Genomic DNA, 72,089 nt, shown 5'->3' with positions numbered 1-72,089 from the left:
AATTCAATGTTCAATGTAGAGTCACAAAAAGCCAGGATAGCCACCTGTCCTTTCTGTCTTTAAAGCTTCCATCATTAAAAACTCTACATTCCACAACTCATCATAAAACAGACACAATTATTCAATTATATTAAAAATTAATAGAATAGTCCAAATTTCTAAAATGGTTTATAACCAATATTTGATTTGCTAAACTCATAATCCTAAAAAAAAAAATCTACACTTCAGATGGTATATACCTACTCCCTAATGAACCATTTACACATGTCCAGATGAACTTCTTCCAGTTGCCACCCTCAATGGAGTATTGGTATATTTTTATGATTGTTTATATTGTTGTAACCGAGCGAGTTATAGAGAAACGCCACACTCTGAGACTAATCAGAGTCCTTTATTGCCGGCGAATGAGAGACGGCTAGAGCTCAAAAATTCTCTCGGCCCTGAAGAAGGGGCTAGATTTCTTTTTATACCTTGGTCTAAAAAGGGGAGGGGGAGTCTAGCTGAAGCAATTTTACAGAAGCAGAACAGGCAAAAAGTTAAAAGATAAATGATTACAGAAACAGTTACAGAAAAAACAGTTCCAGATGCAGGGGCTTAAACTATCACAAAGAGATAAATGCACGGGCTTTGGGTACCATCAACCGAGCGCGTTCCCAGGGGCTGCTGGTACAGCTTGCCTCAGTATCTTATCAGCAAGTGCATTCCTGGATGTGCTTGGAGTCAGCTTGCACCAGTTATGTCCTTAAGGGAGGGGGATAAGGGGTGGCAAGTGAAGAAACCAAAATGGAGTCTGTCCGGCTGTCTCAGCTGAGTGAGAGTCAATCAGGTTAAAACAAGGCAGTGTATCACAATATATCTTCTGGTTGGGTAAAGACTTTCCATAGAAAAAAGCCAATCCTGTGACAATAGCCGAAAAATTATTAAAACTTGTTTCTTTTATGAGATATTCCTAAAAATAATCTCCAGCAATGGGCAACGCATTTTACTAGACAAGTTATAAAACAGTTAAATAAGGTGTTACAAACACAATGACACTACCATTGTCCTTATCATGCTCAACATTCTAAAAGGTTAAAAATATGGCATCTTAAAACTAACATTCACAAAGTTAATCAAATGGGTTGCCTTGACCAAAGATATGATCATCGGCTTTTAGTGACAATCAAATTCACTCCCACTAAAAAAACTAAGTAAAGACCTTATAAAATAGGTCCCACTGAAAGGGCTATACCTCTAGTAATAGAATCCAATAAAGGGCTCCCACTAAAAAGGCTGCACCTCTAATAATAGAACCTTATTTATCTCTCAATCTCCTAAACCCTAATGTACTACAATCCTTAGCTACATTTTGCCAAACTATACTTTCACAAGGAAAAAAAATTGAAATACGCTAAAGACATTCAAATCCTCTAAGGTCTGAAACCTGGAGATTGGGTTATCTAAAAATAACATCAGAAAAAGGCTGCCCTTAAGCTTTATTAAAAGGAACCACATCAAGTTCTTCTGACCAACCACACTACAGTAACTCTTCAGAGCCTTAAGCCTTGGGTCTACCTCTCACAACTCCAAAGGGCCCTTCAGACTCCTAAAACTATATACCTGTTTGAGACTTTAAGATAAAATATACCAAAAATTTCCTCCCAGAAGCAGATGGCATCCTAGATGTGGACAGCTTTCTCAAAATCATAGATCAAAATGTCTCTGTCACCATAATAAACTTTATACTTTTTTTTGGTTTCCTTTCCCTATTAAAAAAATCCATTGGAGCATAATTGATGAATACCTTTAGCTAGAACTTATGCTGTAGCGTACAACTAGAATAGCTGTTAGGTTTACAAGCCAATATAAACAATCAAAAAACATTCCACTAATGCCAATGCATCTTCACATTCCCAATGAGAGTCACTCCAAAACTCCCAAGTAAATAAATAAATAGCTATCAATATTCTAAACATCACTGCAACTTGTTTTCCTTTGTTCACTAAAACAACACTAACTTTTCCAATTAAAAATCTTGTTACCAAATATATATATAACTATATATATAGTTTTTCTATATAATATATTATATATATTTATAGTTATATATATATTTATATATAGTTTTGTATATATGTGTATATATATACAAAAAACTAATACAAGTGGTGCCTACAAAAAGTACACTGTGCTTTCCGATGTCACACACTGAAGACTTAAAAATTGCCTGTTTGGATATAAACAATTACTTATACTATGTTACTAGAAATAAGGTCTCTTTTTACAATATTTGATTATGCACTCTTACAACCTACTATAAATGGTCACAAAAAGTAAATTTATCGCTAGTTTTTTTTTTCCAGAGCAAAACAGATGTATAGGCAAACAAATCTAACTGACCTCTATCAAATACAACTAGGTGTCCTCTTCTAGATGCCCAGAAGACCTATATATGTTCTGTAAAGAATATACTTATTTCATTTTGCCTCCTTGTTGGTTTGAATCTCGCTATTTGGCTTAACTTGCTCCTGCCTTTAAAATAACTTTCCATATAAATTCTCATAAGAGCTTCTATGAGCAGAGGACAAAATGTCAATAACCAAACTTAACTCTAGCCTTAACATAGACAAAATAAGCCAGTTTCAACTAAAAAAAAAATTCCAGTGGGGTTCCTGAGGACTCTCTTTTGATGATAGTGTGGTACCACTTATATAAAATTCAGTGCTAATTTGTGTATTTTAAAACATCTTAAATTTTTAACAATCGGAACCTCCAGGATTTCGTATGGATTATAGCCACTCTTGAAAAGGTAGATGTGAACAGTTGTATTTAAAAATAATAAGAAGAAGAATAAAACATCATAGAACTTCAAATCTCCTTTTTACTCAAGTTTGGACCTATCTCTAATATTAAACATAACTAAATAATATATTTATCTCTGCCTAATTTTGTTACTACAAAATACTTAATTAAAATGGTCACTAATACGATTTCCTTAAACACTGTTACCAAATACATTTCTAAAAATCTCTCTCAAAAAATAGCATATAATATGTTTCTAAAACAACTAACAGTTAATTTTGAGACATACTAAATGACAAATGACAAGTTTAAGTTTTCCAAGGTTTTCTGATCTTTATATTTCTTCTAATAACTCTCCAGGTTATTATTATTTGTGTTACCAGAGTAGCAATGAATACCTCTTTAAGCCAAGTAGCTTTACAGCAAACTATGATCCTTAATTGCCTTCACACTCCAAAGATTATGACCAATTAGACTCTAATACTGTTAAACTGCCTATTTGCCTAAACATTGACTTCTTTAGTTTGGTTTGTTTCACAAAAACTCTTGTTAAAGAATGTACTTTAATATTTTGATATTATCCTGTTGACAGTCATCATAGTAGCCCCCCAATGCATTATATCCTCTCAAGTCTTTAATGTTTTATATACAATCATCCATCAAAAATTAAATAGTCTCACTTCAAATTGGTCAACATAAACATAAAAAGTCATTCAAATGACCTAAAACTACGACTTACAAACTCCAAAGACTATGACCAAGAAAGACTTATAAGCTCCATACTAAAACCAAATAATAATTTACAGTAGTGACAGAGAGTGAAGTCAATTCCTAAAGTTTTAGTAGGTCTCTCAACCGAGAGACTAATAAAAAAAAAAATTGTTAAGTCAAACTAAAATCTGACCTGAGAGCTTCTCCATACTGACATACTTGACGTGTTACCAAGCTTAATAAGTGAACAAATGAAAAAACAAATTTAAGAATATGCTTCTATAACAATAACTGAGTCTCAGCTAATCCCAACAATCATAATTCAACCATGCAGAGGTAGACAATTGTTCAAACTGTGTTCAAATAGAACAAATGCCAGCCTATTACCAATTAGACTGTTTCTGTACCTCACTTTCATTTTATACACCTCAATTTCTTTTTTCTGTCCATAATTTCTCTCAAACCATGTGACAGCACCAGAGTCCTTCTGAATCTGCTATGATTCTGAGGGCTGCCCAATTTATAAATCTTTTTCTTACTCAATTAAACCCTGTTGAAAACTAAATTTATCTAGAGTTCTTTTAACAACTTCAACATATGAATTTTGAGGAAACACAATTCAGTCCATAAAACTTACTCAGTTGATACTTCACATTCCTGAAAGGAATATCTGACTGAACAAACACAGATTTAGATTTCTATATATGAGATGTAGCTGTTGTTAACATAACACATTTTTTAAAAATTTTATGACTACGAATGGTTCTACCATTTGTAGCTAAATCAGCACAAAGATTTATGGTTGGCATCGTATTTATCAGCCGTTCTTTTTTTGTGTGTCTATTGAGACCTCATCTCAGTCTTTTTAATCCTGAAGGTTAAATTATAATGGTATCCACTATCATATACTCTAATTTTAAAAGTGTGAAAAAGGCCAAAAGAGGAAAAGTGCTTATGTTTCACAAATATGGCACAGCTTAGAAGACCATATAAATAGGCAAAATACTATTTTAGACATGCAAGTATATGATTTTATATGATTTTAGTTTATATTTAAATAATCTTTTGGCAGACCTATTCAATGATTTTTTTTTTTTTTTTTTTTTTTTTTTTTTTTTTTTTTTTGAGACGGAGTCTCGCTCTGTCCCCCAGGCTGGAGTGTAGTGGTGTGATCTCGGCTCACTGCAAGCTCTGCCTCCTGGGTTCCCGCCATTCTCCTGCCTCAGCCTCCCGGGTAGCTAGGACTACAGGCCCCTGCCACCACACCCGGCTATTTTTTTGTATTTTTAGTAGAGACAGGGTTTCACCGTGTTAGCCAGGATGGTCTGGATCTCCTGACCTCATGATCTGCCCGCCTTGGCCTCCCAAAGTGCTGGGATTACAGGTGTGAGGCACTGCGCCTGGCCTTCAATGATTTGTTAAACAAACTAATGACTGATAATTACATTTGGATATATCAAAGTCCAGTCACCAATGACCTTAACAAAATAATGAATTAGGATCTGACTGCAATGGGTTTATGAAATAAAAGGCGATATTGTATACAATAATCAGACAATTATTGAGGGATATTTTCCTCAGAGAAAGTACAATGGGTAATTAGCTAGAGGAAGATGTAAAATTAAGGAAGAGTTGTCTTTGTTTATTTTTAATGTGGGAGAAATGATCACTTTTGTATTCTAATGGAAATAATCAATTAAGAACAAAAATTGATAGTTCAAAAGAGAGAGAAAACATTTTCTATAGTAATGATCTCAACTATGTATGAAAAACTGTATCTCCAGTGTATGAGCGAAGTTAATCTTAGAAGAAAGTGAGATTGGGCTACTAAGACTTCATACAAGTGGGTGCTTTGGAATAATACCTTAAGCTGGAAAAGAAAAATCCGTTTTAAACACAAGAATGACATTACAAATCATCTCGATTTTCATTAGGGTCCTTTATTTTCAAAATATTTTTCTGGGATTGTTTACCTCATTCATCTTTCAACCTATAATTTAGCTCAGAAAATTTTTAAGGTAGGAAAAATTAATTTTGAAGAAATTATTTTTATCCCCAGGATTATTCAGTAAAATACATAGTTTCAAAATTTATCTCACATCTATAGAATCTATCTGGCATTGCTTTTCAATTGATTTCATGTATTGATTGCTATGTATAAATTGTCCTTCTGAAACATTCATATGTTCTTTTCATGTACTATATATATTTGATTGATGTATATAATTACTTCCATTGTTAAATTTCGTACCCCTATCTTTTCTGAATCTAATTTCCTGCCATCTAAATTATCACTTAATTATCATTAAATTTATATTGCTTATATTTTATATGAGAAAAATGTATACATTTTCATAAATGGCCTTATCCATCCTATATCATTTAATCAACATATACAAAATACAAACATCTGATTACATAAAGAAAAATAATATACTTTAAATATTGTCAAAATATCAAGGGCAGAAATATTTTGGTATACAGTATGATTTTATATTTTACTCTCTAATAAGTATATAGTCTTTATTTGACTCAACACATTTAGAAATGTATACAACATAGTATTACCTTTATCAAAATTTCATTAAGGCCAGGTATTATAATGAGATGTACCACTATAATTACTACTTACTTCCTGCCGGGGGCTGTGGCTCATGCCTCTAATCCCTGCACTTTGGGAGGCTAGGGCGGGCAGATTCACCTGAGGACAGGAGTTCGAGACCAGCCTGATCAACATGGAGAAACCCCATCTCTATTAAAAATACAAAAGAATTATTTTTTTTTGGTGGTGACACGTGCCTGTAATCCTAGCTACTCAGAAGGCTGAGGCAACAGAATCGCTTGAACCCGGGAGGCAGAAGTTGTGGTGAGCCAAGATTGCGCCATTGCACTCCAGCTTGGACAACAAGAGTGAAACCCCACTCCCCTCAAAAAAAAAAAAAAAAACTATTTACTTTCTATATATGGTAGTATATAAGTATTTTAGGGAGCCTTAAATGATTAAAATGTGTTTTTCAAATCTAGTTACTAAGAGCTGATGTTATTCCTGAAATTTTAGTATTATTGTTTCCTATAATTGTTCCTGGTTCGAAATAGCTATAGCATTAATTTATAAGTGTAATAAAGATTCGGATTCATTACTGATATTAGGTCACTGACTTCTTTGTAAGTCTCAACCTCTTTTTCTTCTTTGACCCGACAACTGGACAAGCATCTGCTAGCCTCCTCTTTTGATGCTAGTGGGAAATTTAAACCTTGCAATTTTGCAGCCCTCATAAATGCTCAACCTGCTCTCACTATTTTACTTAAGCCAGTTAGGCTTCTCTGGGTATCCATTGTACAAAAATATATAAATAAATAAATAAATAAATAAGTAAATAAATAAGCTTACTGGGTGGGGTATCATGAGCCTTGACATTTGTCCTGAAATGGACAAAAGTCCATTTTACCTCTATAAAATGGCCCCCAAAACACAGGGTAGGTAAGTAATTTGTTTTTCTAGAATGTGACTCTCTGTTCTTAACCTGTATAATAGTTTTTTAATTAAAAAGGAATCAAACACAAAAAAATTATGTATTTCTAACTTCTAAGCATACAATTCTGTGGTTAATTCTACAATTACAAATTGTACATTTAATAACAAGTAAAATGATTATGGTAATTAAAGTGCAAGCAAATTTAAGAGTCAGATTATTGTAACCCAGGGACTGAGGTGAAGTATTACCCATTAAAAAAATGTATGTGTTCAACAGTTGTATAGATGCCAGTTAAAAGTAAGTGAACAATTACATGATAGATGATGATGATAGATAGATATGATAGATAGATAGATAGACAGATCGATCGATCTCCAAACTAGGACATTTATGGGAGCAAAAGAGAATACAATTAAAACTTCCACTGAGAAAAGGGATATAAAGCAAAAATATCCAGAAAAATTGATGTTTGGGCATTTGGATTGAAATCAGATTCAGAATTATGTAATGATACACATAACTTCACCTAACTCTGTTACCTTATACTCTTTTCTTCATTTTTACTAGATGTCTATATCCAACTTTGAATTTATTCTAGGTTGCTAGATTAAATAAGTATCTCATGTTCTGTCTTAAGTATCTCTTCTCTCAATCAACAGTATTAGCACTACTATCAAATTTAATCTTCTAAATTTATAGGTTGTACCTCCTTGTGAGGAATCTTTCTGATTCCTCCAGTAATAAAAAAAGAATTGCCCCTTCCTTTCTGGTATACCTTTTAAAACCCCATCTGTAATTTATGACACTAAAAAATTCCAGTTCCCCAATAAGACAATTTTTTCCTATTGCAATTTCCACTGAGTCCTGAAACATCTGGATTCCCACTGAACATAAATTATTTACTATACCACTTACCACTTTGGTATATATTGTTTTTTTTTTTCTCTCTCTGCCTACCCATCTCTACCTCTTTCCTTCCCTTTCCTCCCATCTCCCTATACATGTTAATCTCCTCTTCTGCTATTAAAGGTTTTTAAAATTTATTCTCTGAGGTAAGGATCTAAATACAACAAAAGAAACTGTTTGAATAGGAAAAGAACCCAGAATAATAGATTCATAATAATAATAATGATAATAACTAGTGTTTACTGAGCACATACCATAAAAATCAGGCTCTGTACTAAGATATCTATAGGTTTCAGCACCGTAATTTTTCCCAAAATTCCATGAGGCACTTACTGTCCTCATCTTCTTTTCTGGGGGTAATAAATTGGAAACTTAAGGAAAGCAAACACTATCCCCTAAGATTTCCAGAGCAAGTGAAGCTATTAAAACCTGTTAATACCTGGCTTCAGAGTTTGTGCTAATAAAATCTGCAGCACATTTGAGGATTATGCCAGTTAAGCCATATGTGATGCATATAACATGGAATTGACAGGAAATAGTTTTTTTTTTTTTTCAAAATTAATTTAGTTGAAACTCAGTCCATCATTTGACCAGAGGAAGTCAAGTCTGGGTGTTGCTTTATTTTCTAAGCTATTTAAATTTCTTTTAGACTCAGAGTCAAAAAATATTTAGAGTTTTAAAATTTTATTTTGCGTGTCTTATCCTAATGAAGTTCAGTAACTGGACCTATATATATTATTAGAGTATAGTAAGCAACATTACACTCAAATTAGCTTTGAAAGTTATAGATTATTGCACAAAATAACCATTACATTATCCACTTCTATTTATTATATTTTGAAGGTACATTGTTGAAACAGAGAAGCAGTATTGGAGACCATCAACACCTTATCAATTTTAAGTGTATACACATGCCAGTGGTAACTACAGAAGATGAAAAACATTGAGCTAATATCATAAGCATAAAGGATTAAATATAGTAGAAACAATAATGTACCAAAGTAAAATAATGTCACTATGTTTTCTAAAGTCATACAGTGTGCCTTCAGAATAATTGTCTCTTTAGCCAAATAGCTTATTTCAACCTTTTTGTTTGCTTTGATCTAATTTTCACATGACTTAAAAAATTGATAAGAATATGAAATTGATTGTGGTTTAACATTACAGTGATTACTCTTCCTGAGAGAAAACATCTTTTTTGACACTGAGGCCAATCATACAATCATCTGGGTAATCTAGCTTTTAAAAAGCTGAAAATTACTTGCCTGTAGATGAATAAAAAGTTACTTTATTCTTTGCATTGCTAAGAAGTTTATTGCATATTTATTATTACAGTCTGTAGTCCCTCATGCATTATTTAATTTCATTAGAGATAATGGGTAAATTGATACTCAGGACACTTTCTAACATTCTACTTTTGTCTCCATGCTGGCATGAAGGAAATATAGTCAGCATATAATCAGATAAGTATTATGGAATACATTGCCCTTTGTTTTAGATTTAGAAATCCCTTCACAAGTTCTTTTCTGTACTGAAATGCACTAGCTTTATAGACACACTTAAACAAAAAGCATTTTAAACAACAGCTTAATGGGAAAAAGATATTTTATACTTTCTGAAAAATCATTAAAATATGCATATATTTTAAAGCTTTATAGTGGCTCCTTATATAAGATATCATTAAAATTTAGAATTATTTACTAAATTTCAAACAGTGCATAATTTTCTGCTTTATTGACATGGTCCTGGTTAAAAGAGAAACAGCTTAATTTTAAGATTATACTATTCATTGAGATAATGAAGCTCGGCGCTGATTCAAGAGAAAAATAAAAACAATGACAAATCCAAAACCAAACAAAACTTGAGGTTTACAGCAACATCTTATTTTAGCAGGGGCTTCAAGGGAAAAAGAAAATAACATTAATCAGAAAAAGAGAAATGGGTTATATCAGAATAAAAATTTTAAAAATAGACATCAATTATATCCATAGTTCTATTAAGCTTCATTAAAATGATAGAGAAGATAAAATCCTACTATCTATAATTTACCTATCAATATGTAGAATACAGAGTCATGACAATTTAGAAAACACATTGTAAAACAATTAAACATAAATCTCCTAAGAAAATTTTGGAGGGTACCTAGGCAATGTAGGGGTATAACTCTGTTCTTTTTCAAAATTATTTTGTCCATTAAGGATCCTTTGCATCTCTACATTAATTTTAGGGGCATCTTGTTAATTTATGCAAAAAATAAAAAATAAAAAACCCGTAGCCAGAGAGGACTTTGAAAGGAATTATGCAGAATCGTAGATCAATTTGGAAATTATAATCATCTTAATGTCCAATCCATAAACCATAGGAAGTGTTTTATTATTTAGCTCTTCTTTAATTTTTTATATAAAGTTTTGTACTTTTCAAAGTGTAAATAATGCACTTCTTTTGTTAAAATAATTTCTAAACACTTTATTATTTTCAAGCCATTGAAACTAGATTTGTTTTCTTATTTTCAGATTATCCATTGCTACTATATAGAAATACAAGTTGTTTTTGTGTACTGTTCATATATATCCTACAACATTACTAAACTTGTCTTTTAATCTTAATAGTAGATTCCTTAGACTATTTTATATGCAAAGACAATAATATTGATCTATCCATTTCACATTTGCTTATTTAAGGTTAAATCCTAAAGAAGGAAAATTTGTATTCCATCAAAGTTTCTGTTCTTATAAGGTTATAAACCTAGAAAAAACTCCATGTTTGGCTGTAAGTCTTTAAGAATAATAAAATATATGTGTAATAAACCTATAGAGAAAATAATACATTAGAGAGAGATATAATTACATATTTTTTTAAAAAACCGAGCCAGAGTGATATTTCAGAATGGAAAGTAAATTTTCTCCCCAATGTCAATATTTTCCAAATTGATTTATACATTTACTTCAGTTGTATGCTGAGTTATAATAAAGATTATCTATAGCACTTATTTCTGAACTTGGGAAATCAATAAAGCAGTTTATCTGAGAGAATAATAATTGATATTTGATTAATAATAGACAATCGTAAAATCAAAGGGACTTTAAAAGTCAGTATTTGATTAAGAATTTTCTACAATTTGAGAAAAGAGATATTTTAAATCTGAAAAGTGTAAAATAATGTTTAATATGGTACTGATGTAAATAGTTCATCATTATCCTTTGGAGTAAAATACAGTATCTGTGTCTTCTTCTACAACCAGAATGAATTACATGTGTAAATTAGAGGCTATTAGACAACTTTGATGACACCTAAGTGACTATTTTTTTATTTGTACATAAAAGGATGTATTCACATAAAACGAATAAAGTAGTTGAAGAGAGAGAAAAGGGAAAAATTAACATAAGAAAATAGGAAGAAAACTATGAAAAATTTTTGCAAGATATATGAGTAGTAGGATTTTGGTGTGATCAGAATTTTAAAATTGCCCACCAAGATTTTCTGCCTAATCCCTGGGAGGGAGGATATAATGTGACAGAACACCCTGGTCAGGGTTTTTGCAGATGTAATTAAAGTCCTTCATCATTTATGTTTGAGTTAATCAAAAAACAGATTATCCAGTGAAACCTATTCCAATAATATCAATTCTTTAAATAACAATGAGTTTTCCACAGATGGTCACAGTTTGATACATCATGGGACTTGAAGAGCAAGAAGGAGTTGACATGTTGTTGTTGGCTTTAAATGGAGGACACCGATGACAAGGAATTTGAGCAGCCTCCAGAAGCTGAGCATAACCTCCAGTTAAACAGGTAGCAAGGAACTGGGGCCTTCAGTCCTACAACCGCAAGGAACTGAATGATCTCTGAGGGGGATTGTCTTTAAAAGCCTCTAGAGAAGAGTTGTGAATGGCTGACAACTTGATTTTGGTCTTATGAGACTCTAACTTCTAGAATTTTAAGATATTAATATGCATTGTTTTAATCTCCTAAATTTGTGATATGTTTTGATGCAGCAATAAAACATAATTAAATGCTTAATACAAAGTGTCTTTAACAATCATTTTAAAAAAGATGGATATCCTACTTAAAACATAAGACCAAAAAGTGTAAAGAAGTAGATTATAAAATTTTAAAAATAAATGACAAAAATATGGAGGTAAAATTTTTAAGCACACAATAGTAAGGAAATAAAAAAAAAGTAAGATTTTTTTCAGTGACCAAATGTGCAACTTTTTTTCCTAAATAGTAAGTTATTCTTTCATTCATTCAGTTAGAAGTGTTTACTGAGTTTTTACTAGTTACTAGGTATAGGGCTGGGTGCATACAGATTGGCAAACTGACACCATCTCAGTCATTCAGATAAACTGCCTGGGTTGAACTGAATGGACGTGCTACAATACCATTCTTATCCACCTCCAGGTGGCATATAAACTGATATAACTTTCAGTGGTCAATTTGGTAACATATACAATTTTTCACAACTTTGTGTCCTTAAAATTATTAATTTTAGTGCTCAGAGTATATTTGAATTTTTAGAGGTTTATACAAAATAAATAGTATATTATACAGTATAGTATATTATTTTAATTTCAAGATTAGTTATGACAAGGTATTTAAATGCTGTCTTATATAACACAATAGAATGATTAATGAAGTATAACCATATAATGAATCAGGTTTTAAGAATCAGGTTTTAAAAATCACATTTCTCAATAATAATTGATGCTCAGGAATATAGGCAATAATGTTTCACATACGATCCTATTGTCTTATAGTTAGTTATATAAAAGCCATAAGCCAATATAATTTGGAAAAAAAAGCTGCTATTTGGCGGTTTTCCCTAACCTAAAGTAATAAAGTAGCTTTGTGACCTGCTGATAAACTTTATCAAAACATGAAGAGAATAATTATTATTGATTTAAGTACTGTTAATTTATTTCTATGATTATATATTTTATTCATGAGATATCAAACTTGATCTAAATTCTTAATTTACAAGACTCTGCCAGCTGTTTACATTATATATTTTATTCAAGTAGAATGTGATTTCACTAGACAGATTAACAGTGACTGCTGTCCTACCTCAAAGCATTGGGACAGAGAGGACAGTCGTGATTCTAGAGTGACAGATAAATAAAAGGAACAGTCAGCAGAGTAAACAGACAACCCACAGAGTGGGAGAAAATCTTCACAATCTATACATCTGACAAAGGACTAATATCCAGAATCTACAATGAATTCAAACAATTCAGTAAGGAAAAAAATCAAACAATCCCATTGAAAAGTAGGCTAAGGACATGAATAGACAATTCTCAAAAGAAGATATACAAATGGCCAACAAACATATGAAAAAATGCTCAACGTCAGTAATGATCAGGGAAATGCAAATCAAAACCACAATGTGATACCACCTTACTCCTGCAAGAATGGCTGTAATCAAAAAATCAAGAAACAGCAGATGTTGGTGTGGAGGCGGTGAGCAGGGAACACCTCTACATTGCTGGTGGGAACGTAAACTAGTATTGAAATGGGGAAGGTTCCTTTGTTCCCCTTGCAAGGCGTGCAACAGGGGAAGTGTTTCACTTCTTCAGTGCCCCGCTACTCAAACTTCTAGAAGAACACACAGACAGGCAGGCTGTGAGGCTCTGACCCCACGGCAGTGTCTATGGGTGGGTGTTTACAGCTCCTGAAGCCCCAGTTGGTGTGTGCTAAAGGGTACTCTTTTATTTTTGCCATCTGTAGGTGGCTTGTGTTAACCAGCTCAATTAGATGCTCTACCTTTTTGGGAGAACAGAAGGCTTTCTGCATCCTGGGTTCTTGCCTTGGTGTACCAGAAGAATCGGATCACAGGTGGGCTTGGAAAATGAGTGCAAGGTTTTACTGAGTGGATGTAGTACTCAACAGATGAGGGAGCCAGAAGGGAGATGGTTTTCCCTGGAGTCCAGCCACTCAGAGGCCTGGGCTCTCCTCTGACTGCCTGAGCCAAACTCCGCCTCATTCAGCCAGCTGGCCTGCCGACCTGCCAGTGTCTGTCGGTGTGCTCTTCTGCCGGCGTGCTCCCATCAATACCCTCTCAACATCCAGCCATTCGTGTCTTCTTTGGCTGACCTGCTCCTCTCCATGCCCATCTTCTTGTGTGCCTGCCTGCTAGGGTCTCAGGGGTTATTACAGGTACTGGATGGGGGCATGGAGGGCTGGGGTGGTCTTGGGAAATGCCACATTTTGGTGTGAAGGCAGGAGTGTCTGTCACCAACTAGGTCCATGGACACAGGCCCAGGGGTGGATCCACTCACCCCTTCCCAGGGATCCACACTTCCCTTCCCAGCACCTCCCTGTCCCCCTTCTGTATCAGTATAGCCACTATGGAAAACAATGCAGAGATTCCTTAAAGAACTAAAAGTACAACTACTATTTGATCTAGTAATCCCACTACTGGGTATCTACCCAGAGGAAAAGAAGTCATACGAGAAAGATACTTGCACAGGCATGTTTATAGCAGCACAATTCACAATTGCAAAATCGTGGAACCAACCTAAAAGCCTATCGATCAAAGAGTGGGTAAAGAAACTGTGGTATATATACATACATGACGGAATACTACTCAGCCATAAAATCAAATGAATTAATAGCATTTGCAGTGACCTGGATGAGATTGGAGACCATTATTCTAAGTGAAGTAACTCAGGAATGGAAAACCAAATATCGTATGTTCCCACTGATATGTGGGAGCTAAGCTATGAGGACGCAAAGACGTAAGAATGATACAATTGACTTTGGGAACTTGGGCGGAAGAGTGGGAGGGGGTCAAGGGATAAAAGACTACAAATATGGGGCTGTGTATACTGCTCAGGTGACGGGTGCACTAAAATCTCACAAATCACCACTGAAGAATTTACTCATGTAACCAAGTACTACCTGTACCCCAATAACCTAGGGAAACAATTATTTTTTAGTGATTCTTTGATAGTCCATTAGCAAATTTCGTGAATTTTTTATCTGACTTGCACTGTGTAACAACTACAGGAAAAGACAATTGGCTTTAACATATCCTTCAAACCACTAACAAGTCAAGAAATATTCAGTTAGTTTATTTACTTTATTTGGGCCTTAATACATTTACATTTTCCTCTTAAGCTTTCTAATGAATTGTTGAAATTGGGAAAGCTACCTGTATTTGGCTGTTCCAAATATCAAATTAAGTGTGTGTTCATGGTTATACTAACTCATTGTCCAACAGAATCACAAGCTCAAAATATTTTGAGTTAGAAAGCTTATATAACAATGATAGGAAAATATTTTGTTTTGCGTGCTTCCATTAAGGTAAAGCTTACCTATGTCACGCACATCGTTCAAATTTTTTTATTTTATTTTTACCCATCAGTCCAAGTTTCCGAGAATATGTAAGAAGAGAATTTATGTTCTTATTTTTGCTGACCATTGTTGTCATTGTGCATTAGCTTTCACGCCCAACTCTTATCTGCAAGCCCCCATTTCTTTATTCCTTAGTGGTCCGTTAAGGTCCGTTAAGACAGGAAAAATGGCCAGGCGCAGTAGCTCATGCCTGTAATCCCAGCACTTTGGGAGGCCGAGGTGGGCGGATAACCAAGTAAGGAGATCGAGACCAACCTGGCTAACAGGGTGAAACCCCATCTCTACTAAAAATACAAAAAATTAGCCGGGCGTGGTGGCGGGCACCTGTGGTCCCAGCTAATAGGGAGGCTGAGGCAAGAGAATGGCATGAACCTGGGAGGCGGAGCTTGCAGTGAGCGGAGATCGCGCCACTGCACTCCAGCCTAGGCGACAGAGGGAGACTCTGTCTCAAAAAAAAAAAAAAGAAAAAATGGGCTAGATCTACTATTTTTGGTACACACACACCAGATAAACTTCCTTGACGTGATAATATCTTCTCTACTGTGAGTTAATTTCTTATTGTTATTTTTTCTATTTTTTTGTATTTTTATTGTGCTACCTTATATTTTCTCCTTCCTCTTGTTCCCTGAATTGGATATTGTTTTATAAGACTCTGATGGCAAGCTTTTTTCCTTAACTTGTTTTATTTAGTAGCCAGACTTTTTATAGCATGTTGGGAGAAAGATGCAGAAAATACATGCATTGATGTCCTCTAGTCAGAAGATAGATTCACATCAATGAAAAAACAGGGTGCTGAATTATTTTGGATTACACAATGTAGAAATATATCTGTATCACTGAGCAGTTATAACTGAGTGAGGGAGATGACATACACACAAAAAAGAAGCAACTCAGGAGAAATTGTAGGAAATTGTAATCTGATAAGATGGACTAAAAAAACCATTTTTAGAATTAAGACACAATATAGATTTTTTATTTAGAGATTGTTAATGCACTCCAACACACTTCAACCACCCAACTACAATATTACAGACTATTTGGAACTTAAAGGAGTTTCATGAAATGTAAGCAGGGTGAAGAGAGAAAGTGAATTTGAAGTGGAAGTGATGACAACATAATCAGAGGATCTAGGGCGCCAGTGCAAGTTTATTCTAGTAACACCCACTTGAGAATATGTGAAGAATAGAAGTATTAGAGAAAAAATACATCTAGCACCTGATAGGAATCATTAACATGTCAACACCATATTGCAAAGAACAATATAAATCTGACATAATCACTTCTGTTCTTTGAATCTGGTTATATCAATCTAAAAATATATGTGCATTCATTATTAGAGGAGTATGACAAAGCATCTAATTTTATAAGAAAAATAAACTAGCTACACAGAAGGCTAAGAATATTAACCTCTTTTGAACTTACCTATGTCATCTAAGAAATTTATAAATTAAGTAACTTACTGCCACTAACCCAAAGAGTACCTGCCTTTTGTTGCTATGTTTTTGCTATGACAGCATTCTATCCTCTTTGCTAAATATTTTGTTAGTCACTGTTATTATAAGCATTTTTCTTAAATAGGTTGCTACTCATAAATTTCTTTTATTTCAAAAATCCTTTTTATGCTTACTTATGAAAATGGATCCTGAATTTTCTGTTTCCATGAAATCAAGGGAATGTTAAATTAATGGCTATTTATAACAAGATAATAAATTACTAGTGCTGATAAAATTATATACATATTAATTTTAGAGATCCAAAATACATAATGCAAGGCATCCCACATAAGTAAAAAATTTGGGCAAGCACACATTACACCTACTAAATTATATTATTGTATTTATTACCTTATAATGATTTTCAAAGTATATGTAAAAAGAAAACAAGATTTGTTTTCTCTGTTGCCCTTAAAACAGAGGGGTTATTTTAAATATAATAAAAGTCTAAAATTGATTCTATCAGGTAATTTGGATGAAATGTATAGCATATACCAATAGCATAATTTTTTAAAAGTAAAATATATTGTTGATTTTAATACTGTAGTGAACCAATCTGAATTAAAAATAACTTTAATATTGAGTGAGAAAGTCTTACACTTTTCCTTAATTATGCAGGCAATTAGAAAGTCTTGCTTGTACTTAGGTTGTCAAAAGTAGATGTGTTGTTAAGATTAACAAAACAATGTATCAGCATGTGTATTATGTGGTGATCCTTCTCCATTTAGCTGAGAGTTTTAGCAGTATGAAAAATAAATTTCCTCTGTGCTGTCAAGCTTACATTAGAAATAAATTTAGAAACCTATTTTCATTTGCATCTTTTTGGGGAACTATGTTAACTTCATCATGTATTTTTTTAAGAGAACGTTTTGTTTGTTTAATAAATTGTTTAACACTCAAAACATCTGTATCTGAAAGACTTATTAATCATTTATGTATACAAAATATAAGTAAGAACATTAAAGTTTGAAATGATACAAGAAAACAATATTTCTAATTTCTTATGCTTGAAGTCAGATTTGCCAAGAAATTGTGAATCATTCTTTTTAAAGAGTGGATTCCTATCTCTGATCCATCCCTTGCTTCCTTCCTTCCTTTCTGCCTTCCTGCCTTCCTTCCTGCCTTCCTTCCTGCCTTGCTTCCTTCCTCCTTTCCTTCCTCCCTCCCTTCCTCCTTCCCTCCCTCTCACTCTCTTTCTCTCTTTCTTTTTCTTTCTTTCATTATTTTTATTATACTTTTAAGTTCTGGGGGTACATGTGCAGAACGTGCATGTTTGTTACATAGGTATACACATGCCATGGTGGTTTGCTGCGCCCATCAACCCGTCATCTACATTAGGTGTTTCTCCTAATACTATCCCTCCCCTACTCCCCTACCCTCCAACAGGCCCTGGTGTGTGATATTTCCCTCCCTGTGTCCATGTGTTCTCATTGTTCAACTCCCACTTATGAGTGAGAACATATGGTGTCTGGTTTTCTGTTCTTGTGTTAGTTTGCTGAGAGTGATGGTTTCCAGCATTATCCATGTCCCTGCAAAGGACATGAACTCATTATTTTTTATGGCTGCATAGTATTCCATGGTGTATATGTGCCACATTTTCTTTATCCAGTCTATCATTGATGGACATTTGGGTTGGTTCCAAGTCTTTGCTATTTTAACAGTGCCGCAATAAACATATGTGTGCATGTGTCTTTATAGTAGAATGATTTATAATCCTTGGGTATATACCCAGTAATGGGATTGCTGGGTCAAATGGTATTCCTAGTTCTAGATCCTTGAGGAATCGCCACAATGTCTTCCACAATGGTTAAACTAATTTACAGTCCCACCAACAGTGTAAAAGTGTTCCTATTTCTCCACATCCTCTGCAGCATCTGTTGTTTCCTGACTTTTTATTGGTCACCATTCTAATTAGCATGAGATGGTATCTCATTGTGGTTTTGATTTGCATTTATCTAATGACCAGTGATGATAAGCTTTTTTTCATGTGTTTTTTTGGCTGGATTAATGTCTTCTTTTGAGAAGTGTCTTTGCCCAATTTTTGATGGAGTTGTTTGTTTTTCTCTTGTAAATCTGTTTATGTTCTTTGTAGATTCTGGACATTAGCCCTTTTTCCAATGGATAGACTGCAAAAATTTTCTCTCATTCTTTAGGTTGCCTGTTCACTCTGATGATAGTTTCTTTTGTTGTGCAGAAGCTCTTTAGTTTAATCAAATCTCATTAGTCTATTTTGGCTTTTGTTGCCATTGCTTTTGGTGTTTTAGTCATGAAGTCTTTGCCCATGCCTATGTCCTGAATGGTATTGCCTAGGTTTTCTTCTAGGGTTTTTATGGTTTTAGGTCTTACATTTAAGTCTTTAATCCATCTTGAGTTAATTTTTGTATAAGGTGTAAGGAAGGTATCCAGTTTTGGCTTTCTGCATATGGCTAGCCAGTTTTCCCAACACCATTTATTAAATAGGGAATTCTTCCCCCATTTCTTGTTTTTGTCAAGTTTGTCAAAGATCAGATGGTTGTAGATGTGCAACATTATTTCTGAGGCCTCTGTTCTGTTCTATTGGTCCATATCTCTGTTTTGGTACTGATACCATTCTGTTTTTGTTACTGTAGCCTTGTAGTATAGTTTGAAGTCAGGTAGCATGATGCCTCCAGCTTTGTTCTTTCTCCTTAGGATTGTCTTGGCTGTGCGGGGTATTTTTTAGTTCCATATATTCCAGGTGCCACTGGGGTATGAAAAAAAAAAGAAAAACTCCTGTGGCTAGCTCTGTGTCTGCTCAAACAGCCACCCAGTTTTGTGCTGGAAACCCAGGGCCCTGGTGGTATAGGCACCTGGAGGAATCTCCTGGTCTGCGGGTTGCAAAGACTGTGGGGAAAGCACAGTATCTGAGTGCACAGTGTCTGAGTGCACGGTACAGTCCCTAATTGCCTCGCTTGGCTGGGGGAGGGAGTTTCCCAACCCCTTGTGCTTTCTGGGTGAGATGATGCCCCACCCTACTTCGGCTCGCCCTCATTGGGCTGCACCCACTGCCCAACTAGTCCTAATGAGATGAACTGGGTACCTCAGTTGGAAATGCAGAAATCACTCGCCTTCTGAGTCAATCTTGCTGGGAGCTTCAGATCGGAGCTGTTCCTATTTGGCTATCTTGCCAGCAACCCCCCAGTTGAATATTTATTCAACAAATATTTACTTGTTGCTTACTCCATGTTAGGATATCTTCTGTGCCCTGGAGCTATAGCAGCGAGCAGAGCAAATGTCCTGCCCCCACTGCGTCCTTGTCTTGGTAAAATTTGTGTTGCTATATCAGAATGAGACTGAGTAATTTACAAAGAAAAGAGGTTTAGTTAGCTTATGGTTCTGTAGGCCAGGAGGTTTAAAGGGCAGGGCATTGGCATCTACTCAGCTTCTGGTGAAGGCATTTGTGTTGGATCAAAACATAATGGAGAATATTCCATGTGGGAAGGCAGACAAATCATAATGAGGAAACGCTCTTTATGATAACCTGCCGTTATGGGAGCTAATCCATTCTTGGAAGAACTCATCTAGTCATGTGAGACTGAGAACTTACTCACTAGCATAGAGATAGACACCAGGTCATTCAGGAGGGATTTGCCCCCGTGACCTAAACACTTCCTCTTTGGCCCACCTCCTAATAGTGCTGCATTGGCAATTAAACTTCAACATGACATTGGGTGTGGACAAACCATATCTAACCATAGCAGTTCCCATTCCAGTGAGGGGAGACAGCCAAAGTGAGGTGATACATGACATAAAGAAAATAATACACATGAATGGATGGAGTCACATGAAAAAGATAAGCTGGCTAATCAGGGATGATTGTTTGAGATACTTGAGCAGAAATCTAAAACAATCACATTTTTAAAAGACAAAAAACAGAGGAAGCAGTAAGAAAAAGACTAATAGATTTCCAAGCAAGAGCAAGTGGGCTGATGGAGTGTGCATAACCAAATAAGAATGCTTGGGAAATTACTAGATGTAAATTGGGTCAAGAACATACAGAACTCTGCAGGATACAATACACTATGTTGTTTTCATTTTATACTAAGATGAAATGCCATGGGAGGGCTATAAGCAGATTCGTGAAATGGTGAGACCACATTTTCAAAGAATCACTCTTTCTGCCAAATAAAGGGTAAAATGTGTCAGGGGTGGTGGGAGTGTGGGCAGAGGTAAGGGTGAGTAGGATAGAGGAGAGGCAACTGGGGAGCGTAAAGCAAGAAACTTTACAAATTGTGAAAATAGACTAGACAAGAAATGGGGGTCAGTTACAGTAAAGTGATAATGGTGAAAGTTGAATCTTTGCATTCCAGATGTGTTTTGGAAATAAAATCGCTAGGTTTAGCAGATATGGATTGTGAGGGGAAAGAAACAATCACATGATTTTGAGATTTTTTTTAGATCTTATCATTTGGCAGAATATAGTTTCCATTTACGGTGATGTTTAATGATTGGAGAGGAGCAGGCATGATTTTGGAGGTGAATCATGAGCCAGCTTGGAGATATCTTAAATTTGAAGTATCCATATGCCATTCAAGCAGAGATGTGAAATAGAAATATATCAATCTTTCAATTAGTATCTCCTGAACAAACACTTAAGTAAGTACTTAAATAGCCAAGCATGAATATACCAACAGGGGCCATTTTAAGTATCATTCCAATAATTATGAAAACTAAGGACTTGAGAACAGTTTCATACATTAAGTGGTGACAGTCTCCATGTTCATGGAAATGAAAGCCAAACGTCCCATCACTGAAACCAGACATTACTTTTTATTTTTTAAAAATTTTAACTTTCACTTGGAAATAATTTTAGTCTTACACAAAGTTTGCAAAAACACGACAAATAATTTGTCTATATTTTTGACGTGACTTTCCTAAAAGTGAACATTTTATATAACCACCACGTAATTATCATAAATGGAAAATCAATATCAATGCATTACTACTAACTGTTCAAATATTGTTAATTATTTCATCAATGACCATCATTGTACATTGTTTTTACTTGTCATCTTGGTAACTTTGTTTTTCTAGGATATTTATTTAGCCTTTACCTATCAAAACTTACAGTGGCCATTAATTTTGGATGTTGTCCCTCAATTTGAATTTGTCTGGTCAATTCTTAGGAAGAAGCTTAAGAAATGCCTTTTTTTTTTTTTTTTGCAAGTATAAAACAGAGATGTTGTTCTCTTCTCAGTACACCAGGAGGCACATAATGCTAATATGTTTCATTAATGATGATAACTTTGATCACTTGGTTAATGTCATGTCTGCTAGATTTTCTCCACTGTAATGTTACTATTCTTTCATTTATGATTATCAGTATCATACAGGGAAATAATTTGAGACCACAAACATATACTGTTTCCATTATTTTTGGCCAAGAAATAAATGAGCCATTTCTCCAAAGATATCTGTACTTGTTTCTATTAGAAAATGTTTATTTAGAAACTAATATTTTACTGTCCAAGTGCTCACTGATGCTAAGGTTTCATTGCTTCTGGGCCCTTTCAGCAGAAATAGATAGGAAATGTACAAATGAGCTTATATGTATATAATCACATATCTATCAAAATATATATAACCTGAGTTCATATTGATATCTCCAATATCAATCTAACACCTCAGGGTTTATTCTAACCCCACCTGTCTCTTCTCAGACAATGACGAGTTTGGCTTTCATTCTCTACAATATATTCTCTACAATATTAAAGAACAATATTTAAGAATGGGTCTTATGTACTTGGCCTTAAATACATAAGACATAATGTATTTAAATACATGAATACATAATGTAACTTTATAACATACAAATAACTATGTTATAAAGTCACATAAGCTAATTATATTCTTTTCACCCTTTACAGTGTGATTATGTTACACATTTGTAACAGATTTGAATTCCTTACACCTTTTCTATTCCACTTGTCCCCCAGGATCTTATTTCTATATTTCTTATTCTAAAAAAATTTAGGTTTTTAGAATGTGAAACATCAGCTGTATTCTAAAAGACCAACATATACAAATAGCTATATTCAAAGAAGTGTTAACTTCCCATACTTCTTATTCATTCTAAGACATTTTTATATATTCATTTTCTGCCCCATTACCACCCATCCCTACATGAAACCACATTAATTAGTTCATAATGTGTTCTTCTTGTATTTCCTGTTTCAAAAAATACAGATACATATGTATTTTCTTAATCCCTCTTTAGTCTTACATGAAAGACAGAAAGCTACAGATGCATTTTCACACTTTTTTTTTTTTTTGTCACTTAATGATATATCCTGAAACTCTACATCAATCTCTTTTTCTACCCCTGCACAGTATTAAATATTCCACGGTGTGGATGTCCTGGTTTCATGCGCGTCCCTGTGAAGAGACTACCAAACAGGCTTTGTGTGAGCAACAAGGCTGTTTATTTCACCTGGGTGCAGGCGGGCTGAGTCTGAAAAGAGTCAGGGAAGGGAGATGGGGTGGGGCCATTTTATAGGATTTGGGTAGGTAAGGGAAAAAGGGGGATTGTTCTCTGGCAGGCAGGAGTGGGGGTCACAAGGTGCTCAGTAGGGGAGCTTTTGAGCCAGGATGAGCCAGGAGAAGGAATTTCACAAGATAATGTCATCAGTTAAGGCAGGAACAGGCCATTTTCACTTCTTTTGTGGTGGAATGTCATCAGTTAAGGCAGGAACCAGCCATCTGGATGTGTACTTGCAGGTCACAGGGGATGTGATGGCTTAGCTTGGGCTCAGAGGCCTGACATTCCTGTCTTCTTATATTAATAAGAAAAATAAAATGAAATAGTGGTAAAGTGTTGGGACCGTAAAAATTTTGGGGGATGGTATGAAGAGATAATGGGCGATGTTTCTCAGGGCTGCTTTGAGCGGGATTAGGAGCGGCGTGGGAACCTAGAGTGGGAGAGATTAAGCTGAAGGAAGATTTTGTGGTAAGGGGTGATATTGTGGGACTGTTAGAAGAAACATTTGTCATTTAGAATTATTGGTGATGGCCTGGATACGGTTTTGTATGAATTGAAAAACTAAACGGAATAAGCGAAGGAGAAAAACAGGTATTAAAGGTCTAAGAATTGGGAGGACCTAGGACATCCAATTAGAGAGTGCCTAAGGAGGTTCAGCATAGTCCTGCCAGCAAAGATTATTTATTTACTTTAAGAGTTAAGAGTGGCAGTTTGGGGATAGCACCAGGAGGTATCAGCTGTGATAGCTTGGAGAAACAGTGTAAACTGGCAGTGTAAACAAGAGCAGAGCATGTATGAGTAGTTGAGAATGCTGAATAGAGTATGACTAGACAGAAGATAGTAGGGATGACAAGTTTTTTGGGGCACAGTCTAAGTTGGTCTGGTGGCTGGAATGAGACTGGGGCTTAATAAAAAGGAACGTCCATACAGGAGCTTAAATGAGCTGTACCTTGTAGCATTCTAAGGACAGGCCTGTATTCTGAGAAAAGAAAGAGGTAAAAGTATTGTCCAGTCCTTTTTAAGTTGGTGGCTGAGCCTGGTGAGGTGTGTTTTTAAAAGATTATTAGTCTGTTTTACCTTTCCTGAAGACTGAGGACTGTAAGGGATATAAAGGTTTCACTGAATACTAAGAGCTTGAAAAACTGCTTGCCTAATTTGACTAATAAAGGCCGGTCTGCTATCGGACTGCATAGAGGTAGGAAGGCTAAACTGAGTAATTGTGTCTGACAGAAGGGAAGAAATGACTGCGGTGGCCTTCTCAGACCCTGCAGGAAAGGCTTCTACTTATCTAGTGAAAGTGTCTACTTAGACTAAGAGGTATTTTAGTTTTTTGACTCGGGCCATGTTGAGTAAAGCTAATTTGCCAGTCCTGGGTGGGGGCAAATCCCTGAGCTTGATGTGTAGGGAAGGGAGGGGGCCTGAATAATCCTTGAGGAGTAGTAGAATAGCAGATGGAACACTAAGAAGTTATTTCCTTGAGGATAGATTTCCACGATGGAAAGGAAATGAGAGGTTCTAAAAGGCGGGCTAGTGGCTTGTATTATAGCATAGCCTGCCTTTGCTGGTGTGTGGCAATTAGGCCTGGTGGAACTGCCATCAATAAACCAAGTGTGATCAGGGTGAAAAACAGGGAAGAAGGAAATGTAGGGAAATGGGGTGAACATCAGGTGGATCAGAGAGATATAGTCATGAGGGTCAGGTGTGGTATCAGGAATAATGTGGGAGGCTGGATTGAAGTCTGGGCCAGGAACAATGGTAATTGTGGGAGACTTAACAAAGAGTGAGTACAGCTGAAGGAGCCAGGAAGCAGAAAGTATATGTGTCAGGTGTGAGGAAGAAAATAGATTTTGGAAGTTATAAGAACTGTAGAGAGTGAGTTGAGCATAGTTTGTGATTTTAAGGGCCTCTAAAAGTATTAGGGCAGTGGCAGCCACCACATGCAGACTTAAGGGATAGGCCAAGTAGTAAGGTCAAGTTGTTTGGATAAAAAGGCTACAGGACGCGATCCCGGTCCTTGTGAAAGAATTCCGACCGCACAGCCCTGCACTTCAGCTGTGTGTAATGAAAAGGGTTGGGATGAGTCAGGGAGAGCTAGAGTGGGGGCAATCTTTAAAGCTGTCTTCAAGGAATGGAAAGAGGAGTGGGGAAAGGATTTAGGATCTACGGGGTCAGCTAGGTTTCCTTTTGTGAGTTTATATAATGGTTTTTTTAGGATGGCAAAACCAGGTATCTAAAGGCGAAAGTATCCAACCATGCCTAGGAAGGAAAGGAGTTGTTGTTTTGTAGAAGGGGTTGGGGTTTGAGAGATTAGTCGGACATGATCGGCAGGGAGAGCACGTGTGTTTTTATGAGAATTATGCTGAGATAGGTAACAGATAAGGAAGAAATTTGGGCTTGACTGAAGTAATGGGGGCTGTCTGTGAAGTTTTGCGGCAGTACAGCCCAGGTAATTTGCTGAGCCTGATGGGTGTCAGCATCAGTCCAAGTGAAAGCGAAGAGAGGCTGTGATGAAGGGTGCAAAGGAATAGTAAAGAAAGCATGTTTGAGATCCAGAACAGAATAATGGATTGTGGAGGGAGGTACTGAGGATAGGAGAGTATATGGGTTTGGCACCATGGGGTGGATAGGCAAAACAATTTGGTTGATAAGGCATAGATCCTGAACTAACCTGTAAGGCTTGTCTGGTTTTAGAACAGGTAAAATGCGGGAATTGTAAGGAGAGTTTATAGGCTTTAAAAGGCCATGCTGTAGCAGGTGAATGATAACAGGCTTTAATCTTTTCAAAGCATGCTGTGGGATGGGATATTGGCATTGAGCAGGGTAAGGGTGATTAAGTTTTAATGAGATGGTAAGGGGTGCATGATCAGTCGCCAAGGAGGGAGTAGAGGTATCTTATACTTGTGGGTTAAGGTGGGGGGATACAAGAGGAGGAAGCAAAGGAGGCTTTTGACTGGGAAGAAGCGTGGCAATGAGATGCAGCTGTAATCCAGGAATAGTCAGGGAAGCAGATAATTTAGTTAAAGTGTCTCTCGGCCTAATAAGGGAACTGGGCAGGTGGGGATAACTACAAAGGAGTGCTTAAAAGAGTATTGTTTAAGTTGGCACCAGAGTCGGGGAGTTTTAAGAGGTTTAGAAGCCTAGCTGTCAATACCTGCAACAGTTATGGAGGCAAGGGAAACAGGCCTTTGAAAATAAGGTAATGTGGAGTGGGTAGCCTCTGTATTGATTAAGAAGGGGACGGACTTACTCTCCACTGTGAGAGTTACCTAAAGCTCAGCATCTGTGATGGTCTACAGGGCTTCTGAGGCAATCGGGCAGTGTCAGTCTTCAGCCGCTAAGCCGAGAAGATTGGGAAGGAGTCAGTCTGAGAGCCTTGGGCCAGAGTTCCAGGGGCACTGGGAGTGGCTGCCAGGTGAGTTGAACAGTCTGATTTCCAGTGGGGTCTTGCACAGATGGGACACGGCTTAGGAGGAATCCTGGGCTGCGGGCATTCCTTGGCCTGGTGGCCAGATTTCTGGCACTTGTAGCAAGCTCCTGTGGGAGGCGGTTCTGGAGGAATGCCTGGCCACTGTGGTTTAAGCGTTTGGAAGTTCTTGTGTGCTGGAGATGTGGCTGGGGTTTCTCTTACAGTGGAGGCAAGGAATTGCAACTCAGAAATATGTTGCTACTTGGCTGCCTCTACTCTATTATTGTACACCCTGAAGGTGAGGTTAATTAAGTCCTATTGTGGGGTTTGAGGGCCGGAATTTAATTTTTGGAGTTTTATTTAATGTTGGGAGCAGATTGGGTAATAAAATGTATATTGAGAATAAGATGGCTTTTGACATTTTAGGGTCTAGGGCTGTAAAGTGTCTCAGGGTTGCTGCCAAATGAGCCATGAACTGGGCTGGATTTTTATATTTGATGAAAAAGAGACTAAATGCTGTCTGATTTGGGATAAAGAAAAAGGATCATTAACCTTGACTATGCCTTTAGCTCCAGCTACTTTTTAAGAGTAAATTGCTGGGCAGGTGGGGGAGGCCTAGTCACTGAACAAAACTGTAAGCCAGACCAGGTGTGAGGAGGGGAGGTGATAAAAGGATTATAGGGTGGAGGAGCAGAGGCTGAGGAAGAATTGGGACCTAGCTCCACCTGGCGAGGAGGGGAGAGGTCAGATGGGTCTGTAGAAAAAGAAGATTAGAAAGACTCAGTGATGCTTGGGGTTGGGACTGAGGGGACAGGTGGGAGGGAAAGAAGGAAGATTTGGGACAAGTTGCATTGGGAACTGAAACTAGGGAGGGACCCATGTGTAAAAGAATGTCTGGATGTCAGGCACCTCGGACCATTTGCCTGTTTTACGAGAATAATTATTTAGATCTTGTAGGATGGAAAAATTGAAAGTGCTGTTTTCTGGCTATTTGGAACTACTGTTGAGTTTGTATTGGGGTCAAGCAGCATTGCAGAAGAAAATAAGATGCCTAGATTTTAGGTCAGGTGAGAGTTGAAGAGGTTTTAAGTTCTTAAGAACACAGGCTAAGGGAGAAGAAGGAGGAATGGAAGGTGGAAGCTTGCCCATAGTGAAGAAGGCAAGCCCAGAGAAAAGAGAGTAGAGACAGGGAGAAGCGGTGGGGGGTTCTTGCCTTTCAGAAAAGCAGAGAAGGGGTCGGGGCATGGAAATAACAGGTTGCGGCACAGAGATAAGAGGTCGGGGCACAGAAATAAGGGATCGGTGTGCAGAGATAAGAGGTCGGGGTTCCTGCCCCTCCCCTAGAAAAGCGGGACTTGCCGCTAAGGGTGAAGGAGAAGGGGTTGAGGTGTTCTTGTCTCTCCCCCAGAAAAGCAGAGAAGGGATAGAGACATGGAGAGAAGGAGTTGGGGTTCTTGCCCTTCCCCCAGAAAAGTGGGACTTGCTGCTAAGGGTGAAGGACCAAGGCAGGAGTCCCTGCATGGTCTGACACTTCTGAAACCTGGGTGAATAATCAGAGAGGCATCCCTGCAGTGATTAAACACCAAGGGAAGGCTGCCTTCCCTAGTCCTTGACCAGCACTGGAGTTTTGGGTCCACGGATGAAACGTGTCTCCTTTGTCTCTACCAGAAATTGAAAGGAATTGAAATTAAGAGAAAGGAGAGATTGAAGTGTGGCACCAAGATTGAAAGGAGAAAGAGGTTGTGGGATAGTGAGGGAGGTTGGAGAAGAGAGTAAAAAGAGGCTGCTTACCAGATTTGAAATTGGTGAGATGTTTCTTGGGCTGGTTGGTCTGAGGACCTGAGGTTGTAAGTGGATCTTTCTCATGGAGCAAAGAGCAGGAGGACAGGGGATTGATCTCCCAAGGGAGGTCCCCCGATCCGAGTCACGGCACAAAATTTCATGTGCGTCCATGTGAAGAGATCACCAAACAGGCTTTGTGTGAGCAAAAAGGCTGTTTATTTCACCTGGGTGCAGGCGGGCTGAGTCCGAAAACAGAGTCAGCAAAGGGAGATAGGAGTGGGGCCGTTATATAGGATTTGGGTAGGTTAAGGAAAAAGGGGGGTTGTTCTCTGGCAGGCAGTAGTGGGGGTCACAAGGTGCTCAGTAGGGGAGCTTTTGAGCCAGGATGAGCCAGGAGAAGGAATTTCGCAAGATAATGCCATCAGTTAAGGCAGGAACAGGCCATTTTCATTTCTTTTGTGGTGGAATGTCATCAGTTAAGGCAGGAACCAGCCATCTGGATGTGTACTTGCAGGTCACAGGGGATATGATGGCTTAGCTTGGGCTCAGAGGCCTGACACCCGGTATCATAGTTAATTCAACCACTTTCCTCTAGGACATTTAGATTATTTCCAGTATTTTACAGCTGCATATGATGCTTCAGTATATACTGTGTTGCATTTGGATTTTCATGCTATTGAAGGTGTATCTTCCTAGAAGTGGAATAGCTGAATCAAGAGTAAGTCAATATGCAGGCTGTTGGATATTATCAAATTCCTAAAGGCTTGTTTTAGTTTGCTTTTTCAATTTGTATCTCCCTTTGACTCAAAAGTTGTTTTATGAAGTGAGTTTTAGTCTCTAGGTAAACATGCCACTTTTCTATTTCTATTATTCATTATTTCCAGTTCTATGACATGATTATAGAGTATATTTTTCATAGTTCCAATTCATGGAATTTAATGTTTTCATTGTTACCTAATCTATGACTAATTTGTGTGAATATCTCATGTACACTTTAGAACAAAGTGTGTTCTCTTATCAGACCATAGACACATTCATATGTGCACACACATTAGTAATCGCCATAAAATCTATATTATTTACTGTGCTATTTGTGCCTTAATTGTCTGGCAAATACATTTTGTGTCCACTTACTAAGTCTTTTACATAGAATTGTGTATTACATTTCCAATAATTATCGCATTTTTCTCTGTGTCCTTGTAGTGCCCATAGTTTTTGTTCATAACATTTGTAGTGCTAGATGGTCTATTGGGTTTTGTTTCTGAGGGTTATTTTTGGTGAATAGCAACTGTAAATATAATGTTTTTGTTGTAAATTTTTTCTTTTTGCTTTAAAAAGTGACTTTTCTTGTCATGTTTAATGTTTGTGGCTTGATTTCCACTTATCTGATGTCAAGACTGTTACAACTGTTTTAAAAAATTATTTTGTTTGGTATGCTCTTGTCCATTCCTTCTAAATCACACTATTTTGGATGTATATCTGGTATACAACATATGACTTTGTCGAGCTTTGTGAGCCATGATAAAATATTTTTTCTTAAGTTTAGCTATTCACATTTATTTTTATGACTGATATATATCTTTAACTCTACAATGCTCTTTTATACTTGTGTACTTTAACTATTATGCTTTTTTCCCCTCCTTAATGTATATTTTTTCCTCTTTTATTTAAAACTATGTTTTAATACACAGGAATGTTTGGTTTACTGATTATTGAAAGCCTTTAGTTTCTGTTTTCCAATTTAAAATTTTACTATGTCAATTACTTTTTTTAAGGTTTAATTTTAAATTTGACAATGAATATTTTACTGAGGTTACAGGTAACTCTTTGAAATGCTTAGATAAATCTGGAAAGCATTATGCTTAAAGAAAGAAGAGAAACAAAGAAAAGTAGAAACTGTATTGTATTTATAAGAATTCATAGAACAAGTAAAACTAATCCATGTCGAAAGAAAGGGGAGTATTAGTTTCTTCTGAGAAGAATTTTGACTGGGATGGCCAGAGGGAAGCTTCTCGGATGATGAAAGTTTTCTATTTCTTGATAGCTGCATACATTTCCCAGGTCTATGAATTTCTTAAAACTAATTAAATAATACACTTGAGATTTATTCATTTCATTTCACTGTATGTAAATTTACCTCAATTAAAATGTGTGTGTGCATAGAATTTTAAGTCATTAAAATTTTTAGCCATAAAAATCTGTACATTATTTTGGAATTGATAGTACAGGTTAATCAACATTACATTATAACAGACCAAATTATTTCCTATAAGTCATATAAATATCTCTGTAATATTTATTGGCTTTTATGTGCTATTTTATGAATATTTCAAAAACAGATAGTGGGATGTTTAAAATAGTAAATATAGTAACAGTATAAAATATTTTCAAATTATTAATATCATTCTAAGCTATCATAAATTCAACTAAGTAATGGAGAAAAGTTATTGTAACTTCTTTATACAAAAGAGGCATATGAATGTGTCCTTTTCTAATAAACAGGAAGATATTCCTAGTCCCAAGATAATGTACTACAAACATCCTACAAATGTATTTTTGGCAATACTTGATAATATAACCATCCAATTTGTTTTATTTAATATGTCTAAAATTAAATTTTAATTTCTAACTCCTGGACTATTGCATTCTGAGAAATAATAGTTACCTGTCCAATTGCAAAAGTGAAGTGTACTATTATATTCCATTACCTTCCTTTCGTCTTGTTTCCTATATTCCTATTCACTTGAATGATATTATTAAGTTCCAAAGCTGATTATATGGCTTGCTTTGTGAACACAGACAGGGAGCATTTCAGACAGCTAAAAATAATGGTCTATTTGGTTTTCAGTGAAATACTTAATCTATCATCTCCTTTGAAGAATATACACCACATATTAGAATTAAAATGTTCACTAGTTTAAACACTGGAAAACCAAGAATCAGTTAAAATTTTAGATATTACCTTTAAAAAAAACAATTTTAGTATTTTGGCTTCCTACTCACAAAATTAAAGTTTTTAAAAGTATTACCAATCATTAATTATGAGTAGAAGAACAATAATGTCCTCTTTTCTATTGTCATGTGAACTAAAAGAATGTACAATGCAGAAAATAGTTATTCTAATACACTATGTGATCTGAAGAAAAATTGTTATATTGAAATTAGTTTTAACATATAATTATCAGAATCAGCCCTTAAGTGTGACGTTTGTGAAAATATACTTTAGTAATTATTAAATAAAACATAAATATCAATTTTATTGATCATAATCTTGATATGCATAAATTTAATGTTAATTAAATGCTTCTAAAAATTAATCTGACATATTCAATAATATTTATGTAACATTGAGCTGCTTTCAATTATGATATACTTAATAGGTACATAATATTGATGATGTAACATCTTTACTACAAATACGAAGTTCATAGAGCTTTCCATTTTAGCCTAGTAGTTTTCAGCAAAATCATCTTTCTTTTCATGCTCTCACATTAAAAATACTAATCCTTGCATTTTGTTTGCATAGAAGTAGCCTACTTTAGGTTAGTGAATTCCCAGGTGAATGCATGGGTTTGGTCAGCATCAGCTACAAGTTCAAGTATGGGATATATATGGGATTTTCTAGGACGGATGCTGACTAAACAGTTCCGATGGAAGCAAGCACAAGATGGAGTGCTTAGGAAGTGCCTGCTTGATGCTGTCCAGCAGTGTACTAAAATTGCATTCCTTCTAATTGCCTCTTCCATTATTATTACAAACACCTGAAGCAAGTAACACACATGTAACTTTCTTCTTCCACCATCTTTTCCATGATCATTTTAAATATATGATTTCTGAATTCTCAGCTGGCAAGCAATGTCAAGAAAAATAGATGTTAGCTTTCTTGTTTTGAAGTAGGCTTTGTCCACAGTGGAAAGGGACCTGCAAAGGTCCAGTGATATTTACATTCTCCAGATTTTTTTCTGTGTCCGCCAGCCTACTACACCTCAGATACCCTTCTGCCACCTTCCCCTATCCAAGGAACTCAACACCTCTCACCCTATTCCTCTATTTATTGTTCCTGATGCCCAGTTCCAAAAATATGTGAAGCATAAAGTCCAAAATCTCAGCAGTGCACTGCTTAAAGTAGTGAAAATATAATTTATGGCAAAGAAAAAATAGATCTAAGTGGTAGAAAGATAATGTGAAAATAAAAACTGGAGTTCCCAGCCTTAAAGCAGAGACAAAGTAAATTAGACAGGAGTAACTAAGGAACATGGATAGGAGAGCATCTCATGTTCCTTTTCAACCCACATTAAAAAGAAAAAAAGGAAAAAAAAGATTACTTTGGGGGAAACAACTGACAAAAAAAAATTCTACATCAAATATTAGGGCTAATTATCCTTTAAAAATACCAACAACAGATTACAATAATTTACAAGATATTAAATACTTTTGTCCCCAAATTAAGGAGGTTTACAATTATAAACATCTAGGTAGCTAAATGAAGTAGTGTAAATGGTATGAAGAGCAAATAAACAAGATAAGCTACATTACCTACCGGGGAGAGATTAGAAAGAATGAGAATCTTGTTGTAAGAAAGACAAACTCATATTTATATTAGTATTATTATATTAGTATTATTATTTTTTAAGTTTTACTTTAAGTCCTTGAATACATGTGCAGAACGTGCAGGTTTGTTACACAGGTATACATGTGCCATGGTGGTTTGCTGTATCTAACAATCCATTATCTAGGTTTCAAGCCCCACATTCATTAGTTATTTGTCCTAATGCTCTCCCTCCCCTTGCTCCGCACCCCCCAACAGGTCCTGGTGTGTGATGTTCCCCTCCTTGTGTCCATGTGTTCTATTGTTCAATTTCCACTTACGGGTGAGAACATGGCTTTCTGTTCCAGTGTTAGTTTGCTGCAAATGATGGCTTCCAGCTGCATCCATGTCCCTGCAAAGGACATGAACTCATTCTTTTTTATGGCTGCATAGTATTCTATGGTGTATATGTGCCACATTTTCTTTATCCAGTCTATCATTGATGGGCATTTGGGTTGGTTCCAAGTCTTTGCTATTGTAAATAGTGCTTCAGTAAACATATGTGTGCATGTGTCTTTATAGTTGAATGATTTATAATCCTTTGGATTGCTGGGTCAAATGGTATTTCTCGTTCTTGATCCTTGAGGAATTGCCACACTGTCTTCCACAATGGTTGAACTAATTTACAGTCTCACCAACAGTGTAAAAGCATTGTTATTCAGTTAATTATATCTAACATTTATATTTGGTTATTGATATGTTCTGTTCTCTCTCTTTTTCTCTCTCTCCCTTTATTCCAGTTAGTCTTCCTCTCATTCTTAGTCATAGTAGGTTTATTTCTATTTATGACATCCATGTTAGCCTGCTTAATATTTTATTAACATGTCTTATATAGAATAATATATTTTAATTTTTTTTAAACCACTTAAAGTTGTCAATTGGATTATGTAAATATCTTCTCAAAATTTACATAAAATAATTTACATAAGTAAATAAGTTATCAGAAAAGTATGATACTTTTCTTCAAATTTTATTCATTGTTTAATGTTAATACAACCAACATTACAAAGTAGAACCATATCTTATAAATTAGAGTAGGAGTGGTAAAAATAAAGACGAGCAGTAACAAAGTATCTCTCAGGGATTCACAAAAAGAGTCTTTCTCATACATTTCTGGTAGAAGTGTATATTATTACAATAGTTCTGTTTTACAAAGGAAATAATACAGAGATAGCTATTAAAATTAAAACAATAAATATACCACAACCTAGAAATTTAATTCTTAGTAATATCTCCCATATAAAAAAACCAGTAATAAAAAATACAGGTATGTGATTGTTTTATTATACCATTGCTTAAGTTACAAAGAAAAACTAAGAAACAACGGAATGGCTATTAACAGGATTCAACTTCGGAAAAATATATGGCTTATAAATGTCTTATCTAAAATATATGTTTTACATATTAATTAAAATAGTGGTATTTCTAGAAGGCAATATTAAGAAATTGTGTAGAAAATTCCATAAATTGTAACCTTATTTTAAGATATGATTCATTAACCAGTCCCTCTATATTAATTTTTCACATTTTTAGTTTTCATATTATTAGGAAGAAAGCTATGGTTGGATTTATATAAAACACTTATTGAAATTTTAAAAATTAATTACCTATGTTAAGTATATATAGTATTTGTGTGTTTGTGTCTTATAAAAATATTATCATGCAGTACAATAATGCTTGGCAAATATTTTCTATACAGAGTCTGGAAGTAATTGTTTTATTTTTGTTGGCTAAATATGGTTTCAATGGCAGCAGCATCTCCTTTTCTTTATTCTTCTTCCCTTTCTCCCCTTTTCTACTCTATTTAATAAAAAAATCACTTTTTAATTTTTGTGTTATTATGGTAAGAACACTTCACATAAGAGCTATCCTCTTAAGAAAATTTTAAATGCACAGTACAATATTTGTATTATTTATCTTCTTAGATCAAGGAATGTGCAAGAACAAGCCATGGGCAAAATTTGTCCAACAGGCCATCATTTGCCAATACCTGCTGTAGCTGTATTATTATTTAATGTGCTTTTCTTCCCTCAAAACTATATTTTATTGACCTCTCCTTTTTTAAATTATAAATTTCTATGACTTTTTGCCACTGTTAACTACTCTGTTGTATGTAATGATTACTTTATTTTAAAGTAATTCCTGTAAATCAACATAGAACGACATACTAAAAATAATACTTCATTGAAAATATTTTATACTTTCGACATACTTGTAAAAGAATGACCACAGACAAGTTAAATATACATATATTTCATGTATTTAGGTCTCTTTCTCTGAACACTCTTATTCTTCCTTTCCCCTCTACCTGATCTCTGCTGTTTTAAGGAAAAAGAAAAATGTTCAATATACTGTGGAATGTCAAGAAAGGGAGGGACCCAAACTTTTATGATTCTGTTGAATACAAACATTCAGGTAATCATTCTGCTTAGATCTGGTCATCTTGCTAAGACTGCCACCTGGTTACTTTGGGTTCCTCATACTTCTGAATCAACAAGGTTTGGAAGTGGCTGGATTTGGCTCATACATTTGGGCAGGGGTCACAATGTAAGAGGGAAATTCAGTGTACTTGCAGGTGAATGTTAGGTATAGCACTGTGAAGGATATTAGAAGGGACTCTACTTGCAACCTAACCAGTAGCTTGCCAATGGTAGAGAGACAGATTAGATAGATTAGGTAGATAGATAATAGATAGATAGATGATATGGTAGAGAGACAGATTCGATAGATTAGGTAGATAGATGATAGATAGATGATAGATAGATAGATAGATAGATAGATAGATAGATAGATAGATAGATGATAGATACTATTACAATACATATACAGAAAAACCCCAGATCTCTGGATCAGGGAACATACCTTTCTTCCACAGAGCATCTGGGTCCTATTTCTCATTCCCTAAATCTCCAAGCACCAAGTAATGAGAACCAGATGTGCCTGTGAATGCAGGAGTATACATCACACTGAGAAAACCACAAAATTGTGAAGCTCCAAGCTTTTACAGAAGCTGACAACACTTACAGGCTGATGTTTGTATTACACTTTGCAAGGTGAGCAAATATCTAGTGGGGAGCTATCACTAAATCTCTCTGAGACCTCGGTCTTTAACTTCTAAGGATTATTTGCCATTCAATCACCCTTTAACCCAGTGCCAGTTCTCTTTACCCAGAAAGGCCTAATGGAGCAGAAACATGAAAATACCTATGGATCATTGAATCCAGAAAATGGGGATCTTTGAGCCAATTAATGTAATATTTTCCTTACTTTTGCATTTGAATATATACCAGAAATTGATGTGTCATATGCTTGAACTTCTCCACTCCATATTTGCCAGAGAAGATTATCCCAACAATGAGAGAGCTGCAGATAGAGAGATGCTACTGAAGCCAACTCCCCTACTATCTGCCACTAGGTGGATCAGGATTTGCCATGAGTGCCTCTATCCTCTAATGTTTAAGGCACTTACTATACGGATGATGTACTGTCAATTGGTTCATCAGAAACTTTAGTGTTGAAGGCCCTAACTGTAGTGCAATCACCCTTCTTCAGCATAGGTTACCAAATTTTAAATACCAAACAGCCTTGCTATTTAAAAGTTGAGAAGATGTGAGTGGATTCACAACAATGGGTTTGATATTCAGGGGAAATCTTTCCTCTTTTTGGCTCCAGCATCAAAAGGGATGCCCAGCAACATATTAAATACTTTGAGTGTTACAGATAGTACAAATCTCTACAACTTATAATTTTCCAAATGTCAGCCTCTGGTAAAGGGAGACAACCTCCACCTCCGAGAGGTGCCTTTTGGAGTTTTAGAATTTTGGCCTCCTTAACATAGCTACCAGGTGCACTGCTTTTAGAAAACAACTATTAGCTTGCTACTGGGCTCTTGCTGAAACTGAACACCTGACCTATAAAGGGCTTTTTGCTCTCTGGCCTGAAATTCTCATTTGTGAAAGGTCAAATAGGACTCAATGACTAACAAGGACACAAACATCCTAACTTAGGAATATAAATGGTATACTCAAAAACATAGCCTACACGACCCTAGCAACACATTGGCTTTGAATGAAAAAAAAGTGACTGGCTGGGCACGGTGCCTCGTGCCTATAATCCCAACACTTTGGGAGGCCAGGGCAGAAGGATCACTTGAGCCCAAGAGTTCGAGACCAGCCTGGACAGCATAATGAGACCTCTTCTCTATAACATTTTTTTAAAGAGAAACAATTAGTTTGGTGTGGTGGTACACACCTGTAGTCCCAGCTACTTGGGAAGTTGAAGTGGGAGGATCACTTGAGCATAGGAGTTTGAGGCTGCAGTGAACCTCCAGCCTGGATGACAGGGTGAGACTCTGTCTGAAAAAAAAAAAAAAAAGAAAAGAAACAAAAATGGACAGCTGTCTCACTGGAAAAAAACAAAAATGGACAGCTATCTCACTGGAAAGAAAAAAAAAAAACTATCCTTCCCTGCTTTGCCTAAAAAAAAGCTACCGGGTCAACTAGATCCTCCATTCATTGGCCTAAATGCCAGAGGCTGGCTCCTTGATAGCACGTCTAAACTAAAACCCAGTGTCCAGTGGTTTTGCTTCCATTATAGTTGTGGGTTATTTACTTTAGACTCTAGAATTGTTGCCAGTGGTCTAGCTTTTTGGACTAGCCACTTGGAAAACTACAGACTATGTGATTAAACATAGTAATGCAGTCTGAAAACTAAATAAATGAATTACAGCTACTGATGGAAATATCTGACCTGTTTGTCTCATGATGCAGAGGCCACATAACCATGGGCATTTCCCACTCCCACTCTTGGCAGACTGACTACATCAGAACTTCCAGCTCCTTGTTAGACTATTAGGGGAGCCTTACTACTGTGTGTGTGTGTGTGTGTTTGTGTGTTTATGTGTGTGTGTGTGAAAGAGAGAAAGAAACATATTCGTAAGAAACTAATGTTCAGAGTAATTACAGTCCTTTTATCTATAATTGTTTAGATGGTTGCAGCTGGTCTTTATACCTACATTCTCTCACTACCTATTCTATATTTCCTTTGCCTTCTGCAACTACAGCAGCTGATCATTGTTCTTTACCTGGTGAGGTAACCCAAGGTTTAATTCCTGAAATGTTTGGGCCATTAGTAGTTTTGCCTTGATTAGGTTTTTGTAATTTTTCATTGGCTTTAATCACAAGGCATGATAATACAAAGAGACACACTAAGGGATCACCTGTATTTCAGAAATACTTTCCTTTCTTCCATTATATAATAAAAGAATAGTCCAGTTTCCCCTTGGTAGCCAGGGTCTTTTACCCTAGCCAACGCCGTAACTCTCTTCCTTGCTTGTTGCTTTGGAGGTATGAGAAGCCTAAAGTGACCAGGTGGCAGTCTTAGCTTACAGTTCTGTGGAATTCTTGTTGTGTCTCCTGGTGGAACCATTCCTGCCTCTGGAAGTAACACCTCCAGTCCAGCAGAGAATGAAGTCCTGGAAAAATAAAACAAAAATGTTGTTAGTGTGTCATTTGGGGTAATAATGTGTGGTAACACTCTCATTTCCATCGCTTGATTTCTGGACCTGTTAATCCTGGCTGTTGGAGACATAGCATCATATGTTGCACACTGATGTATTTGCACATAGCCAGTGCTGTAACAGAATCTTCAACAGGCCATTCCAGTGTTCTATCCAGGCAGCTGATTCAGGATATTAGGGAATGCATTAAGAACATTAGTCTTTGAACATGGCCCTATTGCTGCAATTGTTTTGCTGTAAAGTGAGTTCCTTGATCAGAAGCAATACTGTGTGGCTGTGTGGAACATCATGATCATAATTACATTCTGTAATTCCATAAATGGTAGTTTTTGCAGAAGCACTGCATACAGGAAAGGCAAGTTCTAATCTAGAGGAAGTGTCTATTCTTGTAAGGACAAAACCTTGTTCCTTCCATGATGGAAATGTTCTAATGTATTCAAACTACAACCAGGTAGCTGGTTGACCAGCTCAGGGAATGATGCCATGTCAGGAGATCAGAGTTGGTCTATGCTGCTGAAAATTGGGCACTCAGCAGTGACTATAACCAGATCAGCCTTTGTGAGAGGCAGTCCATATCCCTAAGTTCACCATAACTTCCATCCCTGATACCATGGCCACTTTGTTTATGAGCCAATTGAGTGATGATAGGTAGTTGGGAATGAGGCTGATTGATATCTACAGAACAGGTCATTCTACCCATTTGATTATAAAAATCCTTCTCCTGTCATGTTACCCTTTGGTGACCATTTACATGGGACAAAACCATCTTCATGGTTTTTACCTATTCAGTAAAATTTATCCATATGTTTTTTTTCCCCAAGTATCTTTATCACTAATTTTCTGATAATGTTTCTACCAAGTCCCTGACTATCTAGTCAAATTATTGGCCACAGCCCATGAATCAATCAGTATATAACAGCACATCTTGTCATTTCTTCTTTGGAGCAAAGTACAGAACAGATGGATTGCCCCAAGTTCTGCCAACTGGGAGGAATTGTCTTTACTACTGTCCTTTAAGGATATCCCAGAGATGACTGGAGTCTGCAGCTATCCACTTTTTGGTGGTGCCTACAAATCATGCAGAACCATCTGTCAACTAGGCTGAGTCTTCTCTTTTTTATGAGTGCATAGGCACAGACTGAGAGGGAAGGCAGCATAGTAAGAGTTAGACTGTGGGCATAAAGGCCACCTGTTTATGCAACCTATTTGTTCCCTCAGGGCTTGCTCATATATATAAATACAAATTATATTTGATGATGGACTATTGCTGTGCAAGCCTAACTTTATGGCTTGGTAGGTCAGAAAATACCCAGTTAATAATAGGCAGCTCAGATCTCATGATAACTTGTTGGCCCCTGGTTAAGCATTAAATCTCTACTAAGGCCCAAGTAGTTGAAGAAGGTGTGGAGCAAGATGGCAGAGTATCACTCTTTTCAGTGATCAGCCCTTTCCAGAAATATCAATTTGAATAATCCACGCAAAAAAAAAAACCTTCACAAGAGCTAAGAAAACCAGGTGAGATTACAGTATTGGGTTGTAGCACAATAAATAATAAGTAAAGATGCATTGAAGAGAGTAGAAAGGACAGTTTTACATTATCTGCTTTACCCCTCCCCCAGCCTCAGGCAACACAGTGTGAAAAGAGATACCATCCACCTAGAGAAAAGAGAGGAAAATGAGCACAGAACTGTGTCCTACACCTCAACACTGGGCCTGCCACAGTAAAAGCCAGCACCAGGCAAACCCCTATGACCCTAAACTCCAGGTAGGCAGGCTTCTATTGAGCCTCTAGACCTTCCCCAGTGCCTGGTGGAACCACACAGTCCTAGGCTTCAGGCTTGTATGGCAGACTTAATCTCCTACCTGCACAGCCACTGGGCTGACTTCAGCAACTTGGGCTCCAGGCAGCTGTCAGTAGTCCCAGCCTTCTGGCACACCCAGCACTGGACCAGTCACATCTGCCCTGAGTTACTGGCATGTCCAGCTCTGCACCAGCCACATCTTCCCCAGGCTCTGGCACACCTCAGCACCAATAACTCCATAGCAAGAAACAAAGTAAACAGATCAAAAAGTGATCAAAAGGAATGTTTGTAGATTTCTCAAAAGAAGATATATGAAGGGCCAATAGATATTTGAAAGAAAATGTTCAACATCACTAATCATCAGAGAAATGCAAATCAAAACCACAATTATTACCTCACTCTTGTTAGAACAGCTATCTTTTTAAAAAGCCAAAAGATATTACCTCACTCTTGTTAGAACAGCTATCTTTTTAAAAAGCCAAAAGATAGCCAATGTTGACTTGGATGTAGAAAAAAACTGTGCACTCTTAGTGGGAATATAAATTAGTATAGCCATTATAAAAAACAGTATGGAGGTTTCTCAAAAAATTAAAACTAGAACTACCACATCATCCAGTAATCCCAGTACTGGGTAAATATTCAAAGGAAATTAAATGAGTGCATTGAAGACAAATCTACACTAACACATTTATTGCAGCATTATTCATAATAGCTAAGATATGTTATCAACTTAAGTGTCCATCAATGGATAAATGAATAAAGAAAATGTAGTATATACAGAATGAAATGCTATTCAGCCACAAAAAAACAATGGAAATCCCATCATTTGTGACAACATGAATGAACCTTGAAGACATTATGTTAAGTGAAATAAGCCATACACAGAAAAACAAACAGTGAACAATTTCATGAATTGATCTCATAGAAGTAGAGTATAATGGTGATTATAGGGACTGATGTGGTTGAAGGAGGTCTTGAGAAATGTTGGTCAAACGATGCAAAATTTTTGTTAGAAGGAATAAATGAAAGAAATCTATTGTACACCATGGTGACTATGGTTGACAATATATTCTATTCTGAAAAATGCTAAGAAAATAGATGTAAAATGTTCTGATCACAAAAATAATAACTAGGTAAAGAAACACATAAGTTAAGTAGGAAGATTTAGTTATTCCATAGTCTATACATACTTCAAACAATATGTTGAACATCGTACATACATATAATTTTATGTCAGTAACAATTTTAAAAATTTAAATGCTTAAAAAATTAAACTAAAATTTAAAAACATTAAAATAGTTACCTGCAGATGATGACAGAGCCTTGCTAAAATTCCTAAAGGCCTGTGCTACAATTCATCAACAGAGTCCTTCCAAAGGCTCCAAACAGCATCCCTATCTGCCACTGACACTTGAAACACCATCGGATCATATGGTTCAAGTGGCAGAGCAGTTTGCCCAGCACCCTGGAGACTTATCACAAAGCCTTCTCTTGTTCTGGGCCCCACTCAAAACTAGCAGCTTTTTGAGTCACTTGGTAAATGGGCCAGAGTAACACAGCCAATGAGGAACATGTTGCCGCCAAAATTCAAAAAGGCTCACTAGGTAGACATTGTGCCTCTTTCTTGGTTAGAGGAAGAGCCAAATGCAACAACCTATCCTTCACCTTAGAAGAGCTATTCATTAAAAGTAATGGCAACAACAGCAATTACTTTTGCCTCAACCTAATAGTTCTACATGACCAACACCATTGGACTCATAGAAATTTTACTGATGTTGAAGATCTTTAAATTTTAGTCAGATTTATTTTCCACTCTCTAGAGTACTTGCTACTTTATGCCCACCGGCTCCAATCAGCATATGTACCAATGTAACAGACAAGTGTGAAATCTTACAGAAGGGAAAGGTGATCAAGGTCCATGCAAACCAAATTATGACATAAAACTGAAGAGTTGATATACTCCAATGTAGGACAACAAAGATATATGGCAGGCCTTGCCAGTTAAAAACTGATGGCTTCTGGTAGGCCTTATTAACAGGAATGGAGGAAAATAAATGTGCCAGGTCAATAGCTACATACCAGGTACCAGGATATGTGTTAATTTGCTCAACCAAAAAAACAAACAAACAAACAAAAAAAACCACGTCTGGTACAGTAAGTGCAATTGGAATTACGACCTGGTAAAGACTATGATAATCCAAAGTTATCCAAGATCCACCTGTCTTCTGCACAGGCAAAATAAAAGAGTTGACTGGGAATGTGATGGAGATTACTACTTCTGCTTTTTTTTCTTTTAAGTCCTTGATAATGGCACTAATCTCTATAATTCCTCCAGGGATGTGTTATTGCTTTTAGTTTACAATTTAATGAAAAAGAAGTAATGGCAGTGATAATGGCTTCCCAGTTGCTCTTTTCTACCATAGTAGCACAAGTCATGGTCCTAAATGGAGACTCTGCCAGGTGCTAAGTGTGTCTTTTCCAATTATGCACCTGCTACTGGAGAAATGACCACAGGGTGGATTCAGGGACCAACTATGAGACAGACATGATCGAAAACTCCATGGCTCACCTGACCTCCATAAGCTCTTACTCTGATTGGTGGCCAGAGTGACATTTTGGGTTTCCTGGAATTTGTGTCAGTTCAGAGCCAGTGTGCAGTAATTCCCAAAATGTCTGGTTACTTCCTTTTCTCCTGTGCAGTAATTCTGATAAAAGGCTGTAGGTCCCTTTGCAGAAGTCTGGGAAAATAATTAACAGTATTAATTTTTGACAGTGTGCTAGGGCCCTTCCTCAAGACGACAAGCCTCCCCTTCATTTAGGAGTTTCTGAGTCTGCAAGTTGGCCCAAGTTAGAAAATTGGATGAGGGGCCATGACTTTTTGTTTTTATAATTGAAATCAGACTTTTTTTCACTTGACCTAGAAATTTCTCCTTACACAAATCAAATAAGAGTTTAGTAGGCTATCTATTTATCCTCTAGGAACATAATAATCAACCAGCCAATGCCATAGGTCTGTACAAATTAGATTATTCTGATGGTTGCTTTGACTCTGCTGTTCATTATGGTAACCAGGTCCACTCTGCCTTTGGCACTTAAGAACTACCACAAGACCACCCCTACACCCTGGGATTCAATTACTCTCACTGAATGTAGATATCCCGCTTCAGTGGCTGCAATTCCCACCCTAAGTTCTGCTCTACAGAGAAGAACAATCACAGAACTCTTCAAGGATGACAGGGCTCCACTGAAAAAATTATTTCTCACAGTTTAAGTAAAAGGTGCATCCTCTGGACTCTCCTGGGGTGAGTTAATAGGTTTTTAAATGACAAATAACTCTAATATTTCAATCTCCCAAAGCCTTTGAATCTCTTCCTCTATAGTTTACCAAGGGAGTTCTGACATTTCAAGTTTATTTACTGTGGACCACTTTTGGTTTATGTTTCAGCCAATGAACCAAGCAAACTAATTCCCTCTCCTCTACCATTAAATGCAGAATATCTGCTAAGTGAGCCCAAAGAAATTCTAACTTTATGTTCCTTCCATCAGTATCCCACACTGTTAATATTCATTCACATATGCATTCTCTGGATTTTTCTCTTCATATATTATTAAAATAAAGAAGTTATTTTGGAGCATAGCATACTTCCTCATGGTTCACACCTTGTACCCCACCTTTAGGGGCTTCTGGGACTTATGTCTAGTTATAGGTCTAAAATAAAGAGGGTTGTTGAGGGTGAGTCATGAAAAAATCATCAGTGTCTTCCAAGGCAACTGCCTCAAGGGAGGCCATAAAAGTTTCCTTAGTAATAAAGAGCAAATGTTCTCAGAAGGAGGTGGAGATGATGCTTCTACTGGCACAGAATACTCATCAGGATTAAATGGTTCAGTCTTGACCTTCATCAGTATCTTCTCATATGTCTCCATTCAAATTTTCAGAAATGCAATTCTTCCCAATCAATGCCCTTATTTTAATAGACAGCTCCCTGAGAGGTTGGGAATTCTATCTGCATTGTTATTTAACCACTTGCATTATGAGACTCTGCATTTGGTTTTTATCCATCTCAGTTCTGAGGCCACAGGAGATAAGAATCTTTTTCAGGCAGACATAGAAGGTTTCAGGTTATTTTTTGCAGCAAATTGGCTTGGGAATTTGAATCCTTGATCTTATGCTGTTCCTTCCTGTTTGTCCAGTGACATTAGGAACAACAAGCACAACTGATTATATGCATTATTTTGAGGAAATGTTCAAAGATATCATGAACATTGTCACCCAGACCCTCATAGATATGATCACTCAGAACCTTGCCTCTTATATGTGTCTGATTAGCAGTCTCCAGTGGTGGTATTTTGCATATCTGTATTGCTGCATTATACCATGGACTGTCAGTGCACTCTTTACTACTAGAAATAGATTAATGTTTTTTAAATCTAATTGAATTGGAGAACCAATTGCAGAAACTCCACAGCCAATTTACAAATCAATACTTAAAATTCAGTTCCTCTAGAACCACTCCCAGTATCAAAATTTGTGTTAGCTGGGGTTCTCAGTAAAAGGTAGCAAAAATGATGCATATATGTATAGAGAGACATTTATTTTAAGGAATTGTCTCATATGATTATGGAGGCTGGCAAGTCCAAAATATGCAAAGTGGTCCAGGGAAAAGCAGTTCTTGATGTTCAGATTCAAATGCCATCTGCTGGCAAAGTTCTCTCTTCTTCTGGGGAGTTCTGTCTCTTTCTATTTAGACCTTCAACTTATCATGAAGAGTAAACTTCAACACATTTTAGAGATTAATCTATATGCAAAGTCTACTGATCTTTCAGTGTTAATCTCATCTAAAAAATATATTCACAGGAACATCTAGAAAAATGTTTGACCAAATATCCGGGTATTGTGGCCTAGCCTAGTTGACATACAAAAATAACTATCACATTGTCTTTGTAAGAAACCAGCTCCTGTATATATTATTTTTTCTCTAATTTCAAAATTATTGTTTGATCATTCATTATAGTTATTTATTTAAGTGATTATTTATATTAACACTTTATTATAAATTACTTCTAATTTCATTTGTGAGTATTTATTCTCAAACTTCTTTTTTTTTTTTTGAGACGGAGCTCTGTCTTCAGGCTGGAGTGCAGTGCCGTGATCTCAGCTCACTGCAACCTCCACCTTCCGGGTTCAAGTGATTCCCCTGCCTCAGCCTCCCAAATAGCTGAGATTACAGGCACGTGCCACCACGCCTGGCTAATTTTTTGTATTTTAGTAGAGACGGGTTTTCACCATGTTGGCCAGGATGGTCTCAATCTCCTGACCTCGTGATCTGCCCACCTTGGCCTCCCAAAGTGCTGGGATTACAGGCGTGAGCGACCGTGCCTGGCCTATCCTCAAATTATAAAAATTATTCCTAATATTATTTGTGCCTGTTTCTATTTAAATATTTGAGGCTTTTAATGTCATGCTAGTTTTTTTCTTTTTCTTTTTTTGATAAAGCTTTTAGTATTCATTCTTTTATTAAATATATTTTTCCTGTAATATTAAAGTGAAGTTTATAATTTTCATATTCTTTTTAATAGAAATATTAAAGGTTCTGATTCTTAATTATAGCTAACTGTACATAGCCAAATTATCTGCATTTGACTTTTTATTTTTTACTTCAAATTTTATTGTTATATCCAAAGAATGTAATATATAATGTGACCATTTTCATTCATTTTATTCAGATTTTGTCTATTTAAGCTATTCAAATATTATTTGAGAAAGTGAAAAAAATTATATTAATGGGATGTGAAAGTGTGAAGGTACTAATAACATCAAAATTTTTAACAGTGTAGCCTATTTAATCTCTCTCTGAGGCTAGAACTTTATGAAATGAATGTTTGTGTGTGTGTGTGTGTGTGTGTGTGTATTACAAGTGGCCTTTCTTACCTAAAAAATCCTTTTGATATTTTCGTGCCTGCTTTTTCTTTCTATATTCATTTGCCTAACATTTCTTTCAATATGTTTTCAAACTTTTTTATTTCCTTAAATGTGTTTTCTGTAAGAAAATTACTGATACTTTCATATTATCACTATCTGAAAAATTCCACCTATTCCCATTTTTTGTAATGATTGATGGACTTCACTATATTCTACTCATTTTAATTATTCTTTCTATTAAATAGTCACATTTATTATTCTCTTTTAATGTTTTATTATGTTACTATTCATTCCAGTTTGTCACCTTGCTTATTTAAAAATAATTCTATGTATTGTCTATACAATTAATGCTTATCTTATTGACATACTCATAATTAGAGGCAGTCTCTTCTTTCATTTTAAAAAAGCTAACCACTTCGTTTTGCCACCATAATAATCACTTTCTCCTTAAATCTTCTACTCAACTAAAATAATATCTTGACCATGCTGACTTTTGTCCTCTTTCTTCCCCTCACCTTTTACTAATGAGAGATTTAGGTTACTCTTAATTCCTGTTTCTACTGATATCCTTATGAGTGCCTGAGACAATTTAATATTTTTAGTTTTACATCACTAACAAAATTTTATTTCATTTTTTACTACTTTATAGATTTCTTATTTAGTACTCATATTATACATATTATATTTTCCAAAGATATGATTAGCATGTTAGCTATAGCTATACTTACATTTCAAAGATCTATGATCTTATTGTTTACTGTGTTCTTCATTTCTCATCATTTTGTGGTCTTCAATCAGAAGCATTTTTTATATGGTTAAAATGACATCTCCTATAATTTTCAGTTGATGTATATAAGGAATACAAACTCCAAATATTTCCATATTTTTTCTTTCTGAGGAATCAGTTATACTTTGACTATTATATGATTAATATATGATTTCCTGTTTCATTTTTTTCTCCCTGAGGAAGCAATACTTTGTTATGTGATTAATAATACTTTGTTATATATGATATAGATACCATATATAACTTTGTTATATGTTATATGAAATAATACTTTGTTATATGATTCAACATTTGATTGCTTTTCTCTCAGAACACTGGGTTTTTTCATATGCTAAAAACATAAAATGCTGAAAATTATGTTTGATAATTATTTTAATTTTGATTAACAATTATAGAACTTTGCTATGCGATTAGATGAGGAACTTTAATTTTAGTCTACTGCTTATCTGGAAAATCAGAAGACGTGGCAGAAAGATTATAAAACACCTGAATGTGTAGGTCTGGGATAGGTAGGGCAAAGCAAATAAAATATGTTAAAATTGTAACAATCGTTCTTCCTATGGTTTATTTTAATAAGTTAATTTAAATCTCTTATTCCAAATACTACACAGTAATGTTTCAACAATAAATAGAGAAATTGGTTTAATGTAAACATAATCTTAATATTTTGTATCACCTGTTGTAATTTTTAAATTATGGATCTCTAAATAAGTTTCAAAAACTTCAATTCACATTTTAAGTTTTATTCAAGTCAATAAGTAAGAAAGTACATATTCTTTTTTATTCAAGTGGTTTTTCTGTGTGAATATACATAACCTCAATAACCATGCTTGAGTCAGATTTAATAAACATTATAAAATCATATGTATCACACATATAATGCACATTATTTTATTACTATAATTTTCAAATAACAAATAAAAATAAAAAATCTTGTTTTATACTTATTTGGATATTCTAATATTTACACATATTCTTAAATTATGTTTCATATGTACATATACACAATGGTTCTAATGTTAATGTTTAATTTACTGATGTTTACATTATCCTGTTTTTCAGAAATAATTTGTTTGATAAAATAATCTATGCTCCTTTCTGTTAAACTATTTTAAGGATGGTTAGTGATAATGAGTTTAACTCTACAGATTAAATCTATGATTGTTTTTAATTAGAACATACCAAAGACTATTAGAAATAGCTCAAGTTTTGATGATTCCTTTAAGACAACTTTCTGTTTCAGAAAACTAAAAATGCCTATTCTGTCATTTGACAGAGAAACTGTTAACATTAGGTAATGTATTCCAAAGAGTATAGTGCCATCTATTGGATAACATTCAGTCCCAAACTGTACTCCAGATATATTTTACATTTAAAGTATATTTTTGATGTAACAAAACCAAAAAAAAAGGCCCAGGCTTTACCTAAATCGTCATTAAGTTTGTCCGCATACCCCACAAAAATTCACATTGCCGTTGTTTGATAATTTCATAGTGTTGCTGAATTACTACTTTCAAAACTAAGAGTAGATAAAAGATCAGGCTTTACTCATAGTGTTTAAGAAACAAAAAAGGCAAACTTGATAACTGTCTATTTTGAGGAATAATTATTAAGGTTATATTCATTTATGAAATTGAATTTGTGCCTACAGAATTATTAACTTTAAAAAAATTCACTGTTAAACCTGATATTATTAATATCAATATATCAATATAAAATTTCATAGGGAAGGCCAGGCAGTAATTCTTCATGTAAATATAAAATTTGCTGGAAAAAGAAAAGATAGGGTCAAAGAAGAAAAAGAGAACCTAGGACACAGAAAATATTTCAAAGAGAGAAAGAAATGTCAGCCTTTTACTTGGATTCAGGCCATCCAGATGCTTTATATGAGAGTGTTAGCTATCTTGCTATGCCCAAGTAAAATTAGAAATATTTTGTTCTGTGATTGCAACTACTTTAAGTCAGGATAACACTTCTGAAAATTTAGCAAAACAGAGGCTGACTGTTGGTTTTCCTCAAGCCTGAGCTGCTTCTTTCCTTCACACATGACATTGAGGCTCTTATTTTATTGAAAAAATAGAGATGAGTAGTGTGTCCCAAGAAAGGCAATAAATGAGGAACTCACTCTAGTAAGTTATCTGTCTCTGTACATTTTTAGTGCCACTGTATAGAATTTAATTAAGTGGTGGAAAGCAGCCTTGAGGTCATTCAGAAAGAATATAATTATGGCACATTACAGACGTAGTCTTCTAATCTAAATTATTTATTTTGTAAAGTGGAAAGTACTGCTATATTTAGGTCCAAGTGTTAGTGTTGGAGGTGGGGAGGTGAGTAGTTAAGTATGGAGTGCAGAATATATGCTAAATCTGAAAGCTAAAATATTTTATTTTTATTGCATAAATGCAATTTGTATGCAAAATATTCAAAAAGCAATGTAAAAATCTACAAAAATTATTTCTAAACATGTTGATCAAACTGTCATTTAAAGGGCAGAATAGAAAAGTTTGTGTACTCCCAAATCTGTACTTCATTAGCTTATCTTACTGCCTACTCTTTATCTTTTGAATTTGGGTTAAACATGCTTACTAAGTTTATACATTCATTTATACATAAATTTGACCTTAAGTGACATTAAATTGGAATGAGTAGCATTGGGGATTTAACATTCAAAGAACTAAAGGGAAGTTTATAAAGACTTATTTCACTTTATCGGAAGCTAGTAAAAAATGTATAGTACATATGCTGTCATAATTAAGCAAATATTTTAATATATAAACAAGCACACAATTTGATTCTCTAATTTCATTATGTAGTCAAGACACATTTTTGTTATGCTATTTTATAGATAAGAGAAGCATGACATAACATTTGAATGATTCTCTCAGAATTCCATGAGAAGTACAGCTGGTTCTTTCCACTTCCCGGTTCTTCATGTATGTCAGTCTGCTTCTAAGATTCCTGTTTTCACTATGTTTCTGTGATGGGTTAGACCTGTACATCCACACTTAAGAATAAGTACAGTTGATGTTCGAACAACATTGGAGTTAAGGGGGACTAACTTCCTGTACAGTAAAAAAATTCATGTGTAACTTTTGACTCTCCCAAGCCTGAAGTACTAATAGTCTACTGTTGTCCAGAAGTCATAATCAACCATAAACAGTTGATTAACACATATTTTGTATGTTGAACGTCTTACACATTGTATTCATAATATAAAGTATGCTAGAAGAAAAAATTAGAGAATCATAAGGAAGAGGAAATATATTTACTATTACTAAATGAAAGTAGATTTTCATAAAGGTCTTCACCCTTATCTTCTTCATCTTGCCTAGGCTGAGGAGGCGGATGATGAAGAGGGGTTAGCCTTGCTGTCTCAGGGGTAGCAAAGGCAGAAGAAAATCCTCGTGTAAATGGAAAGGACAGTTCAAATTTGTGTTGTTCAAGAACCAAGTATACTTTATATCTGCTCAGGGGTATGACTACAGTAGTGAACAATAACATGACAGTGGCTCTCAAGGTTTTTCATATCCTCTAGAATTTTAAAAAAAATGAATTAAACATTATTCTGCAAATAAATAAAGAATAATAATAGTACTAGGATAAAAATTTCATCAACTGGGAAATATTTTGATTTCTTATTATGGAAGTAAATAACTTTAGTCTGATTGTCATTGAATGTTTTCAAGTACTCATGTACTTAATTTATTTTTAGTTATATAAAAATAAAATGTTTCTATGTATGTATTATAAAAATCAGCCAGAAATTAAGTAATAACAATAATTTTACATTGCAGAACAGGAATCTGAAGAGGGTTTTCTGCTATGTGTGAAAATATTTTTGTTTGTATTATTTGCAAATACTAAGTTTATGGTATAGTGAAGAAAAACATTTGTTTTTTCACTTAAAAGTCAAGAATTAATTTAAAAATCTTTCAAATCACTTTCAAAATCAAACAATATCATAAAGATTTAAGGCCACATGAATTTATTAGGTTATGAGAGAAAAAAGTTAAAAACTGAGCTGCAAATGTTTGAAATTTTTAACTTTCATTTAAACTGGAAATAGATTTTTCTATTGATATATTGATCTATTGATTTTTCTGTTGATTTGTCTGTCATGTGTGTGTGTATGTATGTATGTATGTATGTGTGTGTGTATCTGTCTATCTATGTATCTATCTACCTATCTGACCATCTCTAAGGCACAGCTGACTTATCCTGGTTTGAAAATCTTTTCTAAAAAGGAAACCATCAAGTATTTCCATAGCCTCCAAGCCTAAATTTGCCAGTAACCACCTGACCCATGTAATTGCTCTGAGCCTAATAAGACTGGTTCTTTGAATCAACCTAGTCAGACAAAATTAAGAGAAAATAACTTTAAAAAATAAAGAAAAGCACCAAGAATTATGGAATTTTGTAATGAGACTATATTTATGACACCTGGAATTCCCAAAAGAGGAGAGTAACTAGAAAAAAAAGAATAAACCAACCCCAAAGCTAGCATAAGCAATTAAGTAACTAAAATTAGAGAAGAACTTAAAACTGAGATGAATATTCCATTAAAAAAGAAATGAAACCAAGAGTTATTTCTTCAAAAAACAAGGTTGATAGACTGCTAGCTAGATTAACAAAAAAGAGAATAAGTAAATACAATTTTAAAATTACAAAGATAACATCACAGCTGATCCCACAGAAATGCAAAAGAGCCACATAGAGATAATGTGAACAACACCATGAACACAAATTTGAGAATCTGGAAGAAAGGGATACATTCCTGGAGACACACAATCTCTCAGTACTGAATAAAGAAGAGCTTGAAACCCTAAATAGGCCATGTTTAAGTCCTTCAATATAATCAGTAATTTAAAAAATCTGCCAACCACGAAAGCTCTGGACCAGGTGAATTCACAGCCAAATTCTATTGGACATATAAAAAAGAACTGGTATCAATCTTACTGAAACTATTCCAAAAAACAGAAGAGGAGAGACTCCTCCCTAACTCATTCTATGAAGCCAGCATCAGTCTAATACCAAAATCTGGCAGAGACATGATGAAAAAAGAAAACTTCAGGCCAATATCCCTGGTGAACATAGATGAAAAAATTCTCACTAAATTATAGCAAACCAAAGCTGGCAGCACATCAAAAAATTAATTCACCATAATTAAATACACTTTATTACTGGTCTAATGGTCCAACATATGCAAATCAATAAATGTGATTCAACACATAAACAGAATTAAAAGCAAAAACCGTATAATAATCTCCACAGTCACAGATAAAGCCTTTGATAAAGTCCAACATCCCTTCTTAATAAAAACCCTCAAGAGCCTAGGCATTGAAGGAGTATACCTCCAATAATAAGAATCATCTATGACAAAAATATAGGCAATATCACATGAAATGGGCAAAAGCTGGAACCACTTTCCTTGAGAAATGGAGAAAGACAAGGATACCCACACTTGCCACTTCTATTCAACATAGTACTGAAAGTCCTAGCCAGAGAAATCATGCAAGATAAATAAAGACATCCAAGTAGGAAAAGATCAAACTACCTCTCTTCACTGATGATGATTCTATACTTAGAAAATCCTAAAATCTCCACCAAAGGCTACTAGAAATGATAAATGATTTTACCAAGGTTTCAGGACACCAAATCAATGTACAAAAATCAGTAGCATTTCTATGCACTAATAATGTCCAGGCTGAAAGTCAAATTGAAAACACAATCCTATTACAATTTTTAGTCAAAATGAAAATGAAATACCTAGGAATACAGCTAACAAAGGAGGTGAAAGATCTACAAGAAGAACTACAAAATATTGCCAAAATAAATGGAAAAACATTCCATGTGCATGGATTGGAAGAGTCAATATCATTAAAATGACCCTACTGCCTAAAGTATTTTAGAAATCCAATGCTTTTCCTATCAAACTTCAACATCATTCTTCCAAGAATTAGAAAAAAAGTATTTTAAAATTCATATGGAAACAAAGATGAGCCTTAATAGAAAAAGCAATCCTAAATAAACAGAACAAAGCTGGAGACACCACACTACCCGACTTTAAGCTATACTATAAGGTTACCAAAATAACTTTCATCTTAAACATAAGTTCCAATTCCATTCCACATCTTTGTGAATTTATAAAACTGAAAGCTTTAAAGAGCACCCAAGTCATCTCTTGAATGTCTTGCTGCTTGGAATTTTCTTCTACCAGATACCCTAAATCATCTCTCTCAATTTCAAAGTTCCACAGATATCTAGGGCAGGGGCAAAAAGCTACCAGTGTCTTTGCTAAAACAAAGAAAGAGTGACCTTTACTCCCAACAAGTTTCTCATCTCCCTCTGAGACCACCTCAGCCTGGACTTCACTGTCAATATCACTATCCCCATTTTGGTCAAAACCATTCAATAAGTATCTAGAAGTTTCAACTATCCCATATCTTTCTGTCTTCTTCTGTGTCCTCTATACTGTTCCAACCTCTGCCTATTACCCAGTTCCAAAGTCACTTTCACATTATGGGGTATCTTTATAGCAGCACCCCACTCTCTGTGGTACCAATTTACTGTATTAATCCATTTTCACACTGCTATAAAGAAATACCCAAGATTGGGTAATTTATAAAGAAAAGAGGTTTAATTGATTCACAGTCCTGCATGGCTGGAGAGCCCTCAGGAAACTTACAATCATGACATAAGGCACCTCTTCACAGGGCAGCAGGAGACAGAATGAGTGCCAGTAAGCAGAGGAAATGCCAGATGCTTATAAAACCATCAGATCTTGTGAGAACTCACTCACTATCATGAGAACAGCAGAGGGGAAACTGCCCCCCTGATTCAATTACCTCCACCTGGTCTCGCCCTTGACACATGGGTATTATTATAATTCAAGGTGAGATTTGGGTGGGAACACAGGGCCAAATCATATCACTATGCATCTGACAAAAGTCTAATATCCAGAATCTATAAGGAACTGAAACAATTCAAAAAGGAAGAAAACAAATAACCTTTATTAAAAAGTAGACAAAGAACATGAATAGAGACTTCTCAAAAGAAGACGTACAAGGGGACAAGAAACATGTTGAAAAATGTTCAACATCACTCATCCTCAGAGAAATGCAAATCAAAACCACAATGTAATACCATCTCACACCAGTCAGAGTGGCCAGTTTTAAGTGAAAAAACTATAGATGTTGGCAAGGCTGCAGATAAGAGAATGGTTATAAAATATTGGTGGGATCGTAAAATTGTTCAGCCACTATGGAAAGCAGTTTGGAGATTTCTCAAAAAACCTTAAAACAGAACTACCATTTGACACAGCAATCACATTACTGGGTATGTAGCTAAAAGAAAATTGAGCATTCTACCAAAAGGTACCTAGACATGTCCATCACAGCACTATTTAAAATGGGAAAGACAAGGAATCAACCTAGGCGCCCATCAATGGTTGATTGATAAAGAAAATGTGGTACATACACAGTATAGAATACTACACGGCCATAGAAAAGAATTAAATCACATCCTTTGGAGAACATGGATGGAGTTGGAGGCCATAATTCTAAGCAAATTAATGCAGGGCAGAAATCCAAATATCACATGTTCTCACTTATAAGCGGGAGCCAAACATTGGGTACACATGGACATAAACATGGGAACAATAGACAGTGCAGACTACTTTGGGAGAGAGAGAAAAGGAATGTGGGTTGAAAAACTATATACTGGGTACTATGCTCACTATACAATATACCAGTGTAAGAAACCTGCACATGTATCCACATATCTAAAAATAAAAATTGAATTAAAAAAAGAAAAAAAATCATGTGTGGGCAATAATATAGAGAAATTAGAACTCTTGTACAATGTTGGTGGTAATAGCAGTATGGATATTCCTTTTAAAATTAAAAATAGAGCTACCATATGATCCAGCAATTCTACTTCTGAATATTTATCTAAAAGAATTAAAATTAGAATCTGGAAGATATATTAGCACTTCTAGGTTAATTGCCATACTATTCATAATAGCCAAGATGTGAAACAGCCTTCATTGTCCATAGACAGAAGAATGGAGTAAAAAAGATGTGGTATATACATACAATGGAATACTATTTAGACTTACAAACAAAGAAGGAAAGTCCTTAATGTGCAGCAGCATCAATGAATCTTGAGGGCATTACGCTAAGTAAAATAAGCCGGTCGCTGAATGACAAATACTGCCTGATCTCGCTCCTGTGAGTATCCAAAATCGTCAAATTTATAGAATCCAAGAGAAGAAGAATGGTAATTACCAGGGGTTGAGGGTGGAGGGACAAATAGAAAATTGGTAGTAAATTGTCATAAATGTTCAGTTAAGTAAGATATATTAACTCTAGAGATCTGCTATTGTACAACATTACACCGGTAGTAAAAAATACTTAAATACACCAGTAGTAAAAAAAACTTAAAATTTATTAAAATTGAATATCTTATGCCAAATGTTCTCATTAAAATAAAAAAAGTCATTATACAGAAACAAAATAATCAGTTCCACAGCAAGTGTGCACACACACTCACCCACCCACCCATACACAAATAAACTATTTCATTCACAATACCATTTATAAGTTAAAATGTGTAGGGAGAAATTTAACAAAAAAAGTGCAAGATCCATATACAGAAAACTATAAAATACCTGTGTAAAACATTAAAGAAAATGTAAATACATTGAAAAATATCGTATTTATTGATCAACACAATCCTCAATATATCATCAGGCTTTTTTCTTTACAAGTTGAAAGTGAGTTAAATTTTTTTGGATATGTAAATAGGTAGAATAATTAAAACAATCCTAATACAAATTATGAATTTGAATACAAAGAAAGTTGGAAGTCTCATATTACTTAATTTTAGATCTTATTCTTAACCTATAGTATTACTGAACCAAACTTGGGACCATTTGTCTAGTGCAGCAAAGCCAAACACTGACACCAAAATATGCAGAGAGAAAGGCATTTATTGCAAAGCACCAAGGAAGGAGAATGGGCAGCTAACAGCAACAATCCAAACTCTTGCTTATAAGCAAGAGTTTTTGAAGGCAAGGGCAAGGTTGTCTCCAAAGTAAGTTAAGTGCTGGGAAATTTCTTGAACTTCTTTATCTATTTTGGTTTCAGTCTATCTGAGGTCTACATGAGAGTGTTTGGCATTTTGCATTGAGTGGGTATCCTGATTTCTGGAAAACAACTCAAGGACATATGTCAAGATATTTATTTTCTATAAGCAAGCAAACATCTTGTGACTCTAACCTACTGGAATGACTATTTAAACTACTATTATCTTCTTGCTTAGCAGGTTATTCATTCATTTCCCTAATTTTTGGTTGAAGGGCTAGCTAAGTGCCTGGTATTTCCCTTCAAAGGAAAAATTCAAAATTTTCTTTTTTCTCTATGTTCAGTGTGGGTTAGTGGGGAGCAGGTCCCTGCTTCATCTCAATCCTAATTAAGATATTCAATTTACCCTGTTGAAACTCCATCTTAGACATGCCAGCCAACAGGACTTTATCTACACAGTGAACTTTTTGGACATAGAGGGTAGAGGCACTCATGTAAAATTTTTAACTATCCATGGGTGTAAAATAGTACCTTAGGGAATTTAAGAGAGTATACATTGGAGAATTTGTGACATAAACATGAATTGCTCATGGTCCTCAGATGCCAGTGAGATAGAAATGAATGTGTTGGCAAGTTCCAGCAAAATGCAGTAAATATTGATAAGACAGGAGACAGACAAATTCTTAGGCAGACAGAGATGGGTCCCCAGTGAAATCCAACATTCAAGCCAAAGACAGCCTGAAGCCTGAAAACCTGACAGCCAGTTCTGGATAGAGTTCACAATCAGAGTGAGAACTTCCATCCCCAATCTCAGGCACTCTCTCTCGATTGGTTCCTTCTGGATGATGCCTTTCAACCAATCAAATGCAATCAAATGGTGCTTCTTCCAAGACCATCCATAGACCAATCAGCATGCATTCCCCAATTCAAAGCCCATAAATACCCCATACTCAGCCACAAAGACAGCTACCCACTTCAGGTTCCCACTCACTGTCGAGAGCCTTTCTGTAGCTCAATAAAATTCTATTCTCTCTTGCTCATTTCTGGTGTCTGCATACCTCATTCTTCTTGGTTGCTAGACAAGAGCCCATAAACTGCTGAATGGGGGGAGCAAAAAGAGCTGTAACACTCTCTCCCACTCACCAAACTATAGGAGTGAAAGAAGCCACTGGGTGCTGTTGCTGAGCTGTGGATGGTGAGAGTAAATATGTTTGTAACACTCTCTCCTGCTTTCTGAACGATGGGAGTGGAAAAGCTGCTGGAGGCCACTCTCTGCTGCTCACTGAACTAGAGGAACAAAAATATCACTACAATATCATCATTCTATGCAATGGAGTAACAATTACAATATCTGGAACAATATGCAGCTACTTTTAGCTATCTCACTGTCCATATACAATGGCTGTATTGATTTCCTATTTTTGTACTACCCCTTTTAACTTTAAGGTCTTAATGATGGCTTTGAGTTCTTTTTTTTGTATTTGCCATTTAATCTCCCAAGAAGGGACAGAAAGAAAAGTTCAGAAACGTTTTACACACACTATTAGCACTTCTATAGTTATAGCTTTTCCTGATGAGGAGAATTTCCTCTAGCCTTTGTAAGCATTTACTGCAGAAGCAGGTAAAACATCAATGTTAATTATTCATTCTTCAGTGGAAGCCACAATGCTGTCACAGGATCCTTAGGGTTTCACTTCACCAGCCAGAAACCTCTGTGGCTTGTGGCACCTCTGCTTGGATTTTGCTCATTCCTGTCACACTTGTTCTGCTCACTAGGGCTTGGGTAGTGCTACTGGCCCGGATCTCATGCCTGCCAAGGGTAAGCCAGGCACAGAGCACTTGGCTTGTGCTACCGGCCTGTATCCCATGCCTGCCAAGGGTGAGCCAGGCACAGAGCAGTGAGGGAGGTGTGAACAAAGCCAAAGGCAACCTGAAGCCTGAAAACCTAACAGCCAGTTCTGGATAGAGTCCACAACCAGAGTGAGAATTTCTATCCCCATCTCATGCACCCTCTCTTGATTAGTTCCTTCTGGATGATGCCTTTTAACCAATCAAATGGTGCTTTTTTACAGACCACCCAGGGACCAAACAGCATGCATTCCCCAATTCTAAACCCATAAAACCTCTAAACTCAGCCATAAAGATGGCTACCCACTTCAGGTTCCCAAGTTGGCCACTCACTGTCGGGTTTGGGGTCTGGCCACTGCACACGGCCAGGCATACTAGCTGATGGGATTGGGTGGGCAGCTCCACACACTGGCACAATCACTGACTCCATGCAAGGCTGTGGCTAGACCGGGCATACCACAAGTGATTTCCACTGTGGGCAATGGGTAACACAGTGGCTCCTGAAAGCTCAGAGGCAGCAGAAACTGCAGAGACCCAAAGAGGGTGCAACAGCATGTCACAGCCCTGGGAAGCACTGAAGTCTGGACTCCCAGAAGGGCCACAGCTCTTCTCTCCTTCTCATCACCCTCAGCATTGTGAACAGGAGGCTGCATGTCAGTCTGTTTGTGTTATAGCTCTTTCAGTCCTTCCACCCACTCTGGCCCACAGCTCCTTGGCTGGCCTGGCCCCAGTACTGCTTCCCAGTGTTTGGGGTGGCCACCCAGCACAGATGGAGAGTGGGAGGGCTATAGTGTTACAGCAGCTCTGGCTCAGGGAATCTTGAGTTCTGGGCCTCCAAAAAGGTTGCCACTTGACTCTTGCAGTTTGAGAGCATGTCACTGCCCACAGCTCAGCAAGCCAACCAAGAAGATGTTACAGTTCCATTTGCTCCCTTTATTTGTTGGGTCCTGAGTTCTTGTTCTGCACCCAGGAAGAATGAGGTTAGGTGGACAACTGGAGGGTGAGCAAGTCAGAGTAGCTTTACTGAGTGACAGAACAGATCTCAGGAGACCCAAGTGGGTAGCTCCTTTCTGCAGGCAGCTCATCTTGACAAGTGTAGAGAACACCAAAAGAGGGTAGCTCCTATCCACAGGCAGGTAGTCCTGATGAGTGTAGAGGAGACCCAAAGTGGGTAGCTCTTATTTGCAGGCAGGAAGTCCCGATGAGTATCTGAGCGTGGCTTAGCCTGGGGTTTTTATGTGCACTGAAGGGTGGAAGTGAGTGCTGATTGGTCTATAGGTGGCCACAATTGTGCCTGAAAGAAGCACCATTCAGTTGGCCAAAAGTCATCAATGAAGTACTTACTCTGGGTCATGGACTCCCCCTATCAGTTCCAGGCTCAGGCCATCCCTGGCTTGAAGGTGGGGTCTCACTAGGGACCCACCCCTTCCTGCCTAAGAACCTGTCTGCTTCCTGCCACTATTAACATGCCCTCCATGGCACCCAGGTTGTCTGTACTGTGGGGAAAATGCAGGCCCACTCTGAGTCATCTTTAGCCCCTTGGTCTTCCTTCAGTGCTTGTTGTTGCCCAAAGTCCAGAGGGGGCTGAGGAGGCAGGGGGCTGGCATGTCAGCACCGCCCCAAGTGTTTACACACCTGGCAGGGTCACAACAGCATCCAGGCTCAGCCACAACTTTGTTCTGTACTGGAGCACTTGCGGGGAATGGGGAGAGGCCAGGGAGCAGGAGCAGGCCCTTCCAAGCCTGTGGGTTCAGGGGGCTTCCTGCATCCCTGAGAGCACAGGGATTTCTGGGTTCTGAGGCACAACTGGATGGCAGCAACTGTGCATGGGAGCACAGGCTCTCATCCCACCAACTCAGTAAGAGGCAGGGATTCCACTGGGATCACCTGTTCCTGACCCCTGCCAGATCCACAGAGCATGCAGCCCTGGCCATGCTTCCCCCACTGCTGCAGCTGGCATCTGGGCAGTGGCCACTCCAGATGGCTACTGTGCCATCAATGTTGTATTGGATTAGCCCAATGAACCCCACATACAGTCTGACATCACTTTCTTTTTCAACTGCAATGCCCACTCAAAACCAACAAGTTTAATTCAGGAGTCTGCTCCCCTGATGTGACCAGGCACAAGATAATTTGGGCACCTGCTCCTGATAAAACTATAAAAGATTGAGTTAATTCTCTTCTCAACATTTTTCAGAATATTCAAAAAGTACTGTATAAGCTTCAGTTATTTAAGAGACAGGGAAACTTCAGGCCCATCTCTAAACATCTTTCTCCTTGAAATTTCTGAGACTGGGGGACGAGAGAAGGTGGGATCAAAGAGCATGGAGAGAAAGAGACTTTATGGACTCAAGCAACTTAGTTTTGGTCGTAATTAATGAAGTAGTAACTCAACCAAAAATCTTCCTATATGTTCAGCATCCCTCCCCTCTCTCCAACTCCAGTAATGCTCTATATATCCAGAAGTGAAGTTATCATGGTTGACCCAATGAATGTTTTAGGAAGTTCTAGAATCAGCAGTTTTAGTTGTCTTGTATTCTAGCTGGGACCTTGGGTTTTGAGTACTTTGCTTTCTCACTCTTTACTTGCACAATGGTATATTTTTTGAAAGAGCTTACCTTATTCTGGAGCATCTGCTGCTCTTTGCCAATATAAGATCTCTAATTCTCATCTGGCTATAACATAAAAGTAAGGGGAGTTTTTAAGTGTGTAATGATTTATCTAGATTAATCTAGATATCTTTTGTTGAAACTGTTTTCCAGATTATCATCTTTATTAGCATTTTAAATCAAATTCAGGGCAAAAGAGCCCCAATACTAGTCAATGCTTTATGTATGTTTTTTTCCATAAGGTTATCTGTAACAAGGACATCTTCCTGCAAAAGGCAATTTTTTTTATAATTTCAATTTTTTTATTTTGGATTCAGAGGATACATGTCAAGTTTGTTACATGGGTATATTGTATGATGCAGAGGTTTGGGATATGAATGATCCTGTCACCCAGATATTGAGCATAGCTCTCAACAGTTAGTTTTTCCACACTTTTCCTCCCTCTTTTCCTCCCCACCCTAGTAATCCCCAGTATATATTTTTGTCATCTTTATGTTCATGAGTACCCAATATTTAGCTCCCACTTATAAGTGAAAACAAATAGTATTTGGTTTTCTGTTCCTCTGTTAATTCACTGAGGATAATGGATGGCCTCCAGCTGCATGTGTACTCTTGCAAAGGACAAGTTTTTGTTTTCTTACTACTGCTTACTACTTCTTGGTGTATATGTACCACATTTCTTTATCCAGTATATCATCGATGGGTACCTAGGATGATTCCATAGTTTTACTATTATGAATAGTGCTGGGATAAACATACAAGTGCATGTGTCTTTTGGCAGAATGAACTATTTTCTTTTAGAAATATACCCAGTATTGGGATTGTTGGGTCAAATCTCCAAACTGATTTCCACGGTTTGGAGATTTCTTTTTTTTTTTCTTTATATATTTCTTTTTTTTTTTTTCTTGTTTTTTCTTTGGCTACTAGTCAAGCCACATCCTGGGAGGCTGCATGGTCCTGGAGAAAGGCACATCTGCTTATGATTGGTCTACTTGGAGGGGCATTTATTTTCAGTTACTTATTCACAGGGTATAAGAAAGAGTCTCCATTTTTTATGTGCTGGTGATAGCTTTCAACCCTGCCTGTCCCGTTTGCCCTCTGGCCTCACATCTGGGCAAGCGGATACATCACAAGTGGTCCTCCCTTGGCACCTGGAAAGATCAAGCCACACAAGGCCCTGCTAACAGAGAACCTTCACTTCAACTCCACACCCTAGCCATCATAAAACCCCCACATCATTCTCATTCCCGGGCTCTCTCAATCTGTTTTTAGTTGTGCCTAAGAGATACCATACTCTTCCCGGAAGTCTCACTGTGTGAGTTTTAATGAATATGTTCTCATTCTAGTGGGGCATATATGGAGTCATAAGTCTCAATATGCAAACCAAATTTTGGGTAGAGGTTCATTTTGTTTCAGCAGAGTGGTCACAACAGAGGGGAAGCTTTTCTTCATTTCCCACAAATGCCCAGTATGTATGCTGCAAATTTATTATGTGGTTGTTCAAGAGACAATGACTGAGAGAAGTAGAAGCAAAAAATTACAAAAGAAACACAGAAGAGTAGGCAAGAGCAGCAGAAGGTAACAGCAAGTGTAACTTAAGACAAGAAACCGATGTTGAGCAAAGAGAGAATCTAGCAATGCTTGCATTACAGGAGTTGAGACAGGTGTAGTGGTTGTGCTGACTATTGCCAGAGAGAAATTATCACTCACTCTCCCATGTCCCTCTAGTGAACTGAAGACATTTAACTCAAGGGGAGGTACGGCTGATACCACTGATTATGTTGTCACCATGAGGATTCATAAGTTTTTCTGAAGTCTTTTCCAGAATTTTGTCAGGAGTAAACTATTATATTTCTATAAAACATTTTAAACGTTTTAAGTATTAGACCTAAATGCATTTTTTCCAGTTTTAAGTCTAAGCCCTAAAGCTATGTAATGAGAATTTTTATTTTGCCTTTTGCTAGATATTTTTTCCTTATTGCATATCTTTCTATTAAAGAATAAATCTTGTTAAAAGACTGACATAAAAGCCTGTGGGTTTTATTGTAGAAGCAAATTTATTTTCTGGTTCATTTAATGATAATCAAATTATAGGAATAGTTAAAAAGTGAAAGTCAAGTCATTCAATCTAGCACAACCCAGGCAGCCACAATCATGACCTGAGGATACAAATTACTTCTATTGAAGCTATTTTATGAAGTATCCCTTTCTTTTAGAGATGAAATTGTATTTGTATAAATGAACTTTTAAAAAACCGATTTTCATCTGTACATAGATGAAAGAATTAGATTATTTAGACAAATCAATGAAAGTTAAATGTAATGTTTGGCACTTTATAAACAAAATGACTAAATATTCATTTTTCAACTAGGAATTGTATTATAAGTGTAATCAATGTCTTTTCTATCAGTGGCTAGCTACCAAGTCTTCATATACCTGAATAAAAATTGGTAATTTACTACATTTCATAATCATCACATAAAAATTTTAAAACATTCAAATCTATGACATTCGTGTACCTCTCAATTACTGGAACAGTAACATTATATTCTAATAAATATAAAGATGTATATTTATACTTCTCTTAGCCAAATTTAGTTGTGCTTCAATTTCCATATTAGTTTTCAACTTAGTTTAGTCATCTATTATGCTCAATGAATGTTGTTGTTATTGTGTAGTATGTTGTAAGTTTTGTTTGTTTGGTTTTTTTGTTTTTGTTTTTGTTTTTGTGAAGGAGTCTCACTCTGTCACCCAGACTGGAGTGCAGTGCCACGATCTTGGCTCACTGGAACCTCTGCCTCCCAGGATCAAACAATTCTCCTGTCTCAGCCACTCGAGTAGCTGGGATTACAGGTGCCTGCCACCATGCCTGGGCAATTTTTGTATTTTTAGTGGAGACAGAGTTTCACCATGTTGGCCAGGCTGGTCATGAACTCCTGATCTTAAGTGATCCACCCAACTTGACCTCCCAAAATGCTGGAATTACACTGTGCCCAGCCTGTTATAGTATTGTTTTTAAAAGTTAGTCTCATCTTCTGTGGCTTGCAATAATCATTATCTTTGTCATCATCATCATCACCATCACTTGCAGGTAAAAATGTATTTTATATAGAAAATATTTCTAGTTTCAGATTACCAGACCAGGCATCAAAATACATGATTTCTAGTCAGGTACAAACCTTTCTGTAATGTATACTGTAGGTAAAGAGTAAAAATCTCCTGCAGTATATAAAAAAATTGGGGTGGGAATTATCTGCTGTAGATAACTGTTATGTACTATTTGTATTGATACTCTTTTTCTTTTATTGGCTTTCCATATAGTAATTGCTATGTTTTGTAACAGGAGCCTAACTTTAAAAGAGATGCTTTACATGCATACTATTTAAATATGTTTATATCGGACAATGCATGCTTTATTACACTTTAGCTATTTGCAATTCACTATATCCTGCAATATATTGATGATAAGTTTAAAAAGCTGGCAGAGGCAATAATGGATGGAATGCTGAATATAATAAGAGACCTCTCTCTGAAAGATTTAAATCAATACCAACAATCAAGAGAAAGAATTTGCAATGAGAAGTTCTTTGAATTTTATAACTTGGCCTAAAATAATAGATTTAAATAAGATTCAATGACTGATAATAAAAAAGAATCAGCCTTCATCTAAAATTTATAAATGTATATGGAAATTTATAGCCTATTATATTTTATTGCATTGAATTTTTTTCCTCTTACATTTGTGATTTATGAAAAATCCTTCAGCTTAAAATTAAAACCATTACATCTATTTAGTAGGGACATTTCTATGAACCCAATCATCTCAATTATTAGGTGAACGCTAGAAACTGATATCTTAATTTGCTTTTTGTAGTTGAATTACTTATTTTGTTTTCAATTATCTATCCTGGATGGAGGATGGGTAGAGAAGTCAACATTCCCTAGATATGGTTGATCATATTTTAAATTCAGGTAGGTAGCATCGAACTCTGTTAGAAACAACAGAATATTCCATCATTCTTCTCTCCTTCAGGTTAGCCTCCCTTCTCCCGTGGGCTCTAACACAGCAAGTTTAAGTCTTTTGGGAATTTAGGGTAGAAACAAATGCTAATTTTACAAATATGTCTTAAAAACAATGAAATATAGCTTATATGCAATGAAATAAAAATAACTTCTTGAATGTTTTAATTCATTATTAGATATCAGAAATATAATTTAATAGTATACAGTTTTAACACGTTTATTCACATTTCTGATTTTCTAATTTTTCCCCCTTCTAATTTTTTAACTTCTTCATGTTTTCAGTCCATTTTTACAGATATGCCATACTATGTCTTCTCTATGTTACTGTTACTTTCCAAAGACATTGTCCTCTACAAATTGTTCTTCTTGCAACCTAGATCTTTGTAGCAATTATATTTCAAAAAAATAGAGAATATAATTCTAGATCATCTGCATTTTATGTCAGCAGCATTTCCTTTGAGGCACAGTAAAAGGGTACATCTGCATCGTTATAACTTAAAATGATGAATGATTAATCTTTTTATTTCGGGTGTTGCACAGCAGAGCTTTCTGAGAAGTCATTTGTTTTTCATTCATCAAAAATTTGTTTTATTTACAATGGATAGTACATACTCCATCATTAAATTTTGGCCTGAAAAGATGGTTTATATATTCTACTCTAGCGCTATTTAGTGTGATGGCAAAAAAGTAAAATTTCAGAACATCTAAGATTGTTGAAGCTGTTTATCTACAATTACTATTTTATTTAGACATGAATAAGTAGAAAGTATATGATTTATATGTAAACTGGTGAGTTCAAGAATTGTATTTATTCATAGTGACTATAATTAAAATAATTGCTACAGGTGGATTTACATGGTTAAAATACTCATGTTTTACTACTTAATATAAACAATCAAATTTCAATCAAGTAGGACTGTTTGTTTAAAGGTGCATTTCTTCTATACACTATCCAGTAATAATAATAATTTTAACAACTATTATAATCATGAATTAGACACCAGGCTAAGCATCATGCATGTATTATAACCTGTTTTATTTTTATAGCCATCTGACATACCCACTACTACTCTCCCTATTTTTCCCAAGGGGAAACTGAAGCTGAAAGAAGTGATGTAACTTTCTTAAAGTCACACAACTGAAATGGTTAAAAAGCTTATTAATGGTATATTTAATACCATTAATAGCTAACTCTCACACTCTACATACACATCTGATATCACTTAAACTAAGAATTCCATTTTATGATTTTGAGCATTGTTTAGACATTAATTCATCCTTTTAAAAACACATACACATACATAGCTTAATTTTAATTTTATTTCTGATCTTAAAAATATTTAAACAGTAAATTGATTAATTCTTATTTCATTCTTTTTTACCAATAAAGCATATAAATATTAAACAATATTATTTTATGTATGTTTTGTTTTCTCAATTATTTAAAGTATTTAAAATATGTTTTCACCTCAATAACTGTGAGATAAAATATAGTGATGTAGAAGCATTGCAGCATTAAAGAGATATCATGGTAACAGTTCCTTCCTCACTTATCCATAAGGTCAAAATTTGAATGTAATCAATATTGATATTAAAATATCTTTTGAGATATCAGTTAATCAACATTGAAAATATCTTTTGAGATATTATCAACTATTCTGGTACTATATGAAACAAAGATCATAAAGTGACTATCGTATGGCTTCTCAGAAATAAACAGTTATATACGAATGATATTTAGTATCAAAGTGTATATTCTTAAAAATTATCATTCCATTAGATAATTTTATTTTTATTAATTTGAAATATCCAGCTTCTTCATTGTGGAAATTTTCTGGGAATGTTGATTGTAATGCCGTTTTAAAATAAAAGTTTAAATTCTATTTATATATAACTTGGTACTTACTTGTTGGTTTTAAATCAGACACTACTAATCTTTTGACCCACTCTCCAGCCCAAGTAACTACATTATTTTTTATTTGATCGTGAAACATTTTCTGTATTTCCCCAGCATTATTTTTACAAGCTCTTAGAAATAAAATGTATGGTATTAAGTTCTTATATCACTTTCTTTCCTTTGACCCTGCCACACTTCCCATTCATCATGCGTTCATTTATTTCTTTAGTGCTTTATGAGTGCAATATAAGTGCCAAACACTGTACTGGGAACTAGTAAGACAAAGAGTAATAAGACATACTCCTTCCCTTAACAACTATAAGTTTCTGAAGAAGGTAGATTTAGCAAGTAATAAGTACAAAGAAATTGAAGTTTACTGAAATACAAGCATGTACAAAATTCTACTATATCACAGAAAAAAGTCTATATGTAGAGAAATCAGGAAGTGTTTCCAAAATAAGTAATATTTTAGTGAGATCTGAACAATTTTCCAGATGAAGAAGAGGAAAGACATTTCAAGCAAAATAAACAGTAGGTACATATGCGGGGATAAAAGCCTGCTACTTATTGGAAGTATGGAATAGTATCTCAGTATGGGAATGAAGGAAACAAGAGAAAATATATACAGATACCTAAACAGTAAACACTATGCATGAGACACTCAGTTATTTAAATAGATTTTATAGTATTGTTAATAATAAACTGCCTAGATAGTGTAAGGTGAAAATAATTAGCATAATTAGGAAAAATTTAGCGAGGAGTAAAAATTGTTATATATCTATCACAGTAGTTCAGGTAAGAGATGTTGAAGCCTGATTTAATACTTTGTCAATTCATATAAATAAAGTGAGTAGAATCTAATGATAATGAAGTGACCAATTTTACAACATTTAGTGACCAATTGATAATAAGATGATGAGACAGAAATAAAGAATAAAAATGAGTAATACACTACTTTGAGCTAAAATAACCCTAAATTTAGTATGGCATACCAAATAATGAAGTCACTTGAGATGGAAAACTCAGTAACTCAGAAAATTAAAACACTAGCTAAGATTTGTACATCGTCAATTTTACAGTTATTTGGAGCTTTCAGATGCTTGAGAATGTGAATTTGTCAATTTAGAGTGATTTTTGGGTTTTCATACCTATTCATTTATTCCTTAATAAACAGTTATTGAGTGCCTACTATATGTGCTAAATTCATTGATAAATAAGTTGGATAGATAAATGAGATAGATTAACTACCTTCCCTCTGGTAGCTTATATTCTATCTGGAGGGGAAGTGAACAATACATAAAGAAGCAAACAAAGTAAATTCAGACATAAAGATATGCATTAAGAAAAAGAGGGAAATTTTCAATATGGTGGAATATGGAAAAAACACAATGATAGGAAGAATTTACTTCAGGCTGCTCTCTCTGTGGAGGTAGCATTCAAGCTGAGACCAAAATGACAAACATGAAGAGAAGCACCTTCCAGGACAATCAAGGGCAAATTAAAATATTCTTGCTAATTCAAGAAAATAAAGAACTGTATAGAAAGACAGGTATAATTGTTTTGTGATATGCAGCCTCGGAACAGTTGTTTTAGTTCGGGTTCCCAGGAAACAAGAGATTAGCATTCAGGACTCCATTGGGGAGTGGATCTCAGATAAAGCATCTAAATAGGAGTGAAACAAGTAGAATTGTGTACAGTGAGAATCTTTATGACTCTTTCAAGAAGATTTTGTCCAAATCTGATTTATAGTTTTAAGAAAGTTGTCCCTGCTACTGTGTATAGGAATTGAAGAAAGAATTGATGTGGAATCTGGAAGATGAATGAGTAGTCGAATATTTGAGCAATCCAGTTGAGTGTTGAGTGATGACAATGGTTAGGTCTAGGGTAACAGGAGTTGATAGAAAATAATAGGAGCTAAGACTAAGGGTTGGAGAAGCTAAGGCTAGATTTCTAAAGAATAACATTACTCAAAGCAAAACAGAAGTAATAAAAAATAAAAGGACACTAAGAGCTACAAAGTAAACTAGGAGAGAATGGTAAGGGAGTGGAATCATGTAACTGTAACAAGTTTTGTGTTTCGACAAAGAGAAAAAGATTGACCATTATCAAATGCCGTAGAGAAATCTGACAAGATAAAAGACAGGATTTTCCACCTGATTAGTTTATCTATGCTAGACTTGTATGTGATGGGATGGAAGGCAGTGTAATTGAAAGAAAAGGAAAAGGGACCTGAGGAAAGCAGTAGGAAAAAGTAACTTACTAGCTGTAGGTAAACAGAGGAAAGTTTTTTTTTTTAAGTGGCATATAGGGATAGAAAGGAATTTTTTAGTTTATTTTCATAGGTTTGTTTATAAAGAGAAAGTTATCAAAGTGGCTTTTAGGAGCACACACAGACACAAATATATACACCAAAAAACCAGAACACAAAGTTGATAAAGGACAGGTTGAAGACAAAGGAATATGTTTCTATAATCAATCCTCCGTCATAAACATTAGCATTGCTTAGATATATGTGGAGGTAGAAAGAGCTGTAAGTAAAAAAGCTCAAATCAATCTCATTTCCATGGGGAACTGTAAGACAAAATTGAAAGGGAAAAACACATTATGAAATGGTTACATCATGACATAACTTGCAGATGGATTTTTCAAAAATATTAACATGCACATTAAAGATGATTTCAGTTATCTTACACTAAGATTTACAATAAAACATCTTTAAAAAACACTCAACCACAAATGAACTCAAAGTTTTGATCCTTACTCTGAGAGTACTTGGTAGCAGAGAGACAGTGTGGACAAAGCCTGCATTTACATACATCAGATGCCTTCGTTCTTTACTTATTAAACTATGTGAGACATTTAAAAAATTATTCAAAATTTGCATCTTTGTTGATGGAGCCTCATTTTTCTATTGCTTGATTACTTTCTCAGTAGTCAACATTGGCTTTCCATGGTCATAACACAAATAAACTGAGTAAGAGATAACAGCTTCTACATGTAACTGTTCATCTATAATTAACATAGTCATTGTACAATTGCATAATTGGTATTTAGGATAAATAGTAAGATCAATATATGCTTACCAGACTTGGAGTAGTATCACCAACTCAAAAAATAGAATTATACTATATTCATGAATTCCACTTAAATACCTAAAAGTTTACTTATGATAAGAGATATGTACTCATTTTCGTATGGCTTCTTATTTTGTAATTTTTTAATAGAATCACTTTTTTTAATATAGCATATTAAAATGCAAATCATGAATTGTTATAAACAAGAAAGTTTATTTAAAATAGCCTGTGTAAATGAAACTATATTCATCTAGTTTGGCTTTTATAACCTGGGTGAGCTATCAGTAGTGACTGAAAATTTATTTTTCTTCCAGTCATTTCTGAGGTTTAAAAACAATTTATATTGTATAATTTATAACATAAAGACTACCACATTCTAAAAGTTTTTTTTAACATCAGATATAAAATGCATGGAAGAATGACAGAAAGACCATTACGAATTCTATTTTGGGTATTATAATGGAGATAATATGCTGCAATTTAGTTTAATGAGTTACAATTAAGAAACTGTTTCAAGAGTTGCATGTGATTTCTTTTAATTATTAGTTATTAGTTGTTCCTGCATAAGTATATTTAAAAATCACATTATTTTAACTGTAGTAAAGGAAAAAATCTCCCATAGATTAATATTTCTCATGTACTATAGCTATTAAAATTTAAAAAGGAAATACAGTACTTTTTAACTTCTGGCACTTATCAGAAAGTCATTTTTAGGAGGGCTATTACTTGTGAAATGGGAAGAACACATACCTATGTATGCAGTTTGGGCATATTTTGACAAAAATCTAAAAGACTTAATACTGAATATTTATCCATCCAGAAAGTACTGCCATTTTGCATAATGAATCAAATATTTAAAGTAACTGATTAAATATGTGACTTACTCTATTATTTGGCCAGGGTTGCCATAACAGAATACCACAGACTGGGTGGCTTACACAGCAAAAAATCTATTTTCTCACAGCTCTGGAAGCTAGAAGTCTAAGATCAAGAGACTGGAAAATGTGGTTTCTGGTAAATCCTCTCTTGCTGGCTTGCAAATAGCCTTTCCTCTGCCAGTGCAGGTGGAGGGAAGAGGGTATTTCTGGCGTCTCTTCCTTTTTTTATAAGGACAACGGTCCTATTGGATTATTGCCCCACTTTTATGACCTCATTTAGCTTAGTCACCTCTTTAAAAGCCCTATTTCCCAATACAATCACACTGGGGATTAGGGCTTTAACATATGAATGTCGGGAGTTGCAGGGAGACACCCTTCAGTTTATAACACTATGCTAAATAATCTTTCAGTTTTAGAATGAGAAAATATTAATCTAAGACTCTACAACAATCAACACAGATATTTCCATTTCATCTTAGAGAAAGATGAAAATTCACTGAAATTAATTTTGATTTTGTAATTTTTAAAAGAAAACATTTTCTACCCTGATTCTATAGTACACATGCCACATTGCTTTGAAAAGTTTGAAAATATAGAAAATACAAAAGCAGTACTACTATGTTTCATTTTCTGTTTATATGTATACAAATCATGAATTAACCAACTGAAAAACAGAATATAAAGTTTTGCAAAATATGGAAATATCTCAAAGTTTGAATGACTAAAAATAAAATCTTGATTAATCTTCATATGAAAAACTATGTGTACTTTCATAAGATATTACTAAGAAATATGAAATACTGCAATAAAGTATTCAATATTCTTAATGTTGTAAATATGTATATATTATTATGTCAATCACACTGTATTTATAGTATGAATAAAATGTTATGTAGAAATACTTAAAAATTCACTAGGCAAATTATATGACTTTTTTTCCCTTATATGTATCATCGTTATGTGAAAAATTGTGTAAATAGTTATTGAAATTCTTTCCCCTAAGCTCTACTTGTTTATTGCAACATCACCAGCACATAATAGTCACATTATGCATAGTGGGAATTCAATAAATATATGCTGAAAAGATAGATGAACACATGTTTTTATTAAAAGTTTTATTATAAGATCATAACACTTTTATATGTATATTCTGGACACTTTTAGGAATTATTTATTGCACTTCGCATGTTTCTTGATTTTCTCAACTGAGCATTGTATAAAATTTGAGGTTGAAAGAGAATAATAGTACATGCCCAAGAGACTGTGGGAGGGCCTCACCTCGTAATAGCAGGACAAGCCAGTCAGACACAGCTCCATATACTAGAATTTCTCCTCAAAGAGGAAATTGATATTTACTTCCCTTCCCATATTCTGGCTGAGATTTTCAAGTATTTTGTTTACCTTTTGTTTATAGTTACGATTCGAGTTAAGCAGTATGTTTGCATGAGTTTTATTCTACCAAGACTTAAAACAAACGATGCCGTGACACACTCTTTAGCATATCATTATATTAGAGAAACTTCAAAGTCCTATAGTAAATTGACTTATTTCACTTTGCTTAATGTCACTTATACCAACATAATTGGCTCATATATAACATTTTCTGGTTTCCTCAGGACTTATGTCATGAGAAATATATTTGGATAAAAACACGTGTAC

Source organism: Pan troglodytes, chromosome 3, assembly GCF_028858775.2.
Source record: "Pan troglodytes isolate AG18354 chromosome 3, NHGRI_mPanTro3-v2.0_pri, whole genome shotgun sequence".
NCBI lineage: Eukaryota > Metazoa > Chordata > Mammalia > Primates > Hominidae > Pan > Pan troglodytes.
Note: the sequence above shows the minus strand (reverse complement) of the source record.